The 60,065-nt window shown below is 38.3% G+C and overlaps 3 protein-coding genes and 1 non-coding gene across 5 annotated transcripts in view; 2 read left to right on the top strand and 2 right to left on the bottom strand.

Moving 5' to 3' along the window:
- Positions 1–13,061, top strand: part of wdfy1 (WD repeat and FYVE domain containing 1) — a 16,583-nt gene extending 3,522 nt beyond the window's left edge. The window contains exons 3-12 of the mRNA XM_007888366.2: positions 1,070–1,143; positions 2,169–2,223; positions 4,174–4,324; positions 4,980–5,092; positions 5,522–5,648; positions 7,992–8,097; positions 8,318–8,419; positions 9,311–9,441; positions 10,046–10,154; positions 11,052–13,061. Coding sequence (XP_007886557.1) covers positions 1,070–1,143; positions 2,169–2,223; positions 4,174–4,324; positions 4,980–5,092; positions 5,522–5,648; positions 7,992–8,097; positions 8,318–8,419; positions 9,311–9,441; positions 10,046–10,154; positions 11,052–11,111 — 1,028 coding nt within the window. The 3' untranslated portion in view covers positions 11,112–13,061. The remainder of the gene's footprint in view (positions 1–1,069; positions 1,144–2,168; positions 2,224–4,173; positions 4,325–4,979; positions 5,093–5,521; positions 5,649–7,991; positions 8,098–8,317; positions 8,420–9,310; positions 9,442–10,045; positions 10,155–11,051) is intronic.
- A 3,581-nt stretch (positions 13,062–16,642) lies between these two features.
- Positions 16,643–32,460, top strand: LOC103175336 (adaptor related protein complex 1 subunit sigma 3). 2 transcript variants are annotated; one of them, XM_007888354.2, is made up of 5 exons: positions 16,643–16,754; positions 25,359–25,537; positions 26,154–26,262; positions 29,576–29,713; positions 30,827–32,460. In XM_007888354.2, exons 2-5 carry the CDS (start codon positions 25,359–25,361, stop codon positions 30,860–30,862), a joined length of 462 nt encoding a protein of 153 aa, XP_007886545.1. In that variant the 5' UTR covers positions 16,643–16,754; the 3' UTR covers positions 30,863–32,460. The 2 variants fall into 2 exon arrangements, with proteins under 2 accessions (XP_007886545.1, XP_007886528.1); XM_007888337.2 differs by lacking the exon at positions 16,643–16,754 and adding an exon at positions 19,140–19,365.
- Positions 30,091–30,162, bottom strand: trnae-uuc. Its single transcript has one exon. It is a non-coding gene; the product is annotated as a tRNA-Glu (tRNA).
- A 2,805-nt stretch (positions 32,461–35,265) lies between the features above and the next one.
- On the bottom strand, positions 35,266–39,525 carry scg2a (secretogranin II a). Its single transcript, XM_042339381.1, has 2 exons — positions 39,459–39,525; positions 35,266–37,793 (listed from the first exon to the last, which is right to left on the bottom strand). Exon 2 carries the CDS (start codon positions 37,771–37,773, stop codon positions 35,794–35,796), a length of 1,980 nt encoding a protein of 659 aa, XP_042195315.1. The 5' UTR covers positions 37,774–37,793; positions 39,459–39,525; the 3' UTR covers positions 35,266–35,793.
- Positions 39,526–60,065: the final 20,540 nt, after the last annotated feature.

Genomic DNA, 60,065 nt, shown 5'->3' with positions numbered 1-60,065 from the left:
GGTGGTGACCCATACTGTTGGTAAAAGATATTCCTCTTAGCTTAAGGCTAGTGTTGACGAATGTCAGCAATGGGAACTTGAACCTGTTGTGAGCCATGGCAATGTAAAGTGTTCATCTGGGGTAATGTTAAAATGTTTATTATAATAATGATCCTTTCATTTGATATAGCGCTTTTCACGTCTTCTAGACGTCTCAAAGCGCTTCACAGATTATACTGTGAAGCGAATTGACTGTATATTTGTGGGCGAAACATGGCAGCCAATTGTGCGCAGCAGCGTCCCACAAACAGCCGTGGATTGAAATGACCAATTTATTATTGTTTTTTTCTTTTGAGGGATTATTATCAGGCGTGTGGAGTAAGGAAACGTGCCCAAGGTTTGGCCCTGTTGGGAATCGAACCCAGGTCTCTCACTTGTGAGGCGAGTGCTCTAACCACCGAGCTACAGGACTCCACCTGAGCTGCAGCACTCTACTACAGGAATAATGCATTGCATGTTTCATTAAACTGGCCAATTTTGTAGTATTTTTGCAGTAGGATGGCCCTTTGCTTTCAGCTACAAAACTTTTGTTGCAATTAGCATCTTTTCAAGGACATCGTTTACGCTGGTCTCCACAATTTGCATTTGACAACACAAAGGGAGGATTGCAGCGTGTGACCAATTCTAACCCAGTAATGTTTGCCCTTAGAGATAGTGTAGCAAAAGGATAGGTATTAATATTGTAATGCATTGTGCAGTACTGCATTAATGAAGCACAGTCTTGCAAGTTCTGTTCATTTGGTGAACTAGAAGGACCAAAATGAACCAGGAAAGGCCGTGGTTTGAAGTATTGTCAACTCGTGCTTTTTTTAAAGTACTGCCCAACACATTATGTGGATGTCTATTCATTTAACTAAGCCCGATTTGTATGGGACAGTCACTGATGCAAAGGAAGTCGTAATTATAAACTGAGAAAAGTATGAACTTTGCATTTGTTGTGTTCAGGACCACTGGAATATTTTTAATAATGCTTTCAGGTAAAAATGTATATGTATTGTTAATTACCTGTCCTTATTTTGAACTTTCAAAGCACCCTGTTCTGCCATTTCCTACAATTCTGATAGCAAACGGATTTTTATTGGGCAGGATAATGGAGCAATTGTGGTAAGTATCTTTGGATGTTATGTCTTGTGTCTGTTCTTTTCGAAGGATCAAAGAGTATAATTGTTGAGCAACTGGGAATAATACAAAAGGCTTATTTGTGTCCAGTACTAGATGTAGTGTATGTATTGTACAGACTGTAGCTTGTCCCAAATGTACGAGTTACACCATAGAAGTAGTTTGTTATATGACTAAACTATAAACTATAAATTGCTTGTACCAGTGTGGCTTTCGGAACAGTGGGCTTGGGCTTTAATTATTTCTTTCTCCTCCCCCCACCCCCACTCCTCATTTTAACTGATTAAGGAGGAACATTTTATTGGATGCCTCAATCTCCATCTACTGATGCACTTATTCTTGCACTGAAGTGGCAGATTTGTACTGATGTTCTGCCACACTAACTCAAGGTCTTGGAGCCCTGAGGTTGAGTTCTGAATCTGTTGTGGTTTCTGCCTGACAGCTCTCAGAATTGGGAGTTCCATAGTAGCTTAGTGTAAGTTATAGTGTTGTGTTCATTCCATTGACCACTGGTGGGTTGGCTAAGTTAATCTATTCCTTCAAAAGTCCTACTAATTTAATGACCTCTACAAGATCTCCCTCAACCATTTTTGTTCCAGTGAAAATAGGCTCCATCTTCTACACATAGGTCAAAATATTCATCCTTCAATAATTGTGATTTTAACAGTTTGCTAGCAATAAAGACGCTACAAAACTGGACGTGTCTTTGCTGAGTAGCTGGTTGAAAACCAACATGCACATAAAGTCTACCAATAGTTTAATACTTATCGTTATCTAAAAGTAAAAGAGATAAAGAAATGCCTTCTTTATTACGGCTTCAATGACGTTTTTCAAATGATGTCATTCGAAATCCCATAGTTATTTGTAGCAAATTAATTTAACAATGTTTTTTCATCAGTCTGTTTTGCCATTCATCGAGCGCAGTAACATGAAAAAGAGAGTTGTGTTGTGCTCACGTCTGGATGAATAACACAATAACATTGAAGAGTAATTGTGATTTCTGTCTTCAGGAGTTCCTTGTGGCTGAAGATTTTAATAAGATGACTTATGTAAAGACTTACCCAGGTACGTTATCTGAATTAATAATAATCCTTGCATTTGATATAGTGCTTTATCGCATCTTCGAGACGTCTCAAAGCGCTTCACAGAATATACTGTAAAGTGAATTGACTGTGAATTGATTTTTGTGGGCGAAACGTGGCAGCCATTTGTGCACAGCAGTGTCCCACGAACAGACATGGACTGAGGGACCAAATCAATATTATTCTTCATTCACTGTGCTTTCTTTATGTGGTTTTGAGATTGCTTTAATGCTTCTGTTTATTTCAGCACGCTTTACAGTGAAATTTCGCCCACAAAAATGCAGTCAATTCACTTTACAGTATATTCTGTGAAGCGCTTTGAGACATCTAGAAGACGTGAAAGGCACTATATCAAATTCAAGGATTATTATTATTATAGGACGATAAGAGCAGAACCAGCTACTCCACAGTACCAGCAGGCTTGTGCTGGACAACTTCTTGTGGACACTCAGCTTTAACATTCTGCATTTCACTGAATATGTTCTTTCTTGACGACCTTCTAAATTGTAGAGTTACTATTCTGGAAGGATGATATCAAGTTAGCCATCGGTCTTTCATCAACAGGCCTCTCTTGTAATCAGATCCGATTGGCCTGGGGCTGGGAGAGTGCTCTGGATAAATGAGCGCATGAGCAGAATTGCTGATAAATTGTTCATTGAATCGGTTCAAGAACCCATCACATGACTACCTTCTGACTCTTAATTACATTTAAAATAAAGTCCTTTCAAAAGCCACCCAGGGCTCTTGAAGGGATTGTTTCTGAGTGGACCACGAATCAATATTTGTTACCTGCATTTACACTGCAGAAAATCAATGTATGCCAATGCTCGTCAGACTGACTCAAAGTATTGTATTGTTTTCAGCACGCTGCTAAACCCCTATTGTTTGTATTGTGCTTTATGCTGCTTTTACGGTTTATATATGTCTATCAATCTATTTGTACGTCTCTGTGTTTGTGAAGACTACGTATGGTTGTACTGTCTCTCCATTTGGCCTCCAGAGTCGCTACATTTCGCAGTAAAAATCCTGTGAAGTGCCTTGAGACCACTTCCTGATGTGAAAGCCACGATATCACCACAAAATATACAGGCAATTCACTTTACACTACGCGTCCTGTGAAGTGCTTTGAGACGCCTCAATGATGTGATAAGGCATTGTATTAAATCCAAGGATTATTATATTGAATGTAGCAATTATGATAGGATTATTATTGTGCACTACAAATAAATGCGTTGGTATAATTGGAGTGCAGCAAATTCAGTGGGTTTTTTTGTGGGGGCGGGAGAGGGAGCTGCTAAAATACTAAGTATTTCACGGACATCATGGTTCTCGGAGGCAGCTGGAACAGCCGTTTCAAATCTAATGATCCCAGCAGTTTGGCAACAGCCCTAAAACGCCATAATCCGGATATTTCTTGTTGAAATAATACCTTCTCTCTTTGCATTGTTTGTTCGATGACTGGCCCATTGCATATAGTTTGCTAATCCTTTGAGAGCTGAACAGAACCTTAAATTTTGCTTTTATTCAATCCAATCAATATTGAGATATTAAAGTTATGGAATTTCAAACTCTTGCTTGACTCTGTGTTGCTAATGTGGTTTTTGTTTTTGCCAAATTCAATTACTTAAAGAATCATAAGTTGTTAAGTGCTACTTTTAATTTTTAATGAACATTAATAGCAGGTATAGTAATGAGTCCAGCGCCTTGGGACGTCCTCCTGACGTGAAAGACGCTATACAAGTTGTTGTTGTAATGGAAGTTTTTACAAATGCTCCCAATTCAACAGTAATGTTCCTTTTTGTTGAATGAGGCAAAGGAGAAAGAGCTTTTCCATGTAACAAAATTTATTTCCAGAGTTGATAAGCGTTTGTTGTATGATTTTCTGTTTCTAAAAAAAAATTGATTAATGATGAATTTCTTTCTTTCTTGATAGCACATCAGAATCGGGTTTCAGCCATCGTGTTTTCACCAGAGACTGAATGGATTATAAGCACAGGACATGACAAGTACCTCAGTTGGATATGCACTAGGAGTGGTTGCCTTCAGGGCCGACATTGCTTTAGTGCATGGGCATCTTGTTTACAGTATCCTTTATATTTGTGCTACAGGTACTTAGTATTCTGCACGACTTATATATAATAATAATATGATAATCCTTGCATTTGATATAGCGCCTTATCATGTCTTCGAGGCGTCTCAAAGCTCTTCACAGAATATGCTGTAAAGTGAATTGACTGTATATTTTGTGGGTCAATCGCGGCAGCCAATTGCACACAGCAGTGTCCCATGAACAGTCGCGGATTGAGTGACCAATTTACTATTATTTTTTACAACAATAATTTCCATTTATATAATGCCCTGCACGCCAGACGGCGTCTTGTAGAGCTTGATACAGAATTAATATAGCATCTATAACGTCAAATGGTTCACTTTACAGCAAATTGCTGTCAGGTGTAGTGACTGTGTATTTGTAGGCAACTTTGTATTTTGTCACTTGTGAAAACGAATTCAGCTCCTTTCTGATGCATGAAGCAAATACCCATTTTATTTTATAATACTGTGCAACATACACAATTATATTTGGCTCCTAAAGAACTTGTTTTATTCCCTTTAAAATATTTGAATAAATCCTTATTTTGTAGTACGTTCACTTCCTGCAGCTAGGTTTGTGTTGGAAAACTTCTTCAGTCGCTGGTCTGTAACAAAAAGGGATCTTGTTTTCTTTGACTACTTGATCAGATATGATGTAGAAACGCAACACGCATTTGTAGGTGACTATTCCGGGCAGATCACGTTATTGAAGCTTGAACAGAATACTTGCAGCATCATTTCAACACTGAAGGGGCACGAAGGTGAGCAGCCGATCTTAAAGGTGGGGGCTAATCAAAACCAAAAGTGTTCAAATTTCCTTGTGTTTAGTGAAGCACAAAAATACTCGAACGATCACAAAAAATTACCTCCAGTGGCTCATTCGATTTGGCACAGGTGAACTCTGAGTCTGTTCTCGGCTTATTCAAAGTATTAAAGATGTCTTTTTTATAAAGGGAACTTGTTGGTGGAAGGGGTGAATGAGTTCCTACACCCGCTCTGCAAACACACAGAAATCAAAAGGCAGGCGTGGTGGTTGTGGGAATCCCATCAGTGCGATAGGCCAAAGTCTGAACTAGTTTGGGCAGTCTTAGCTGATCAATATTTTTGAATTTACAAAAAAAAAGACACTACATAAGAATCTGTGTTCGTATTGGATTTTAAGTTTAACATGTTTTTTTTAAATCTAACAGGCAGTATAGGAGCCCTTTGGTGGGACCCTATCCATCGGCTGTTGTTTTCTGGAGCATCTGATCATAGTGTTATCATGTGGGACATCGGAGGGAGGAAAGGCAGGACTTTATTGCTTCAGGGGCATCAGTGAGTGATGAATTCTAATCTTGCTGACGTCATGTCGAAGGCCCTATATTAAATGAAGGATTATTGTTATTGTTATTGTTGGAACCACAGTGCATCAGCTCTTAATGATTAAAATCATTCCACATGATCTGTTCAAATACATTGCAAAATGTTGGCTGTAAATGATGGCCATGGTCTCTACTAAACTTTCATATAAAACATTGCAGAGAATATCATTTCCCAAACCACCATATGAAAAAGTAGGTCGTTTCTTTTGTTGATTTTTTTTTGGCCTGATTTTACTGATTTATGTTTTTTTTCTAAAAAAGCACCCAGAGTGTTTGCAGACAATTTTTATTTGGCTGGATTGAAAAGCTGTGTAGGATATTGATTCCTGTCTGCATTACGTGCAAGGGAAGGATGCATTTGACGTGATGTGTCATCGCATTCAGTTTAGCCAAACCTCTTTTTGTTTCCATGACACTGGTGCTCTTTGTTGCTGAGTAATTGGATCTTCTATGGTAATGGGAGGGTCTTGTTAAAATGAGATTTTTCAATACTTGTGTCAGTACTGCAGTTAATTAATGTATCAGTTTGTAGTCTCACGTGACACAGTCCCTTAACTTTTTCATATGGTGGTTTGGGAAATGAGATTCTTTGCAATGTTTATGTGAATTATAATTGAATGAAGAACTGACTTTTGACTCAAGCCTCTACTTTATTGGTTTAACCTTATTTCAGACGATCCAGTGCCTGATTCATTCTTCCGTTGATAAATACCATCGATGTTTATTGTTGCTTTAAAATCAATTGGAAATCTGATGAAGTTTAAGGGACCATGAACCTACCATCACCGACATGTTTGAGATGGCAATTTAGTTGCCACCGATTCCGGACCCCTTAGTATATTACCATTCTTTTACCTTACTCACTTCGATGTGAATTGTGTGTGAGGGCAAGTGTGTCATACCTGCAGTCGTTAGTCGCTCTTGAAGATCAGATTGAGAACAGTACATCACAATCACGGGAACTTTTCAAACTCGCCCAGGGTTATTTTGTGGGCAAAACGTGGCAGCCAATTTAAATAGTCTGCCCCTTTAAATAGAGACTGCCAGCAGAACAGAAACTGCCAGCAGAGCAGACACTGATGATAAACAGCTTGGTGCAGCTTGCTCTGAAGTGCTGCCTTTGTGAACTCTACTTGAAAGGGCAACAACTTTTTCCATCTTGCGTCTAATATTTTTTAAGACGGTGGATGGAAAGTGTAAGCAGACAGAGTTCAAACCAACCCACTGCCCTGTTACTATCCAACAAACCACTGCAAGTACTGCCTGACTATATTTAGACCAGATTTGATTGCAACAGGAATTCTGCTGAGGTGCTAGTGTGGTAATAGCCTCATATGTGTTGAATGTATCTATTGAGCAAAGACTCTCCTATCCCTTCTCTGTGCTATGTGCATCATCTCGTGATTAAGTGGGGTCAAGGAGCGGGAGGAAAAAAAGCATGATACATACATAGTGTGTTGCTCTCTTCCCTCCTGAATACATTGAAGGTGAATCCTGCCCAGTGATATGGCATCATTTTATATCAATACAAAGCAGATATGTTCTTTGATTTCTCTGAAAATGTACCTGTAGTACTTTGAGGGTGATTGTAGCTCTACCGTATACTGTATTTTGTTCCTCATCACTGAATGCAGTTTTAATATAAGTTGCAAATTATCCTTTCTCTGTGGTTAATTTTGCTTTTATCATCGGTTGCTCTTGAGGCAGTTCAGAGGTGAGCAAGCCAGCCTGACTTAGGCTTGAGAATTCTCAGTTAGTTAAGGAAATCCTCTTTGGAAAAGAGATCTTAAGATGAATTTAAGGTACTAAGATTATAAAGGGGATCAACAAAAATGATGAAAGCAGGAGGTCAAATACTAGGATAACAATTATGGTTTCAATACCTTCAAAGGTATCATCCTTCTAAAAACATTGCCCTCTTATTTGCTGTTTGCCACACTCCAGCTAATTCATCCCAGTAGATCACAGTGTACATGGGGAAACAGAACAACTATCCACATAACGGGTTACACAATCATTGGGTTATATATAGGTCATATATTAAATGCTTCTGATATAGTGTTTGTGAATGGGGCAAGTGGAGCGTGGGCAGCACATGTGTGTCAAGACTGTGATGTCTCGGTGAACATGAAGTGCTACTTGCCAAACTCTTGTGTTCTTTTTGAAATAGTTGAAATGGTAACCTTCAACTTCTTTCTGAATTTTGCATTAAAGTATTTGTTTCCACAGCCTCTCACTAAATGCCTAATGGAGTATCAGACTAACGCTGTTTAAAAATGCTTTGGTTTATTTACAGTGACAAGGTACAGGCTCTGTACTACGTGCAACTAACAAGGCAGCTGATTTCCTGTGCAGCGGATGGTGGGATTGTAGTTTGGAACATGGATGTGCAGAGAGAGGAGGTAATGTTCGATTCCTCTCGCACGTTAGATGTGCTGTCATTAACCAGGATCCTGATTGTAACCAGACATCAGTTAAGACTTTCCCAATACAGTGTAAATTATTATTTGTTAATATTTGTTTAACCCAAGCACTTTTTAGATCCGAACAGTTCTAGGAATCTTTGAGACGTCCAGTTATTTGCTGCAATGGAGATTGTAACTTTTCACTGTTTGCACACAGGCTCCACAGTGGCAGGAAAGTGACTCTTGCCAAAACTGTAACCAGCCATTCTTCTGGAACCTGAAGCAGATGTGGGACACTAAGAGCTTGGGTTTGCGACAGGTACGCAGTGCAGTTCTGAGATATTCTTTGGAAGCATTTTGAGTGCTGAGAGAGTGATAAGAATAATAATCCTTGCAGTTGATATAGCAGCTTATCACGTCTTTGAGATGTCTCAAAGCGGTTCACTGACTATACTGTAAAGTGAATTGACTGTATTTTGTGGGCAAAACGCGGCAGCAAATTGCGCACAGCAGTGCCCCACGGACAGTCGTGGATTGAGTGACATTTTTTTTAATTGTGTGTGTGAAGACTTTTGCATATGCTCCTTTCCCCACCACCCCATTCACCTTTTTCCTTTTTTCTGATATGTGTCTTTCTTTTCTCTCTATCCAATTTTTTGTGAAGTACAAATGCACTCTCCTGCTCTGTCCAAATGGCCTTTACGTGTGAGCTTTGAATGGTGAATACCAGCAGGTTATTTGACTTTGAGAGAGTATTCCTGCTGAACCCATCCCTGTCCACGCTTGGAAACTTTCAGCAGCCGTTGCTCAATAGCAATTCGTAGCTAATTCTTCCCTCCCCTATGTGAGGGTTGTAAATACTGCTTTAGAGCTTCTCGTCCCACCTAGTTGAGATCCACTAATTCCTCATAGACGAGAAACTAATGTTGGGGCCAACCTGGTCTGTATGGCTTAGCTATGAGCTGAATCAAACTTCTCTCTGTCAACCGAGATTTGTTTTGACTGACCGGCTGCGCATCTGAATTATTAATGCCATGTTTCCACTCACATTCATTCTAGGGCGTTATCAGTCTGTGTAAGCACCACTTCCTTCAGACTAGTCTGTGAGGGACCTTTCAAAATTGTGGCTAGAGGAATTTTAAAAAATCTTAAGAATGATAGAGCTAAACTAACTTTATTTTAACGTACCTTTTCCTTCTCCCCCATTCAGCATCACTGCAGAAAGTGTGGCAAGGCTATATGTGGAAAGTGCAGTTGTAAGCGTTCAACCTACCCTATCATGGGCTTTGAGTTTCAGGTACGAGTGTGTGATGACTGCTTCACCACGATCAAGGATGAAGAGTGAGTACAACTCAATGAGCATTTTAGGTCTTTGGCTGACAGCTTTGTTTCTTACCAAAGGGGCATGTTTCAAAGTAATCTGGGACTTTGAAAGGAATGCTTTGTATTTCAGCTTCTCAAGAAATGAATCAATCAATTAGTTTGGCTATTGGTTGACTAGCTCCTAATTGTCCCCTTATCTATAAGTGTTGGCTTCACACCTTCATTCCAGTGAGAACCAAGTCCTGCTACCTGTTCCATAAAATGCCAGCCTGGCTCAGTTGGTAGCACTCTCACCTCTGACTCCCATGTTGGGAATTTTTCCTCTTAGTCCAGAGGAGGAACGTTGCATTGTCATAAGTGCCATTTCTTGGATGAGACATTAAACCAAGGTTTGGTTTGCCTGTTCAGCTGGATATTAAAGATCTCTTGGGACTATGCAAAAAGAAGTGTTTCTTCTGGGATCCTGGATAACAATCCACCAGATATATTTTTAAAAACCTTAGTCATTGATTTCATCAACAACAACAACAACGCCCTTCATCACAGGGTAGCGTCTCAGAGTGCTTTCATGTTTTATACAGTTTTTGTTTGCTGGTAAAGGAGAGTTCTTTTTTTATTATAGTCGAACTTCTTTGGCAACATTTCATGAAGGCAAACATAGTATCGCTCATATGCACTTAGACATTACAAGAGGACTGATGGTGACCTGTGGAAGTGATCGCATTGTAAAGGTATTTATCCCCTTAATTCTGCCGAGTTTTCTTTTTTAACATTACATTTACAAACTTAGAGGGTTGGAAAGAGATGCGGTTGGCAAGTTGGGAAAATGCTCCGTGGGCCAGAAGTGATGTCTCGACCGTTGAACGATTTATTTGCCCTCAGAAAATACTGTTTGTTCACGTAAATTAACACACTCTGAACCTGACAAATTGATTGTGTTGAGCGCAGTTCTCCATAAACGACTTGGCTGAAGTTCTGTAGTTGGATTTCAGACTACGAGTTAATCAGATAATGTTTAATTGAGGATGGGGCAATCAGCAAATGTGAGGGGTAAGACATTGAGGGGAGGAGATAAACTGACAAACAGATGCAAGTCTTCAGTCATTGGAGGAAGGAAAGTTGTGACCAAGGAAGTTTTTGTTATTTGCCAATGTGGGGTGTAAACTTATAATAATAATATTCCTTGCATTTGATACATAGCTTTTCTTCTAGACGTCTCAAAGCGCTTCACAGAATATACTGTAAAGTGAATTGACTATATTTCTGGTCGAAACGTGGCAGCCAATTGCGCACAGCAGCGTCCCACAAACAGCAGTGGATTGAGTGACCAAATTATTATTGTGTATTTCTTTTCTTGAGAGATTATTATCAGGCGTGTGGAGCAAGGAAACTTGCCCAAGGTTTCACCCTGCCAGGAATCAAACCCAGATCTCTCGCTTGCGAGGCGAGTGCTCTAACCACAGGACTCCGCAGGACTGATGGGGGTGGGAGGGGGTGAGAAAAGCATTGAAGATATTTCTGAAAATGCCAGTAGAATAATTTAGTCTGTATGGTTCAGTGCTATTCTAATCCCAAGATTGCTTCTTCAGAATAACCTTTTCTTATCTTTTTTTTCTTTGCTCATTTAGATCTGGGACATGACACCAGTTATTGGTTGCAGCCTGGCTACTGGCTTCTCTTCCCATTGACCTCTGAATTCCTGATTGTGTACCTTTATGGAGACCAGGCAAAGTAACGGTCTGTTACCATGGAGTCAGTGCTATTAAAACTGAGTGGAAATTCCAGCGATAGATTTCCTTTTTGCCTGAGCGACTGGATATTGACCAGTTTGTGTCAAATACTGTAAAGCACAGCAACAAACCGTTTAGAAAAAAATACTTTTTGTGACTAAAGCAATGTAAAATAGTACCAATATGACACATAGTAGATTTGTTCTATATTTATTCCGCATAACCTGATTAATAAATGTCTGATGAAGCAAAAGTTCTCTCTCTCTGCAAGATAATTTTTAGAATGCACTATACGAAAGTCTGATCCTGATCGTAATGCAATTTAGATGTTATGAATTACAGTAATTCTGGGTGTGTTTACAGCAATTGTTTTTTTCAGTGTTTGTTTAAATTGCACAGGACAAAATAGTGCAGTTTATGGCCAGGCACGGATCAACAGGGGCACTTTATGGGAGTAGAGGCAACAATTTTTATAGCTTTGGGAAAATAGTTTTAGTTTACGAAGAAACTACTGTACAGTCAATAATTGTAACTTGCCATTGATGATCTGCATTCTACTGTGATGCCTAAACAATGAGTGTACTTCCTTTTTGAACTAAGCCACAGAAGCAGTGCTTAGTAAGTCGTGTAGTAAGTGCTTGAGGTGTGCTGTACAACAAGTTTTGGCTTTTTATGACCCCTTTTGTGGACTCAGCAAAGTTAGCAGTTATCCATTTGTTCATATCAGTGAGTCTCTGTAAAGGGCAGAAGCTCAGATAAGGATACATTGGTGTCACTCAGCTATTGTTGTGGCACTTGGTTTGCCCACAGATTTTTGGGAGCAGGAGATGGAAGAAAGGTGGCTTTATTAATCTCACAGTAATAAATTGCTTAACAAAAATAGCTTTGCAATTTACAAATCTGCCCTGTAATGCTGCATTGTTTGAAAAGTGTCCCGTTTAGTCCAAGTAAGGTTTGGTCTCAGCCTTCAATTGTTTAAATCCCTTTGGTTTCTGAGAGGTAGTAATTTTGTCTCTATTGTTTTTCAAGATTGCTATGTTTTTCTATTGCACAATTATAAAAGCTGGTACAATTTTTTTTTGTGCGTCTTATTTCACATTGGGGGAAAGAGATGGAAAATGGCTTTCTTACAATTTAAAGTTAACTAAAAGCTCTTTCAGCGCTCAAAAGGCTCAATATTTGTTTGCCTTTGCTAAATGTACAATAATAATAAATCAATAATCCTTGCATTTGATAAATTGGCTTATTACGCCGTTGAGACATCTCCAAGGAGCTTCACAGAATATACTGTAAAGTGTAGTGACTATTTTGTGGGCGAAATGAGGTAGCCAATTGCGCACAGCAATGTCTCACAAACAGTCGTGGATTGAGTGACAATTATTATTTTTAAATTCTCATAGGGAAAATGAGTTCTCGGACATTGTTGCCCACCATTTCTGCTTTGCAGAACAAGTTAATACTTGAAATCCTTTCTAACGACTTATTTCTGACACCTAGATTTTTTTTTATTCCCCTCTGCTGAAGCAATGTATACATTTAATGTTGAAAATGATCTTGTAGGTTTAGAAAATTGTATTTTGGTGCAGAAGCCTTTTTATACAACATTAAATGAAAATATAAATGAAACTGTTTATTGAGAGCAACACACATAAGGTGTCTATAACTAAATGTTTTACAAACAGCTGTGTATAAACCTGTTTTTCTAAGCAGCACATTTGAATTGTCAATTCATCATATAGAAGGATTCAGAGTATCACTTAATGGCCTGTTATTTCGCAAAGAAATGACCATATAAATGACCCTATATTTTATGCTGCTGCTGGACTTTCATGATGGCTTTGTGTTCTGCTTTTTACTGAATTGTAATCAACTTACTGTCATAAAATAAACTAGCTTCTTGTAAAAGAATCTTTGGGTATATTGCTGTTCAGAGTCCAATGGATGACCTACAAGCGCTTCACACTTACTGAATGCATGACCTGAATAAAAAACACTGCTAAACTACTAAATCTGATATTTACAGTTTCCTAAACTGCAAAAAAAAATTTGCAGGATGTGAAACTCCAGTACTGGATTTTAAAAGCTGTCTTCTTTCTACCACCAGGTGGAGACTGGCATTTATAACTTTGAGATGGAATGCCTGAACATCTATAATAATAATGATAATACTAATAATTCTTGCATTTGATATAGCGCCTTATCACATCTTCGAAACATCTCAAAGTGCTTCACAGAATGTACTGTAAAGTGAATTGATTGGATATTTGGTGGGTGAAACCTTAGTGTTAGAATGTTATATCATAGACAAATATTTGTAGATACTTGACTTTAGATCCTTGTGTATAAAATCTTTGTGTGCGCACTTTTTGCTGCCTGCCCCAAAGTGTGGCTGCTTTTATTCAGCACAGTGGAAGCCTTGTGCTATGGATCAGATGAAGATAAAATGGCAGGAGAACCAATTACTGTTGGTCACTATCTATCTGATTCAATAGTTGCCTAATCCCGATCGGGATTGCAAGTGATTTCATTTATGTTAGTAATAAAACTATAGGCACTCTTCAAGTGTGAAGAGTACGTTAATTAATGCTAATGTTCCTTGCATTTATAATTGGATTGATATTACTAAATAATGAAATAGCATCTTGTATAATGGGATTAACCAGTTATACAGATGAACAATAAACATCTGAAGCAAAAAATTCCCCTTTGATAATAGCAACTATCGGTCTCCAAAACCAAAGATGGAACAACCCTGAAAAAGATCACTCTAAGTCCTTGTTGAGGCTTTGGTTTGTTGGAAAATTCCTCCCTTGTGATGTTTTCCTTCTGTGGTGGATGTGGTCCATGCGAGGGGTAGTTAGATAGGTTGAAATAATCTTGCAATGTATTAAGAAAAGCCATCAAAATTATGCTCAGCTCTTGGCCATGTAAAAGAGTAACCATCCTTGTTGTCCTACCAATTGCATAGTTCTGTGGCTATCAGGCGAAAGAAGGAACTATCTCAGTCGTAATGCTCGCAACGCTAATGACATGGCAGGACTCATTGTCCAGACTTACTGGTGAAGAACGGCTACTTTGAGGTATTGTAAATCTGCTGATCTCCTAGTCTCTATAATATTCCCCAACACCAAGGCATGTGACTTGCAGGTTTTGATCTGACAAAATGCCTTATGGTTATACAGTAGTTCCACTAATAGTCTTGGCACACGCATTCCCAGCTCAGCAGTACTGATGATTCCACTACAATTGGTGGTTATCACATAGTGGAAGACACCCACGTCTTCTAAAATATCTTAGTTATTTGACAGAAGGAATCTTACCCTGGAAGAAGAGGCCAGTGGGTTTTCTTCTGACACTGCCAGCCACACCACAGTGTCTGCACCTTGCTGTGGAAACCTCATTAACTGGTGAAAATCTGGCATTGCTGACCTTACAACAAGAGAGGCACACAGATGAGTCAACAGCTAATGAGCTACTGCTGAGAGATAGGCAATGAGGATGAGAGTAACTGTTGGAGCCAAAAGGAAAAAAATGTTCAGACATTCACTATTCAGCGAATAGTGAAGGGATGTAGTGACTATTACTCTAAGCTATGGATGAGCAACTGTTGTTCTTTCTACCACCCTTTACATCCGTGATAAGGCGCTATATCAAATGCAAGAAATATTATTATATTCTCCTTTTGAGAGCACCTGTGAAGCCACATCCCATGGTGCAGTGTTAGGACTTTTAGATTTTCAAAATAACTTATTAGAAGTGTTTTTTTTTGTAGTTTCATGGGATTTTATTGTGGATAGATATTATTTTTGGCACTTTCATAATCTTGCCCATACTTTATTCCTGGATATCATGCATCTCATCAAAGCCAGATACAATTCCTCTAAAGGGGTTATACAATCCAGGAGGGGAAAAATGGATTCAGAATAATCTTTCCAAAGAAACCAGCACACAGAAAGTGGTTTGACGTCATTCACAAAGGGATCCTAATGGGATCAAAGCAGCAGGAGAGACAAAGCAAATCTAATTATAAACAGAGCGCCTTTCCACACAGACTATAAGCATCATTCAGTGCAAGGCTTTTAGAAATATGTACAAGAGAGATCTGATAAATAAGATAGCTAAGTAGACAGTTGTGACATAGGAAAAAAACAAGCGGAGAAAAGGATATTTTAAGTCCCATCAAATCTATTTTTCCACTGACCATGTGCAATATGCTTTAACGTGGACTGAATCCAAACAGTTTAATTTTGTGAGTATCGATTCGGCAAAAGTACTCTCCAACCCTTCAAGCAAAGGATCAAAGCCTCTTATCTAATTTTACATTATTCAACCCTTGCTGGCTCCTTCCGCTTTGCAGAAGCTGATTTCAACAGTTCATTCTTAAAAGGTTTTTCAGGCCCTAAACATTTGCAGCCAAACAGTGCCGTTCAAAGATGGTTAAACACTTCTTAGCAGGAAGCTCAGAATCTGAGGAGAATGTATATCATGTGCTTGGTTTGGTGAAAATATTTTCAACTATTGAACCTCAACAGATTTTACAGTGGGAAGGGAAAGAGATGAGAGAGCCAGTTTTCTAAAGAAATTTAAAGTCTGATCGGAGCAATTTCTGAGGTTTTATAAAATTCAGATGAAAAGAGATGCAAGGATTCGGAGGAAAGAAGTTTTGCAGGAGCTTCTGTGCGGAGGATTGGATATTTCCAGGTAGGATTGAATGAGAAGCCCAATCCTGACATCCAGGCTTCGTGTGTTTCATTAGTCTTGGCAGGACCTAGAAAAGTGGAATATGGTAGAAAGGCTCACTGGGATGAGAGTATGAATGCAGCTCATATAGTACATATTTACCTGGTATATCTCCTCACCCAGGGTGCATAACTGAGAAGTGTTCCTGTACATCTTTGCCCACCTGTTGACGCTGGAATTATACAAGGGGGAAAAAAAGCTACAGGTAATACTCCAATATTAGTGTTGCACAAAGTAGAGAAGGGGGTTTCTCTTGGTGTCTTGGCCAACAATAAAACCTGTCATTCAACTTTAAGATTGTTTGTGGGATATTGATATGTGAAAATTAGCTGCTGTGTTCGCCTACAAACGATGGACTTCTTGGCATAGAATATATTAACTTTACATCCCAGATATGTGAGTAGAAGGTTCTGCGCTGTAACCTAGTTTTGTCCGCACGACCTTCTCAAGATCGTTAAAAGGACTGTTGTGTCTAAAAAAAATATTCACAGATGGGGTGGGGGAGGGTGGGGTGGGGGAGGTTAGCAGGGAGTTCCTGACGCTGTTGTGTCTGAGGGGGCTGCTCTGATGCACTATTGATGATTAATGTTATTATCACCATCGTATTGTTATAGCCACAATGTCCAAAATGTTCATTTCCCAAGGTCTTTGCTCTAATGTTTACTTTTCTCACAGCTCTGTATCCTAATCGCTTTAAACAGATTACTTGCGAGAACAAAAAGCGCAATCAACACTTATTTTGTGCGTGTACTATTGTTCCATCAAAGCAGCCTGACTTGGACTCGAAGCTCTCTGTTTCCAGTTTTTGAACCAACATTCCTCCAGAGGAACACAGTGATCTGGGAGTAAGGCCAGCATAAGGTAAATGTGGCTTTGTTTTCCAGTTTACGAGTTTGCAGAACTTAGGAAACGGTTCAATATATTGAAACTAGAATCCCCGCGTGGAGTGAGTGTGACCTCAGAAAGCTATTGTCTGCTGCAATCTCTTCCAGAATGGAGGAGACCAATTTTAACTGCTCAATTCCAACACATGTAAGCCATCTATAAATAACCTATGAAGGTGTGAGGTGAGAGCCCTTCTCCTGTACATATAGCTTTAATACCACCAGCGAGGAATTGCTAATGTGACCTGCTTCTGTGACTCGTTTCCAGCATTTCCTGGTTTAATTCAGATCTCCAGCTGTGGAGGATTTTCGTTTTATCTCGATTATTAGTACTGGGTTTCTACCAAACTCTTAGCAACAAATTAAGAAATTAAAACAAAAGAGAAAACAAAGCGACTCGTCACATCAGGATCAGTACTCTCTTCAAGTAAGGGAATCAGACGTGTGGTAAGGATGTCGGTTCCTTAGAAAATTAATGTGCTGCTTACAGGTTAAGGAAAACCAAAGAAGTGACATGTTTCTGTCACCTTATCACATCCAAACATTTCAAAGCGCTTCACAAATGATTACTGTACTGTCAAACTGAGAATAACTGTGTAGTTTTGCACTGACTTAATTAAAAGTCTTCTTGGTGTTAATAACGCAGTATGTTTTGAGAATAAACCATCTCTTTTGAATTTTTCTCTCCCCCTTTCTTGGGTTTCCCGGTACCATATCCTATCTCGGGCTGGCCTTCTCCCAGCCTCTGTTTATCGGCCTTCCCAACTCCTCCCTCCACAGGCTGCAGATAATCCAGCCCATGTCCTCTCCCGCACCAAACTCCGTGACCCCATCTCCCCCACTCTCGCCGGACTCCACTGGCTCCCTATCCTTCAGAGGAACCAGTTCAAGATCCTGGTCCTCACATACAAAGCCCTCCATGGCCTCGCCCCACCCTACCTCTGCGACCTCCTAACCCCCTACCAACCTGCCCGTTCCCTCCGCTCAGCCGGCTCTGGCCTGCTCCACCCGCCCCACCATTGGCGGGAGAGCCTTCAGCCACTGTGCCCCAACCTCTGGAATTCCATCTCCCATTCACTCCACCTCAACCCCTCCTTAGCCTCCTTCAAGTCCCGCCTCAAGACCCTCCTCTTCGACCATGCCATCGGCCACCCCCCTTCCCCTCCCCTCCCTTCCGCCCCAGACCCCAGCTCGGGTCTGAAATGCTGTTCTTTGTCCAGTGCCTTAGGACGTCCTCCCGACGTGAAAGGAGCTATACAAATGTAATCTTGTTGTTGTTACTGCTGTCTAGAGGTCAAAATTGCTGATGCCTAGTTGGTTTCCATAGAAGCTAAATCGACTGCATGGTAGCCAAACACATCCTTATTTTATATTCAACGTTCATATACATTGACCCCCTAACAGAAATTGCTGATACACTGATCCGGAGCAGGAGCCCTTGATTTTTCCCAGGTTCAAACAACGACAAAAAATTATATTGATATATACAGTCAGGGATTTCGTCCTGAGCTGAGGGTTGGGAACAGAAGAGGTGGAGGGCAGGGAGGGTGAGAGTAGGAAGGTGACGGAAGGCGCGGTCGCGGTCGAAGAGGAGCCAGCAATGAAGGTGCAAAGGGTTGACAGGATTTATCTAAACTGATAATCCTGTGGCATAAAGCTTTGCTACCTCCAGAGCATTTGCTTTGCCAATGATACTATTAGAGCCTGTGATCCCATACGAATTCCCTGTAAACATTTACTTCCAGGTTCTGGGCAATAAAATACCTTCATAACTACTTGTGAAATGCAAATTAAGCTAAACCAGGAAGAAATCGGCATTTTCATTCAAGTCACTCACTCAAGGGTGTTGTTTGCCTTCCACAGTGTAGGAGGGCAGAATAAATTCAGGTACAAAGTTACACAGATTGCTTTACACGTCTGGGCTAAATTTAAAACAAAACAGGATTTTCATACCATTAAAAACCTTTCAAAAATTAAACCGTGATCAAATTGTTTACAAAACATGAAAGAGTACTTTTGGAGTATTTGGGGAAAAAGGGACTTGTGCTCAACAACAGTATAAATAAAGCAAGCCATGAAAAATTTAACTGCACTTGTGTTTACATTTTCTATTAGTCACAAAGGATTGTTTTACCAACCCTAGAACACTTAAATAGCAGGGAGATTTTTCATTCAAGACCCAAATGTTACACTCACAGTTAATGATTCGGATAATTATTATTATTTATTATTATTATAGGCAATGTACAAGTCTTGAAACAATGACTCGAGTGTTAAAACAATTCATGACATGTTTACAAGGAGTTTTCCTCTACTCTGTTTGTGCAGTACGGGATAAGGATAAGAATGAAAAGATCCGACTTTAAGATAACGAAAGCACGAGGAGAGGTTAATCCCTTTGCTTCTTAGTTAATGTGTAATGCACAAGCAGGTTCCAGGGCAGAGATCCTGGACAGGGTGGAGCTTTCACTTCAAAGAATTGTGGGATTTCAGGAATGGTTTCCTGAAAGTCAGCTTCTCAGGAAATGTTTCCTCCTCAGATTTGGGAAACGTTAAGCCATCGGGACCTTACGCTCTGAAGAAGAATGGTAAGTCCAACTTCTTTTCAAGTGCTCGGTGGATCTCAAAGTGTCTGACAGTGCCGAGGACCGGGCTGTAAATGTCAGTGGCATTTTGAAATGTCTGTACCTGTTTGTGCAGGTGTAGTTAACACACCTGGTCTAACTAAGATGTGGCAATTACTTTGAATTAAGATCAGGGCATCTGCGGTGCACAGTGACACTGACTTGTACATTTCGATAAGACGGAGACGAGAATTTGTACTATTAGTAGTTAAACAATTTTGGTGAAACTCCTCAGCCACTTTGCTGTACATGACTGCAGCACCTGATAACCTGGCTGAACAGGTTTTTCTGCATTGCCGAGATTGAGGATAGGGCTGTTCAAATATTTATTTGAAATTTAAGTAATTTACTCCCTTGTAAAAAAAAATTATTGAATGTCAAGACCTTTAAGACTAATGAGTTGCTATGTCTAATTTCACACTCCTTGTAAAACAGATATGCAGTTTTTTTTTACTGGGTGTATTTACTGAGTGTAAATAAGATATGGCTTGAAATCTGACTGATTTGTTTGTGCTACTATCAAATGATCATATTCAGACATAAACAAAACCCATTTCAGAATAGGTCTGACATTGGTGCAGAGATGAGATTTCCTTTTCTCTATTGCTTATTCTGTTACCAGTATCAGAGAAGTCTTAACAAATATTTAGATTCATTACGAAATGTGCAGTAACATGTGCCAGATAAGCAATTTGTATGGCAAGGCATTTTCTTTGAGAAAAGTTTTTAGCAGAGCGATATATCTGTATCAAGACGATAGCTATGACTCTCAGTTAGCTAAAATGGTTGATCTTGGGTTGAAATCTGTTCAGTAATAAAATGTCAAAATGCCTATAACTCTTTGAGTAGGTGGAGAGGAGGAAGTGGGGGTGGAAGAGGTTAGTTAGGGCTTTAATGAGATGTTGATGGCTAGTTGTAGTTAGCACAATCCACTCAATAGATTCAAATATTAGAGAAACAAACATTTCTTAATTCATCACTGATATTGACCCTGGGAAATTTAATTTATAATTGACAATTTGACACACAGCCAATCCACAAATGCAATGAATGTGACAGCTGCATCCACACACTGGAAATGCTTATTTCTTCATTCTACATTCTACATTCTGGGGCAGAGCACAACACTTAAGAAAATGTTATTGAATCGAGTTGATAAATAGGACACAGAACTTGGACCGGTGCCCAAAGACACTGGTGTGAATTTAATTGTTGCCAAGTATTCCTCTGACCAGCTATTCCAGGTTATTCAATAATCCACCCCATTTTTATACACTGGAGACCAATTTGAGAGTAGCAGCTAATTTTGTACCTTTCCGCCAATCAGTGCTCGATGAAGCCGGCAACAATAGTCCCTAATTAATCCCCAAATCAGGTGACAATTGTATAATCAGCCCCTGAGGCCGCAATGACATTGCCAGATGATGCCACACATATTTACATCGCTCTTCATGCAGTTCTGCAACACCCATGAACAACACCCAGAAGCTGTTATTCAAAGGAGTTGAGATGTTTTCGAACAGGGTGTGTGACAGAAAATACTGTTTGGCAAACACAAAAGGAATTTGTACTTTTGCAGCACCCTATCAAGTCAAAGCATTGTAGTGTTTAATATGTAATTGTTATCAAATCTTAGATGGATGTAGCACACAAGAAAATTGTGTGTGTGCATGTGTGCATGTGTCCCCAAACATAGTCCCACAGGTGAAGTTTCCAAGAGTTGTCACTTGCCATTCTCCAGCCTGAGTCAGTATGTTTTGCTATGGTTGGAAAAGAAATGGAAAGGAAACATGGGCAAGGGAGAGGTGTCCAAAGACACGGTCGAAGAGTTAAGTTTTAAGATGGGACTTACAAACAATACAGAATTACATTTGTAAAGCCCCTTTCACGTTGGGAGGACGTCCCAAGGCTCTGGACAGTCAGGAACTTAAAAATAAAAATAGAGAGGGGATAAGACATGCGTGTAGAGGGAGGGAATTCCAGAGGTTGGGATCTAATGGCTTGATCCAATTGTGCTTTGGAATGAGCAAGGGATGTGCAGCAAGTCTGAGGTAGCCATACAGAGGATGCTCTTCTTCACATGTGAGATCCGAGATGGCTCAGTAGCTTTGACATCAAGTTTTACAGAGCAGGAATGACCAAATACTCAATCTCTGGTTTGTGCTTAATTAGTTGATCACAATCAGGACAGGACGTGTGCTCGCATTGGGGAAGACGGGCTGAATGTCCTATTCCTGTTCCTATGTTTCTAAGAGAAAAAGAAACATCAGTCACATTGTTTAGTAATTGCTGCTGAAAACTCAGGTACAACAGACATTTAGTAATCAACAGAATATTACTGCAAATGGGTAACATTATAAATAAGTTTATTTTTTGAAGGGTAACGTATTAAATAGAGATAACCCAATATTTTATTAGAGATCCAAGGTCTTTTAAAGATACAGAATCATATTGACAGGCACTGATCACATTCTGATCACGAACAGTAATGCACTTGGGCCAATGCACGTTTAATTGAGGCTGTGTTTAAGTGCTCTGAGACACCATCCAGTGTGAAGAACGCTACATAAATGCATGTTGTTGTTGTTGTGTTTGGGGTTCTGGCAACATCTCCTCACCAGATCTTTCTGCCGCATCTTCTGTTCACTGCCAATATATTTCTATTTGCTTCAATTCTGGGAAAGTACGAGGTTTATAGAAAAGGCCACCCCCTGGCAATGCGCTCCAGCTGCCTGGTTTCCTCCAGGCTTGGAATTTCTTATCAATTTATTATTATTTCTCCTTCCCTTTATTGTTTAATCTGTGGGAATTACTGCCCTTTCTTCATTTCCCACACTTGCCTTCACAACTGTACTTCATTTCCAATCACTATCATTCTGTAAATTATGTTGAGATGTTTGCATTTATATAAAAGGCAATATATGAATGTAAGTTGTTGTTACTCTTTAGCATTTTCTGCATACTCTTTAGTTTTATTTTCTTCCGTGTAAAACAAAAGTTTATTTCCCACCTCCTTTGCATTTGACATAGCTGTAGCGCCATTCATATAAAGAAGACATCTCAATGTGTTTTAAAGCATTAATTGACCATGTATTTTGTGGATGAATTTGTAAGCGTAAAAAAGTAGCTTTATACAAACAAACTAAATTTCACATGACACAGCTAACATTCACAGAAAAAATAAGTCAAAGGATTTGGAAAGCAACAGGGAGGAGAAATAATAAAACTGCATTCAATATTGCTGCAGAACCCATTTAAGTCACCAGAAACACTAAATTGGAAAGAGCTTTAACACTTTGGATCTTCCATTCAGTCCCTTATTATCTGCACAAGTAATTTATTCACTCTTCATTCATGGATATTTGATAGCTTCAATCACAACCTGAGCTTAAGCACCAGTATCAATCGGACTAGGAACATAGTACCGCCGTTTGACAAACTTTTGGCTCATGTACATGTCTCCTGACCGGAAGCACAAACTGCAGTAATGTATTATGCAGCAATACAGTACATAACCAAATCTCTGAAAGCTAATGTGTTTAACCTGTTGTATTCCTGGATGCCTTTCAGAAACCAGAGAGAATTGCAATAGAAGGACATTGCTCTCTGTGATCAATATGTGTTTGTTTGACCAGAGTACAAAGGCCTCGAACACTACAGTATAGTCTGATGCCATCTAGTGAGATTAAAGAGTATGCAGTTTCAAATGAAAGGCTTTTGCTTGGCTCCTTTCCCCTTCACAGTGCAGTCTTGTGATAACGTTTGAAATGCCCTTAAAAAAATAATAGCATTAGCAACTTATCCCATGATTTACATTGAAGTTGCCCTGTGTCCTGGTGTATGAATGCGATCCTTTATATTGTACATTCAAAAGAACAGTAGGCCTTATTTTTCTTTACAAGTTACTCCAACGCATCCTTAACTTGCCCAATTCCACTTCCTTTTTAGGTCAACTGCAGTGACATACATGATAGTGATCTTATTGTGCCCATCGCTATTAAAAGCATTGTTTGGAAGCAGGGCCAGATTGCGTGCGAGCACAAAATGTGCAGCTGTAGCCTTACTCACTTACTCAGCTGCTCCACCCCTGGTGAGCAGGGCTAGTCCTCCTTCACATTAAATTAGACAGGCACAACGGCAGTCATGATAAGTAGTCTTTGGCCAATCATTCCTTTACGAGCACAAAATGGGACGGCTTGCCTCACGTCGAAATTTATCATTATGTCGCGTGTGACATAACTTGCAACAACTTGAATTTATACAGCACTCATCACGTAACAACAACTTGCATTTTTACAGCATCCCTCATGCAGCAAAGCATCCCAGAGCGCTTAATGCCAAACCCCTGATGAAATGTACACGCCGCTCAAGTTGAAGAAAAGCTGGTCACAGGAAGACAATGCCTCTTTAATATCTTGGGCAAGGAAAAATGAGTGTTTGGGATGATTAAAAGAGGTTCTTAATTGTAAGAGTAAAGTGTCAGCGGTTTCTTTCACTGAAGCCTGAGATGAGATTATTTTCTTGGTCATTTATTTTGTAATGCACATGATGAGGTTATTCAGAACATTAAGCATTAAGCATATCTACAGTAGGAAGTCGGAATTGGGACTGACGCTTACAATCCAAACACTCACATTTATGACCATTCATGCAAGCAGCCTATCAATTGGTCAAACAAATATAAATTTAGGGAATGTTCTGGATAAGAATATGAACAAAAGTGGATCAAGATTTTACTGCATTGTAATAATACTAATCCTTGCATTTGATATAGTGCCTTATGACGTCATTGAGACATTTCAAAGCGCTTCACAGAATGCACTCTTAAAGTGTAGTGACTGTGTATTTTGTGGGCAAAATGCAGCAACCAATTGTGCACAGCCCCAATGTCCCACAAACAGTCATGAATATAGTAATGTTCAATAGGCCAGATTTCTGACTTTTAATCTTCAGTACAGTTTTATTTTTTTATTACGGAAAAGTGCATATACTTTATCAGGCTCTCTGCTCCATTATAATAGCTGATAATAGTTCTGCTAAGCCTATTCTTTACGAGTTTGATTTATAGAACTAGTGATTAATGCTTTTATTTCAGTTAAAAAATAACCATCAGAAGATTTTTATCCCTTAGGAAAGCTTTGTGACTGTACGTGCACTCTGATTTGTCCTCTCTCTCTTGCTCTTCGTTAGCGATGTTGGTTAGAGATCCTCCGTAGATATTTTGTAGTTCAGAATTACTAGTTCAGTCCAGTTCAAATCCTTGATCTAAGTTTTCAAAATGAATACGATACACGGTAGAGCAGGTTTGTCTCAGAGATATGAGTAAAATACCTCACTACTAATCTAAATAAAAAGATTTACTAAATAGTGTAGTGACTGTGATTGTAGCCAAACTGCGAAAAGAAAACTTTTTTTGAGCAAATTGGTAGCTATGCAGGTTTATCAGCTTATATCCCATCACACAGATGATACAGTTCAAGATCCTGGTCCTCACTTTCAAAGCCCTCCATGGTCTTGCTCCCCCCTACCTCTCCGAACTCCTAACCCCCTACCACCCTGTTCGCTCCCTCTGCTCAGCGGGCTCCGGTCTGCTTCACATTCCCCGCCTTGCTCACCCCACTATCAGCGGGCGGGCCTTCTGCCACTCTGCTCCGACCCTCTGGAACTCCATCCCGCAGTCCCTCCATCTCGCCCCCTCCCTCGCCACCTTCAAGACCCATCTCAAGACCATCCTCTTCGACCTTGCTTTCGATCTCCCTGCTTCCCCCCTGCCCTCCACCCTCCCCCACCCTGACCCTCAGCTCGGGTCCGTAACTCTGTCTGTCCAGCGCCTTGGGACGTCCTCCTGACGTGAAAGGCCCTATACAAATGTAATTTTGTTGTTGTTATTGTCATTATTATTATTATTATCACAATTTTTAAGGATAAACGATGATTTTTTAAAAATTCTGCCACAGATGCGTTTCATGCTGCTATTCAGCCGTCAAGGCAAACTGAGGCTGCAGAAGTGGTACAGCACAGTGCTTGAAAAGGACAAAAAAAAGATCATTCGGGAACTTGTTCAGATTGTGCTGTCTCGACAACCTAAAATGTGCAGCTTTGTGAACTGGCGAGACGTCAAAATTATTTCTAAAAGGTTTGTGCTGTCACACGTAAAATGCCCGTTTGCACATTGAAATCGTTCTTTTTAGTTCAAAATATTTGGATGTTAAAAATGCTTTTGTTGGTGTGATATATTTTTAATAGCTGCTGTTCAGAATGCAGTGTTCCGAGATGCTATCCTGCATGAAGGATGCTATATAAATATAAGGTATTCTTATTGTTTAGACCAGGACAAGGCACATTAGGACTACCTTACGTGTCAGGGCTTCAGCTTACCGTGCTTTGCAGTTAACTTACACATGAGAAGTACTGTATATACCCCACTGGATTTGGAATATTTTATTCTGGCCAGTTTATAATAAACCACAATTGTACCAGTTCTGCAGTTCTTTAAGTTATAACTAATAGGTAAATTCATGGGTTATTTATTTTGTAAGATATGCTTATATTTTATTAGTCAATATTTTATGTTTTACTGGTCAATGAAGCATAAGCAAATATTTTCCTTCACTGTTGAGATAATTTGACAATCTCACTAGATACTTTGATGCCATCATGCTTATTGTGAAATGGTACAGTCAATAAACTGAAGATAGTTAAGCTGGTGCTGTACATAAATTGACATGACACTTTTTAAAAATGTTTTTCAGGTATGCTAGTTTATATTTCTGTTGTGCGATAGAAGAGCAAGATAATGAACTTCTGACTCTGGAAATCATCCATCGTTACGTGGAGTTGCTGGACAGATACTTTGGAAATGTACGTTTTCTTCAAACATTGGCCTGGAAATCTGGAAAGAGCTATTGATGCGTCAATTTACCTCTTTGTGGTGGTTAACCACTGTTTACAGTATTCAAATTTGCATCACTGTAAAGTTCTCCTTTTTGTATCGCTTTAAAACACCGTTGGGAGACAGTATCACAGTCTGGCATGTAGCCTTCTGCAATGAATGTAATAACAAAAAACGTTGTTTCGGATCTGTTGCAGACTCGAAACTCTGACAACAGAATCTGCTAACAGCGTGTTAGATACATATCTGTATTCTAATTGGGTCAAATGCCGAAATTCACACTTCTTACCTATGGAGTCCTGGGACTGTTAATTGCGGCATGACTCATATATAAATGGATATGGAATATAAATTGTATTCTGACTGATAATAACCTCAGATTTATGCTTAGTGGTTTCCAGTAATGGAGCTATTTGTCAGACACTAATCCTTGGTCTCTATTATTCACAATTTGAGAAGACTCATGAAATAATATATTCTAATTAAGCTAATTTTTCTACTATAATGCTAATTGTACGACTATAGTAATACAAGATTGGAAGGGAAGGTCATTGGTACCTTGCACAATGTGATGACATGACTTGACAAATGAGTTTCCAATTCAAGGTAAAACCATCTGGGAGACAAGGATCAGAGACTGGGAGCTTTGCTAGAGGGAAGCAAAGTGGGAAGGGAGAGTCAATGTGAATTGCTGCCTGGATCCATGGACATATGTTTGATCGGTAGTGTATTTCCAGGATTTTCGTGATTGAATATTTCTTGATTGATGCCATCAATCAAGAAATATTCAATCGAGAAGATTAATTTTGTTGGCCGACCAAAAGCATTGGCCATTCATCACTGGACTACATCATCCAAGCACCATGTTGTCCTGAACTATTTTTATTCATTTTTTTAAAAAAACAATTCCACAAAATACACAGTTTCAAAGAAAAAAAGACAAAATTTTTGCACCGAAAGAAAATGTTTGGCAACATGCGTTTGTATTCAGGATCAACATTTTGAACACGTACCACAGAATTAATTTTATTGTATGTCCTTCCTCAAAAAAAAGTCAAAAGATATTATTTTGAAATTGCTGAATAAATAGAATTCAGAAATAACATTTTTTCAAAGTATTTTGCTTGCCAAAGTTTGGTGTAATTTGTTATAAGTGTTGGTTCCCTATAGGAAGTGACCATCTTCAAAACAGCCCCATTCCCCCCTTAAACTCTCAAAATCTAATAATATTTGTTTAAAGAGCATTAAGACTTCAATATATCCATGTTTGCATTGTTGCAAATTTGCTAAGATCAGTTAATATGCAGAAAGCTGTCACTACAAGGCCCTTATCACTGGATTTATTCTGTTGCCATAAATGTGGCCAGATTTGTCATTGCGATATATCTGTATGTGTTCTAAAGCAGTTAATAGGCAGTTCCACAGGTAACCACAGTAACAGTCAATGAGATGTGTTTCAGTGCCGTGCATTTAATAATAATCTATAACAATAATCTTTGCATTTGATATAGCGCTTTTCACGTCGGGAGGATGTCCCAAAGCGCTTCACAGAACAGACTGTAAAGTGAATTGACTGTATATTTGTGGGCGAACGCGGCAGCCAATTGCGCACAGCAATGTCCCACAAACAGTCGTAGATTGAAAATGACCAATTTATTATTGTTTTTGGTTTTGGAGGGATTATTATTAGGCTCTGTGTGGAGTAAGGAAACTTGCCCAAGGTTTCGCCCTCTGCCTGGAATTGAACTCGGGTCTCTCGCTTGCAAAGCGAGTGCTCTAACCAGGACTACAGGTCTCCACAAAGTAATAGTAATGAGATACAGGACTCCACAAAGTAATAGTAGTAAGCAGTTGATTAGAATTACGATTGAGGCTGAGCCTGAAGCACAATAAGGGATTGGATTTTGAAACACATTTCAGACTTTGGAAGATGAAGTGGTCATGTGTATCCTTTTGCAGAAACATGTGAGTGAATAATTACTCATAATGAATAGAATGGTACACACTACTTCTTTTAAGCATAGCTGTTATTTCAGGTACAAGAACAAAGGCACGCTAAACTGGAAGTCGCTTCCTCCTAATTTCAAACTCATTTTGTGCTTAGTTCCACAATTCATTAAATTGTCTCATTTGCTCATAATAAGCACTTGCCCCTGAGTCAAACACAATAGGGTGATGATTTCCTGGAATTAAGTGCAAAGCCTCAGCTACAATTCAGAGATGCTAAAGAGCTCCAGGATTGAAAATGTAAAAGAAGTTGACACTGAATTAGAGCCAGCTCATTTTATGTAATTTTATTTATCGGCTCTTGTGGGTTGTTGCTTCAGAAATATTCCTAAAATTCTGATTCTCACTCCTTCACTTCTGAAGCGCTGATTCCTGCTCGAGTACAGTTCAAACGTGATAGATAGCCTTGCGCAGGGGTGATGGACTAAACAAAACTGGGCTGGAAGGCACGTGATTGATAGCTGATGGTCATAGATTGTAAAGCAGAATTGATTTTTGGTATTGGTCGCATCGCAGTAAATGTTAGGTGTGAGTTGCTATGGTTACAAGTGATGCTGAGCGCAACGTTGCATCTTTTTGTTTTTAGCTGCCAGATTACGTTCGAATGTGATTCCATTCAGGCGGTACTGTAAGGACATGGAATGTTAAACATATTCCTGTTTCTGGCCAAACAACTTTTGATCATATGATGGAGTTATCAGCTCATGTTGTTGGAGAAACGGAAGAATAAACCAGCTTCGTCATTCCTACCTAATGGCTTATGGAAGCTTTGGCAAGAAGATGTTAATATATGTTACATTACATTAGAAAAGGTACACAACAGTAGTATGGGATAATTAGGGAAATGTGTGTAAAGTAAAATGGGATTTCCCTAAAATTATTCTATTGACTGTTTCCATTATGTCTGTACTTGGGTAGAGTGTTTCTGTTTGAAATGCAGTGAAATAAAAAGGCTCAGAATTCATGTTACAACAGGGGAGTTTTCTAACCTGATGACTTTCCCTCACACAGAGGCAGATGTGAGTAACATGCTCATGAATTGTTGTAGCGACCCATTGAAAATGAACCGTTCTGTTGTGCTTGAAGGGTATAATACCCATAATATTGTAGCAAGAATCTCAATCAGAATTAGTTTCACTCTCAAATGTAACTAATATGTTTGATTTAATAAAGATGTACACTGTTGTACTTTGGCTTTCTCCCCTTTTGCTGGTAAACAATGCTATGAATCAATAGTATTGTTTTTTTTCAAAGTCTTTTTGTTACTGATTTCAGGTGTGTGAACTAGACATCATCTTTAATTTTGAGAAGGCCTATTTCATACTAGATGAATTTCTAATGGGAGGAGAGTTGCAAGACACCTCAAAGGAAAGCATACCAAAAGCAATAGAGGAAGCAGATATGTTACAAGAGGTAAATGCAGCAACTGAGTCAGAGAAAAGTACTGTTCTCAATCATTTGTACTATTTGTTCATTCATTGTAATGTAAACTGAATGCAAGGTCTGCAACGTTCACAGCAGAGATTCCTAAACCATCAATAATAATAATAATAATAATAATAATCCTTGCATTTGTTATAGCGCTTTTCACGTCTTCTCGACGTCTTAAAGCGCTTCACAGAATATGCTGTAAAGTGAATTGACTGTATATTTGTGGGCGAAACGCAGCAGCCAATTGCGCACAGCAGTGTCCCACAAACAGTCGTGGATTGAAAATGACCAATTTATTATTGTTTTGTTTTGAAGGGATTATTATTAGGCGTGTGGAGTAAGGAAACTTGCCCAAGGTTTCGCCCTGCCTGGAAATGAACCCAGGTGTCTCGCTTGAAAGGCGAGTGCTCTAACCACTGAGCTACAGGGCTCCACAGTGCGCAATACTTTATTCTGTCTGTTTGATCTGCCACAAATTGGAAACGTTTATCATGTATATTCTTTGTTCATCTTGGACTGAAAATATTGGTGATTAAGTTTCGAAAATTAATTAAATCAGCTCAGTTATCTTTTTACCCCTCGTTACATACTCTCTGTTTCATTACGTTCTCTCTGTTTCTAGTAAGAATTCGACACATGCCCTTTTCAGCAAAAGAAAACGAAACAGATGTAAAAATACAAATCTGTTTATCTATCTCATTGCAACATGAGTGATTTGAGAATAGGATCTATGTCTCTGTATCTCTGAGAAAATAAACCCCAGCATTGGAATACTGTGCAGTAAATTGTTCCATTATGTTACTTATTCTACAGCCATTTTATTTTGATTATTTGTATTCTCCTGGCAATGCAGTGGAGGCTATTTCAGTTACCATGACAATTCCTTCCATGAAGAATGGCACATTAAATACACCACAGACTTGCAGTTCCTGTATCAAGTCTGTCTTTCATTATTTCATTCTCATATAACTGATATTTTGAATGATATCAATAAACCTATATAGTTTTAGTTATAGATAGTTTTATCTCTAAAATCTTGATTTTCTTTTGTGATGTTTGGTTATTCAAACTAACAGTGTGGCATGTTTGTTACAGACAATGGAAGAATATATGTCTAAGCCCACATTTTAACCTGGGCATTACTCTCCTGGAAGAAGGTGGACTAAACATGTGGATAAGGACTTGCAGTGGCTACCAATTGCCAGAATAGAAGTGTATAATATCTTGTTGCAGTGTCTTATTGTGGAAGAAAACATATAATAGGTGGTGCTCTATGGAGTGGTGAGTTTAGTGCGCTTTGACAAAGTGCACTTTTAACAAAATTCTCATTCTAAGAGCTTTTAATCACAAAACTTATCACCAGTGAAACCTCTCCCCCCCCTCCCCCACCGACTACATGAAGTGCAATGTTGTTACCGAATTAGCACTGTGCAATGTTCAGACATCAAATCTAGTTTCATAACATTTTATACAAACAGTTTCTGTGTTGATTTCAGTTTGCTTTTTTGTAAGCCTGAAAATATCATAACGATGTATAACCTACTAATTAATTTTTTTCCCCCTAAATTTTTGATCAAATTTAAAATCTACATTCTTGCAAATCAAACTAACTGAATACGCTATGTTGTCTGTGTTACTCATGCATGTTGTATTTTCTGAAAAATGTAGATTTTTGTACCGTTAAATCCAATCTGAAGGCCACTTCTATCAGCAAATCATCGATAGCGATTTGCTCATCTCAGGTATAAGGTTGGAGTAGTTGTTTTAGTATCTTTACAAAAAATCTTGAAATGCAGTTAGCATGCATCAATTTATTCTGAGGAATAGATATTCTTAACTGAAATAGGGCTTTTGCAATTTCAAAGTGTCCTTATAAAAGGGTAAAACTGTTAGGACATGACATTAATAAAAATGAAGTTATTATTTGAATGTTGATTTAGTCAAGTCTGATATCTGATTTTGAATCTAACCCTTTTGCACTTCTGAAGTTCAAATTGCTCCAGAGTACCCATTCCTCAACAACTTCCAATTGACATTTGATATTTCAATTTGATTTGATATTTTGCTTTCAAAATACACAGCCACTAACTACACTTTACAGTAAATTCTGTGAAGCGTTTTGAGATGTCCTCCTGACAATATCAGTTGCAAGTATTATTTTTATTATAAACGATTTCAATTTTGAAATGGGTCTGAGTCAATTTTGAGTTCAGGAAGTTTAGTTCTAGGTAGATAGTTTCAATGGATTTCCCGCCATGAAGGATTACAGTGAATGGCTGGGTCTGTGTTTCAGTCACTTGTACAAACAGTTTTCTTTTCTGTCCCCCAAATACTCCTGCACATACATTGATGCCATCAGCCTTTACCAGGAACACTTAAACTTGAAATAAAATAAACTCATGCTGTTGACTATGAAGGGTTCTTTGCCCCCAAAATCGTCTGTTGTCAGAGTAATACACTTCCTTATAGTTTCACTTGGTTATTTTGGGAGTCAGTGAATATCTATGAAAATATTTCCCTCGAAATTAATGGGTGTGGTTGTTTCCCTGTTCTTTTTTGACATTTATTAAATATGCAGTAAATACTGTACTGGGGAATCTAATTTGTTCCCCATAGTAAGTTTCTGCAGATTTAAGCAAAACTTGTTTGGATTCATAATGTTGATTTACTGCAACTTGTACAATTAAATGAAAGGTTGGTATTAAAACGAGAACAAAGAGAAGAAAATATGGAGGTTATTAAAGTTTAAGTTATTAAAAAATGAATCAGCGGTCAGAAAAGATTTTTTGTCACACGTAATTATGCAATGGATTGTAGAAGAGAGCGAGGTAGATGTCCTTGATTTGTAAGCTGAACTTGGCCACATTTTTTTTCAACTCCCCAGGAAGTCATGCAATTAGGTAGGTGTGCTCTATTTATCAACACGTTGGCTGACCCTTCAGCACCTGTAGCTCTCAGACTGCAATTATGCTGCCAGTTCCATATTGCTCTCATGCCTGAGGTAGGTGGCGCATTTAATGATGCAAACTTGCAGTGTTATAAAAGCTGATAATGGTGCCAAATCTGCAGTGGAGCTGGAACATTTATTTTAGCTTGATGTGACACTGGGTGGCCAAATTGTCACACATCTTTCTAATAGGCTTCAATTAAACTTTGTCAACTGATATTCTTTCTCATGTTCTGATGATTCGAGTAAAGTTGCTGTTTCCAAACCTCAAAGAATATTTGGGACCCTGATAGATATAGCAATGCACACATTCTGCAAAAGTGAATTACAGTGAGTGGGTCTTAGATCCTGAATCAGTTTAAATAGAAATGATGACATTCCAACACTTTACAGGGAGTCTGTTTGAATTCCTCTGAAGTAGAAAATGGCTGAGATGTTTGTTCAATAGACGAAAAAATCACTCTGCTCTTGAAAATACAACAAAGCTGAAATAACACATGCTGAACTTGGAAAATGACATGTTTGATTTTGAGAACGATACTGTAACTGCCGGGTTCTCAAGTCTAGTTATATTCCTCCTGTAGCCCAAGAATTGCTCAATTAATACTGCCCAAAGTTGTTTCTGTCAGTGTAGCTGATAAAGGTAAGTAAATGACACCAAATCACACAATTTGTTTTGCAGCCTCCGCCTGTTCTTCCTTCAAGAATGGTAACTATTTTATGGCCATTACTCTGCGAGTGCATCAGAAACCTTAGGCAGAAGAAAACAAGTGAAGCCTTTTGGCTCGCTAATCTTGGCTCTATTAATGGACTTTCAAGCTGTGTTACTTGTAATGATTTTCATTTTCTATTCCTATTCCCCACAGCACAGCCCAAGCTTTCCATTGTGTATGCTTCACTTCATCCCTTTCAACCAGATTCATCCAAAGCCCCCAGGCTCACCTCCCTTTATGAACCATTAGACCATCCTGTGATGAGGGCAGTGAATATATTCTCTAGCCGTGGCCTGCAGGAAGAATACTATTTTTCATCCCGTGCAATATTAATGCAATTTTTAAAAATAATCTTCGTATACCACAAAAAATGACTTTACTTTTTGATCTGATCCAATTATTGGTGGGTTCTTATAGGAATCCCAGATAGGCAATACTACATGGCTATCTGATACCTTATCCATCAAGATACCTGGTGGTATTAGCAGTTGTTAGGCACGAACTTCATTTAATCTGATGGTGTTTTGAAATTAGGGCAGAATTCTGATGCCAGGTCACGGTAATAATCCATGTGTATCTACACAAGGATTAGACAAAATGGAAAAACCTGCTTAGTATATTCTCTCCATCCATGCTTAACTCCTAATTGTTAGAGGGGAATCATATTGTATGGTTGAGATCATGTTACTTCCACGTTTGGGATTGTAAGATGCTAAAAGGCTTCTGGATCACTGAATTTACAATTTAATGGAGACAGTCTATCAACTATTTTAGACATTGACTATTTGGGGTGGCTGGCCTCTGGTCACTCAACAGGCGGAGTTGAGTGTTGCGAAATTCATTGCGAAATACTACTGGCTTACCTTCAGCTGATTCCGCTTCCAAATCTTTCACTGGTGTTTCACAGTGAGATCAGGTCCCTGACTTCTTTATAAGTTGCAACTGACTCTTAATTGCATTTCAGCTCTTTAAAGTTTGTGACTTCATTTGTATGATGTAAATATACTATAGTGCTATATAATTCTGTGCTCTCACTGGGGTGATGTTTCTTAAAGGATTTTTAAGAACAAAAACTTGAACAGCAATATTCCCCTGGTTTGCAGTGAGAGCAGTTTATTCAGAAAAGTATGGAAAAATATTATGCGACCGCCACTAAATGGCTAACATTCAGTTTTCTATTTTTATGTTCTCCTCTGTGCCTCTTAAGGACCGGACTCATGTGGAGCACTTCCATGGCATTGATCATTCACCATCTGGTATCTCTCTCTCCCAAAGTAGCATTCTCCATCTGTGAGCCCAGATAGGGAGAGGCTGCATAACAAGGGAGGGCACCACAGCCTGACCCGATAATCACAGGAAGCAAATTTCCCAGCAGTTAGTAAGGGAAACACTGGTGGATATTTTTCCCTATTAACCCGGGCTTTTGAAGTCAATTGTACCATCTCAGCACCTACTGTTTCACACAAACTGATCCATTGGAAAAATCTTAGTTGCAGTTTTAAGGGGGCTGATGTGAAATGAGGAAAACATTGTGAGTTGCAATTCCTGGATTGTTTTCAAAACCTATTTAAAAATCTATCTATTTGAATAGGTTTTAACCACCCCCATCTCCCTCCCACCTGAGGCTCCTATTCAACATTTATAAATAAAGTTGAGACCTAGGTGAAATGCTCAATATAATTTTTATATTATTATAAGTAATACAATAAATCATTCAATGTGTACATGAAATAATGGGTATCAGTAAAATCAAATGGCTCGCTCTCATCATGTGCTATTTACATGAGAGATTAAAAAAGCACCTTAAATTTATTGACAATTTTATTAAAAGGAAAGTAATTTCTGAAGAACGGCTACACCAGAACAAAATAACATTCAGTTTAATGCTTCCACTTTATTTTCTTGTCATAGCTTTTCACAAGAATTCATAAGACAATAATGAACTTATTTTCGTCAATTAAGAAAATGTAGTTTCTTCAGTGAAACTGATGATAGCCGACGGCATGTTTAACGAATCATTCACAGCACACAAACGGCAAATCAATGATTATTTCAAAGCAAAGAACCGTTTGACAAATTTCGATATTAAACATCTTTTTTAAAACCGCTTCAACATGAAAAGTAAAATATTGTTTTCCAGGGGGCATTCACATTTAAAAGTGAGATCCACAGAGGAAAAATTCATGACAAAAGACTGATAACTACAGTATATGCCACACACAATAAACACTTATTTTTTTTACATCTGAATGTAACTGACCATTATGATACTTATAGAAATTTCAAACAAGTAATAATGCATTCTAATCATCAGTAGACAAACTACAATTTTGTTTTCTGTTCACAGATACAAATAAACCTTTGATTTGAATCAACTCCATTTAGTCAACTTAGTAGATCATTTATTTATCTATATAGCGATCTCTGTCATCAATGGCCGCATTCTGTTGATTGATTATTTCCGCCAATTTAAGTATCAAGTTAGAAGGATCTTCAGGACTCTGTTGTCTTTGTGGGATGTAGTTATTATCATTGCCCGTGAAACTTGAGAGTGAATTGATCATTGACATAATCTCTGCAGCCTTTTCGGAGTCTACCTTGCGCAAGAGCTCTTTGATGGGATCTTGAGAGTTGTCTCTCTCGTTCTGGTAGATGTCAGATGAAGAAGGCATTCTGACGCGCTTGAGGTCGATTGCGTTCAGCAGCTTGGGATTCTTGGCTAGCAGCCTTTCCAGGTATCTCGCCAGCTCTTCGTCATAAAGATTGACATCATCGTAGTCGGCTTGTCCTCTGTCCAGACCATCAGTGAACCTCAGTGGTTTGGGAATGCGGTTATCTTTAAACCCATCAAGTGGGCCACGCATCCTGGGCAGAACATTTTCCGACTGATCAGCCTTTGTTAAGTAGCCTGGTTTCTCATACATCTTATCATCCATGCCCAGGACATTCAAGATGTCTTCTGTTGTGAGATTCTCATTCATGTTGTAGTCTGGGACGGCATGGGTCCTGCTGTAACTCTCTCTGAACATCCTGCCTTCACGATCTGGGTGAGCTTTCCAGACTCTTGCCACGTTCTGGGGAATGGCACCTTCCTCCTCTGCCAGGAATGGCATCTCTGCTTGCTTCTGCTTGGCATCTTTCAACATCTCAATGATATCGTCCGGGGGGATCTGCAACTTGCTGGACAGTTCAATCAGCTGATCCACCATCTGTGGGTTCATTTCATCTTCAGACCCTTCAAACCTTTTTGTCGCCATTTTCTCCTTGTCCACGTTGGTGTCTTGATTTCTCGCTTGACCTCGTTTGGCCTGTCCCTCTTGCATGCGTTTGTAATATTGCAACATTAAATCTACAGCAGCATCGGACATTTGCTCTTGATTTTCCTTCTCCATCAATGCTTTTTCTTGGGAATCCAACCGATTCAAGCCCATCTCGTTGAAACCAGCTAACGATTTCTTCGCGTTGTCTTCTGTCTCTTCGGAATCGTTGTCGACCTCTGTTTCATCGTCTCGAAATTGCAGTTCCTTTTGCTGGTGCCTGTTCTTGACTTCAACCGAGTTCCACTCTTCTCCCCCCGCTACATCGTCATAGGCCATGTCATTGCCCCTGGAGTTTTCCTCATCTTCCTCCTCCACTTTGCCAAAACGATCTTCCTCCAGTCTCCCCCTTTGCTTTTTGTAGGCGCCCGTGTATTTTCCCAGTTCCTGGAATGCAGACTCCAGGGTCGCTAGGCTCTGGGGGGTGTATTGCTCTTCCACAATTTCGTTGGTCCGTTTGTAGGGATTAATCGGATACATTTCCTCCGGAAAGGAGATGTAATGCTTCCTCGGTAGCCTACCTCTCCGTCCGCTTTCGGGCAATGGGTATCCATCATAGTCTTGCTGGTTGCCTTCAAGATCAATTGTCTCTTCCTCCGGTTGCTGGTACTGTTTGCGCAAACTGTAATATTTATCGTTGGTCCTAGACGCACTCGCTTTCTGGCTTTCTGTTTGCCTCAAGGCTGACAGCAAAAGTTTGGCCCATTCAGCCCTGTCATCATCTAGAGATCCCCTGGTGTCATCTGTTTGCTGGTTCTCCTGATCTGCTTCCTCCGCATTTGATGTATAGAGAGGTGTCCCTTGAAATGGGTTGAATCTGACTCTACCATCGTATTCCGGGATGGCTTTGCCTTCGCCGTTTTGCCTCCTTAGATTCTCAATGAATTCCAAGGCTTTGATCATATCTGGGTTGGGGGGCTCGTAAGTCAGAGGGTATTTGCTCTCTTTGTAGACATTGGGATCGTACTCGCGAAGCCCCAACGAAACGGCGTGGATGCAATAGGAATGGACCAGGATGACGAGGGTTAATATCGTTCCACTTGAAACAGCCTTTAGAAACGCCATCTTTACACTGTTGCCTGGAGCTGGCGAGAGAATAAATAACAAAAAAAACAGCACAGTCCATTACATGAAAGCATTCTGCTCAATTGCAACAGTCAATGTCAATGTGGGCAGTGCAAGACAATTCGATGCAATGAATGAAATGATTGCCTGGTCCTTTCTCACTGGGACTCACTCACTCACTCACTCACTCACTCACTCACTCACTCACTCACTCACTCACTCACTCACTCACTCACTCACTCACTCACTCACTCACTCACTCACTGCTGTACATCACTGAACATCACCTCAAATGATCACCGACAAACAATGGCTAATTCTCAAAACCCAACCCTTTTCCCCCTGTTTTCTTCCCCTGGAAAGGTTTGTAGCATTAGAGGGGGGAAAAAATACGACTCAATCGTTGCATTTGAACCTGAGTCACACGCCTTCGATGTACTTGAAATCCAGATTTTGTTTCTGAGAAGTATTTTATGAATGCAAAGGGGGAAAAAAAAAAAAATGGTTAGTAATTCCTGGGATACCCAACGCACAACACAGAACGCAGAGCTGCACTGTGCACAAGCAATAAGGTATATTTTTTCCTCGTTTGTCTTCTTGAACATTTTCACCGCATTTGACTCTAATTTCTATGGAGTGGAACCATTAAAAGGGATCTAATACATTGTTTTTTTTAAAAAAAACCACAGGCTCTTCAAGCTCTGAAAATCTGCTGTATTTGTTGCCAAGGAAACATACAATTAATTCATTTCTCTGGCGACTCACCACCATTTAACCGCCTGAGAGGAACAGCATTTTGTTCTGGAAAATCACAGAATGATACCCAGAGGATTAACTAAACCATTACAGAAGTGCACATCTGTTTATATATATATATATATATAACTGTATATGCATTATATATATTGTATGTATATATACACACACATTGCTATAATCAAGTGCAAGGATTATACCATAAAATACACATCAAATATATATTATATACATATATAAAGTCCTGGAAAGTCAGCTTCAGTGCACATCACTCACTGAAAGCAACTGTGTGGGGGTCAGTGCGCTGTGCGCAATTTCAAATGCTAAAAGAAAATTACATTGTGAACATGTCAAGCGCTTTGAGACGTCTGACCGACGTGTTAAAGGCTCTGTGTCGAATGCAAAGATGATGAGGATTATTATTATTATTATTATTATTTAACAGTAAATCAGTAAAACGCTTTTACTTTCTCAACTTGGTCAGGTGGCTCAGACCAGACGTATTGTTCAGTTGGTCAACAACCCTCTCAATAGGAATATATATAGATATTTTTTTTTAACACCAAAAAAAAAATCAGATTTGATCAGCGACGTTGAAAGAACTCAAACCCACTCGTTTACTCGTGAGATGACTGTACAATGCAATGCACAATGGGACTGTACAATGCAATGCATCCAAGAGACCCCCCAAATGCAGCGACAGACCCTGGGTCTAGAGCGCATCAGGTTGTCATCAGTGTGTGGGGGGGGGTCACACACACACACACACACACACACACACACACACACACACACACACACACACACACACACACACACACAACAGCACCAGCCACAGGAGGGACCAGACAACAAATGGTTTTCCTCTCCTCTCCTCTCCTTAGCGTTTGTTTGTGTCCTCATTTATTTAAAAAAAGGCTAAAGCTTACCTGCGATTCAAGTTCAGCAGAAACCTGATGGGAAAAGCAGCATCTCCCCCACCCACCCACCCACACACCCCCTGTGCTGTGTGAGTGCTGTGTGTGTGTGAGTGCTCTGTGCTGTGTGAGTGCTGTGTGAGTGAGAGTCAGGGACTAAGGTTTCAGCACCAGGACAGCTCCCACTATATAAAGCGGCCCCGCACCCGGACAGCACCACCTGACACAGCGTCAGACAGCACTGACGACACCACAAACCTTATCACTGAAAAATACGCAGCATCCATTCCTCCATCCTCCCCCCCCCCCCCCAACCCCCACCCCAAAACACAAAGCCAGCCAGAGGGATGCTCACGACTGATTACAAACGTCTAAGATCAATCACTTACTTACTTACTTACTTCAGATGGACTCGGGCTATTTAATAGATCTTTGCTGCAGTGTTCCTGTATATTGGCTATATGTTACAAAATTGGCCACCACCACCATCTCCACCACAACAACAACAGCAACACCAACTAGCATTTGTATAGCCACTGTGTGCCAAGGCGCTGGACAGTCAGGGATTTGGACCCGAGCTGGGAGTTTTGGATCAGGTTGTGTGTGTGTGTGTGTGTGTGCGTGTGCGTGTGCGTGTGGAGGACAGGGAGGGTAGGGGTAGGAGGGTGGCCAAAGGCTCGGTCGAAGAGGAGGGTCTTGAGACGTGCCTGGAAGGGAGACAAGGGAGGGAGCGCGGCGAAGGGACTGTGGGATGGAATTCCAAAGAGCAAGCTTTGCTTTAAATAAGAAGGGCGAGCGTAAGAAAAAGATACTCTCCGATTAAGATTTATGACTCTCCATCGCAAAATGTTAAGTGCACCTTTAGACTGTTAGCAATAACCCATCGTTTTAGTTCACAAAAGCGGAATCACAAAGAACATCTTGGCTTCTCCTTCCCCACTGGAGTAATCTAGTTTCAATTTATTTATACAATCCATAACCATATGGACTAGTTAGGATCGGAACTATTCATAATTTATCAGTGCTGCACTTTGCTCAAAGAGTACAGCATTAAGTCGCTATCCAGCTTTGTGACATATAATTAGACATTTATGGACAGTAATACATCCAGTGGTCAAAAACTGTACACCTTTAGGATTATTTTTTCTAATCTGTTACATGTGTCCAACTCCAAGTCTTTATTCAAGTAGAAGACAAGCAGAAGATTTGTCCAAGTCTTTATTCAAGTTGGTGGTCTTCTATTGACTCACTGAGTCATTCAATATTTGCATAATACGAGGAAAAGAGGAATGGTTAAATCGAATGTAGGACAAGTGAAATTGTAAATTTATGGAAGAAATCTGAAACAGTGCCCTCTCTAGGATACCTTGGCAAATACAAGTAGCAGTATCAAGTAAATGTTTTCACTTGTAAAAATATGCACCGATTAGAAATGATTTGCGGTGTCTGACCAATGTCAGGAACAGCACAAATATCCAAGCTACCATGCTTTGACAGATGTGTTCCAGCTACTGGTGTGAGATAGAGCTAAACTTGCATGAATGCTACAAACTGTTCTTTGGATGATCTTTATATCTAGTGATGCATTTAAGAGCCATATAAACCTAAAACCATTAGAGTACGTTGCATGTTATTAGGAGGGTGTTTAATATATTAATGAATAATCAATAAATAATGTTATTCAGTGGTACATTGGAGACTTATTCAGACTTGTAATGGAAGATTACTATGCCTTGCCATTACTTGCCAATTGGGAATGCTGTTAGGCTTTTTCCACCAATAAAGCACTGATGTTTGCTCAGCTGGATGTGAATTGATCAGCCGAATCCAAACAGTTGCAATTTTGGCCTGTGACACGTCTCATGGTAGCATTTACACTTAAACATTTTTGTTGGAATATATGACGGCTAATTGATTAGAGAATATCCTAACCTTCAATGTAAGGAATCCTAATGAGAGGTGATTGTAATCATAATAATAATAATAATCCTTGCATTTGATATAGCGCTTTTCACGTCGGGAGGACGTCCCAAAGCGCTTCACAGAACACACTGTAAAGTGAATTGACTGTATATTTGTGGGCGAACGCGGCAGCCAATTGCGCACAGCAATGTCCCACAAACAGTCGTAGATTGAAAATGACCAATTTATTATTGTTTTGTTTTTTGGAGGGATTATTATTAGGCGTGTGGAGTAAGGAAACTTGCCCAAGGTTTCGCCCTGACTGGAATTGAACTCAGGTCTCTCACTTGCAAAGATCATATGCAGCTTTCTCATCAAATCTGTAAAATCTGGTGATTAACAGAATGTGAAACTCTGTTTTCACATTCTATAATCACCAATTACCATGATAAAAGTAAACCTAATACATGCAAATTCTCAAAGGAAAAATAGTTTGAGTTATTGAATTATGGGGTGTTATTGACTTTGTGGACTTTTACCCATGAACCATTTAAACAATTAGAAATCAAAATCTACATAAAGTCTTTTTATCTAGGACTTTAATGTGTTTAGACAACTTGGAGTAGCCTTGCTCCTATCAGTTCAACAATGTTCATTCACAATTTATCCTGTGAAGTGTTTTGAAATGCAATTATTATATTTTGTTATTATTAATGTGGAGCAGAAAACCTGAGTTGTATACCATCGCCAACACCGACAAGAATTTGGACTTTATATAGGATAAAGTCTTGAAGCACTTTACAAAGCCCACTCTACATTTCACCAGAGTCTTAAAAACAAACACCCAGTTTAGTGAATCTGCACAGAAGCCAGTTAACACGGAATGGCCTTAGGAGCCCAAGAACAGTGCGATTATCACTTTTCATGTTTATCGATGCTGATACATGGAGCCAGGAACAGAGCTCCAGCACAAATTATGCTCTCTGGTTTGCAATTTATACTATGGCCAAATTGATGCTCAGTGTGCAACACAAACACATTACAGCCACTGGGGAGAATATTTTTATCCCATTAACATCGAAGTTCTGAAGGAGATAAAATAACAACGGTTTTCTCACTTGAAGCAAGTAGTTATCTACAAGTGCAATTTTTTTTTTATCTGTGAGGTGTTATAGTATTTCTGTTAAATAATTGTTCAGGATTGTCTGTTTTTTTACCAAATTTCTTGTGTATTATAAAAATAATATACGTTGGTACAAGAATGAATTATGCTAAATAATCCACTAGTGAGGTATCTGTAGTACTCAAGGGTTATATAGACTGTTCCACCAGATGGTTTATTTTCCACAGTTCATTGTTCAATAATGCATTTCCTCTGTACACTCCTCATATTGAAGCTTGGAATGACATTGTGGCCACTTCTGGGAAATTATACAATTCTCACAGTGCTATGTGAATTATCCATTCAATTTATCACATTTAAGACTTCATCCCTAAATTCCTGAACGCAGAAAATGTTTTGGAGATTTCACTTTTGCTAGTTTCATTTATTCCAGTTACTTGTGTAGAATCAAGGATAAGAAGACCTAAAATAAATAATAAATAATAATAATATATTCCTTGCATTTGATTCGGCGCTTTTCACGTCTTCGAGGCGTCTCAAGCGCTTCACAGAATATACTGTAAAGTGAATTGACTGTATATTTGTGGGTGAAACGCGGCAGCCAATTGTGCACAGCAGCGTCCCACAAACAATCGTGGATTGAAGTGACCAATTTATTATTTTTTTCTTGAGGGGTTATTATCAGGTGATTTGGAGTAAGGAAACTTGCCCAAGGTTTTGCCCTGCCGGGGATCGAACCAAATCTTTCGCTTGCGAGGTGAGTGCTCTAACCACTGAGCTACAGGACACCACTTTGTAAAATACTTGTGAATGAATATCTGACTTGTTTTAAGCACCTGGGACATGAGTAAACAATTTCATTCTTGAATTCCACTTCTGTAAATGTCTCTTATGTTAATTAGATTGTGCACTCCATGCATTTACTGTTAAAAGGTTGGTGCTTCCAAGCATGCTGTTAAATATATAACAAAGCTCAGTACAGCTTTTATATTAGTACTGTAATACTAATGGGAATTAAATCATATATCCTGCTTTTCCATTGTTCCAATTCATATTACAAGACATTTTCATCTGCTTTTCTGACGAATTACCTGTTAAGAAAATCAGCAAAATGAGTTGTTTCATTCATAAAGTTGTTATACACAAATTGGATGACAGCTAATAGTGACATGTGATAGATATTCCTATTTGCAATTTTTTATGAACTAGCCTTACGAACCTTGTTTGGATATAATTATCAAATCTATGCCATATTTTCTATGTTTTGTTGGTTAGACTATTTTGTCTAGCATTCTACATCGCTGTTTTAAAATCTCCAGTGTCTTTCATCAGGTCAGTTGGCATGTTTGCTCTGCCAGAATTTTCAACCCCCACGTATTTCATAACACAAATGTCAAGTGCTGTGGATCACTTTAGAATTGAACTCTTAGAAGTCAGTTTTGATTGCATTGACAATTCTTTGGTATTTGGGAGTTTTGCTATCTGGCAAACATACAGTAATTTAAAAAATAAACTCTCATTACTAAGTATCTTTTGGTGTCATTATTTAGCAAATAGCACAGAATTTAATGACAACAAACTAAATTACGCATTCAAGAGTTTAAATATTGGCATAAACTGTAAGAGCAATGTTTGAACACTTCAATAAAAGTGATATCAACCCTGCTTTGAGACATCTCGAAGACGTGATAAGGCACTATATCAAATGCAAGGATTATTATTATTATCTGGTGGTGAGGTGGCTGGTTTGTTACGATTTAGTTCAGTTGTTTTTCAGCAACGAGTATCATTTCAGACCATGACAGATGGGAAACTTTTATGCATGAATGATAATTTGGCCTCCAGTTATATTTTACCGAGCGATTTAAACTGAACTGTTATTGGATTTCATTTCAGCAAGTTACAGGAAAGTAGCTACACTTATATACTATAAAATATGTCTGCAGTGGAGCAGTTTAGAAACTGGCCTTCAGAATGTTGAATCTCAAATTGTTAGCTCTTTGGGATGAGCCCTGGTGTAAAAAATGACTGATCCATCAATTAACATGGCCGTCACTCCTCCTGGTAAAAAAATCCAACTGGTTAATAGAGTGTTGTGTTTGAAGTAGCATTTGCCAATAAGACAGGATTTTCGCTTCATCTATTTCTGTTCTTACTAAATTGCCAGGAGTTAGACAACAGAAAGTTCCATTGATTGCTCCCACATCATTCTGCATTTGAGCCTAAATGACATGCACAGTACTCCACTCACAACACAGTCAAACACTCGATACAAGTCAAGAGCCAACAATCTGGTCAACTCTTAAGTAACTAAACATGGTAAAGTGGACAACCTTGGAATGTTAGAACTTTACAATTAAAGTTATGGTTAAGTCACCATTACATTATTCCACATTCCTCAGGAGTTCAAAGGCAAGCTTTTTTAGATCTTATAAACATTTACAAACAATTAACAAGACTCAGTTCTTATTTTAGTTTATGCTCCCCGAAGACACTAAACAAATCGGACAGCACTTCACTGTTTCATGCCAATTATTCAAACATGTTCATTTATTGCCCGGCACTCTTCTCATTTGATAGTCTTAATAACATATATTTTAAAAAGTTTATCTCAAAGGAATTGACCAGGTAAGTTCTCGAGCTGTTTATGCACAACCAGATGGAAAAAGGTTCAATTGTTGCAAAGAGTAGAGGAGTAAGATAGGAGTGAATAATGCATATTCAGGTTATAACATTTTTAATTTTTACAGCAAAAATCGATACAAGTAACTCCAAACATGTTATGTGATCATTGAGCAGCCTTGCACTTTATGTAGGTATTCTTGTGCCACAGGGAGATTCAGGTTTGCTAATAATCCTATTGAAAACATCTTACTGAAGCACAGTCCTCACAACATGCTCGCGTATTGTGCTGGTCAGTTCCAGGTGGCTGGGGAACACTAATGGTGGTTGAGCTATGAGTAATGCGGTACTGATGACTCACTGTGTGTGTGTGTGTGTGTGTGTGTGTATGCCAGGAATTGAGAGATGTCTCTTCCAACTGCTTTCATTAGTTATGTGATGTCAAAGTGCAAACAATTTGCGGAAGCAGTGCCAGAGACATAAAATTACACCACGTTTTAATTAAAATAAGCGATGTTTGCTACAGGTCGGCCAGAAGTTACATCTTTTACATCAGAAGGTTGACACATAAGGGTGATAACCACCGGTCACTTCTATTTGAGGCATTGTGTAAGTGGAATATTAGGAAGTGATGGAAAATTGGAATGTATATTAGTTCTAGTGAGTGCCAACCTTCCCCAAAAGGAGTCAAAACATTCTGGAATCAATACGTTGGTTATCCAACTGATGTTTGGATTTGGGCCTTTTTATGGTGGAGAAGAGTTTGACAGAATTTTGAGTTTGAAAGTTAGCATTCTGTTTTTTTTTTGAGAGAGAAAATAGTATCTCAAAACCATGACTGCAAATCGAAAGATGCAATTAACACAACAAATTTGATTTGTCAGTATCACATTTCTCACCCCGAGAAAGTGTGAATTGTTGCTGTTTGCTGAACCACTCAAGATACATTTTTTTTAAGACTGTTCGTAGTTTACTGTGACATAGAGTACAACAGCAAGCTGCAAAACATTTTGAAATTAAAATAAAGAGTAAATTGCTGTGGAAAAAACAAACAAACTGAAAGTAAGAAGATGATTTGTTTCTTTAATAATAATAATAATCCTTGCATTTAATATAGCGCCTCATCACATCTTCGAGATGTCTCAAAGAGCTTCACAGAGTATATTGTAAAGTGAATTTTTTTGGGGGGATTTTTTTTTAATTCAGTTGGACCCTGGGTACAAGTGGGTAAATGACAACAGACCTTATAAATTCAACTGCATGGAAGAGAAGAATCAATCTGACCTTACAATTCACTTTAATGTGTACATGCTGGTTAGTGAATACAAATAAGTTGCTGTCGAAATAGAAACTTGCCGAGCACAAAACTCATGGAGCTGAGTGCATGCGTCTTAAGCATTCTTCTCCCCCCATATAAATAATTTCAACTTCAAAACAATGCTTAAAATGAACTAATACATATACTGTATCAATAGCACTTCTCTAAACCTCCCCAGTTTACATTTGAATCTATTACTATAATAATATAATTGAGGGTGGCTTGAGTACACATTGAACTGTTCTAAGGGAATTTTTAATTCCCACTTTTTCCAATTTTTTAAATTCGTATTTTTTTCCAAGTCTTTTACACTGTTATCCAGTTTTGTTATTTGTGCTTTCCTGAAGTACTCCATATAATACCATATACTTCAGTCAGTCTATAAAAAACATAATTCTGAGAAGTTCAACAATGTGGAGTCCTGTAGCTCAGCGCTTTGCAAGTGAGAGACTTGAGTTCAATTCCAGGCAGGTCAGGGCGAAACCTTGGGAAAGTTTCCTTCCTCCACACAGAGCCTAATAATGATCCCTCCAAAAAAGCAAAACAATAATAAATTGGTCATTTTTAATCCACGACTCTTTGTGGGACATTGCTGTGCGCAATTGGCTGCCGCATTCGCCCACAAATATACAGTCAATTCACTTTACAGTATATTCTGTGAAGCGCTTTGGGACGTCGAGAAGATGTGAAAAGCGCTATGTCAAATGCAAGGATTATTATTATTATTAATATCAACCAATTTACAGTTGATATCCTTGAACAGACCGAGAAATACTGTTGCGTCATTGGAGCATCTTTTTTTTTACTAGTGCATGAATCAGTGTTTTCATTTTATCAAGTTAATCTTCACTTAAATGAGCACGTAAAGCAACCAGAAACAATTTGTTTCATGATACCAGAAGTGCAGCAGTAGCTAGTCACTTGTTAATGTCATTGCACTTTCAAATGTATCACCTGAAAATGTGATTTAAAAATGAATTTGAAGCTCTCTCTAAACCAATCCAGAATGCTGCCAAAAAAAAATCAGCTTGCTGATGTCGCAGGTCCTGAGGGGAAGGACTGGAACTCAACTGAATCGTATTACACCAATGATCATAGATCACCAAGGAAAATTATCTAGAGGTTTACCTTAAGTCTGCAGTGGTAAATTGGAGGGACTGGGAATTATTAAAATCGAATAACAGTTAAAATCTGCAAAGGCTTTTGAAGCATGATGAAATGCATGCAGTTTTGAGTCTGAGATGTGTGTCTCATAATGGATCCTCAAGTGACACAAACATTTGAGTGGTTTTGGAGTTGTATCATTCCAAAATAAAGATGCGGAGTGCAAATAGAAAGAAAATGCTATTCAAGTGATTGTTCCATTGCAGTGTTCACTGTGAGTCAAATGTATGAAACTTAGTTTCTGTAAGCTGCAAGATGCTCAATGATGCTGTGGAGCTTCATTTTCAATTCGATTTGCAGGACGATTGTTTGAAAATAAAATGAACAGAGTATTTGTATGCAAAATGCTGTACTCTAAAAGACAAACACTTTGGGGGGAAATGTATACGTTACACAAAACAAATGCACAAATGTGAAAATATTGAGATCGGTCATCCTGAAATTACTATGACGAGTGCAATAAATGGGAAGTAAATTAAATATATTTGATTCTGGACAATCTATACATCGGGGTTTAAAATGAGGCGCGTTCTAATGGAATTTCTTAATCAGGAACTCCGTGTAGCAAATGTGGGTTTCACCTGATCCGACCCATGGGAACTCAGTTAAACATGAAAATATGGAATAGACTTTTCAGGGAGGCGGTGGAGGCAGACCATGTCAGTGAATTCAAGAGGGAGTTTATGTAGTAAATTTATCAAATAAAATCCACCTTCTCCACTTGAATGAATTTGTCTTTTAAAAACAAGGTTATCCTCTCCTTCAATCGTCCTCGCTGCTCAGGTGGAAACTGGAAAACAGGAAGGAAAGAAAGCAAGAGGAAAAGGATTAGATTTGTTAATGCCCTGGTTCCATCCTTCAAATTGTTCCACAAAACGCTAAGGTTTATATTATATGCCACGTTTCTTTTTTTTTAGGAAGTGTAAACGACAGAATGCTTTCAATAACAATCAGGTTCAAGTTCCTCTGCAGTTATGCACACAGACTTATCTTCTCTCAATTTAAAGACATTTAGTTTAAGATGTCAGCCATTTGTAACAAACGGCCTGGGTGGAAAAAAATACACGTTGTTGCTCTCTCATCTCTGAACCATTTTTGTCCTGGTCAAGATGTTCTGCAATATGTCCCTCCCTTGTAGGAGCCTCATTCACATATACACAGGTCTCTCCAGCCCCTGTTGCTCTCTGTAGTTCCCTCCACCTGTGCCATAAGAATCACCATGGCAACCAGGATTCACTCCATGATATTAAATAAATCCAAAGCTTCTGAAAAATCTTTTGAAAATTGCCCAAAAGGTCAATCTTTTAGATAGTTAACTGCTTTGTCTCTGGACAAAAGTGCACCAATGACAAACATATTCTTTGGGTGACATGATTATCCATCAGTATTTCTGCTTCTGCTGCAAACATCTAAACTGGGATAAATACATCAATGAACTTAACCAATTCTAATCATGATGTTTCCAGAGGGCAGACTTTGGAGCAATATTAGTAACAACAGTTGATAAGGTCATGCATGTGTATGTAGTTCTTGCTGAAAGTTGATTGCATAGGAAGGAAAAGGGTCCCAGCAACCTGGAAAACCAATGTTTCAAACACTTGCTCAATAAGAAGCATCATTGTCTGAAAGCATCAGCAGATTTTGTGCTATATCTGTTGTAAGTAGGTCTGTTTGCAACAGGAAAAATAATTTTCTATTAAAATGCAATGCACTATTTTTGTATACTATGGTGGGAGACTTTTCAAGACCACAAAGCAATTGTGGTGGGTTCATTATAACACAAAGACTACACAGAATGCATCGCTGCGAGTGTAGATCCTCCCAAATTGATGCAGTTTTTGCTTGGAATGGTGTGCTTCCTCTTCTCATCATATTACTCACAGTGACCACAAGTGTTCCAACTATCTCTCGAGACAGCTTCTTCAGCTTAAAATGCATTGCCTGTGAATGTGTTGTGCGTCACTCAGCTCACTTTCAAGTCAAAGCACATCTAGCTATGGATAATAAAGCAATGAAAACCCTGAGTCACCCTGGCCTGAGATTGAGAGGCTGTGATGCATAAGAGAAGAAGTGCTGAATTTAATGAACTCCAATTTGCATGGAAGTAAGAATTTCCCATTGTAAAAGTAAAACGACAGTAATGGTGGCAGTATAAACCTTTGTTGAAAGTGAACACTATAGGAAAAAAATTTCTACACGAGATAATTCAATGTTAAAGATTATTTTATATTTTTCCCCCAAACCTGATACCTGGAAGAATATTAATAAGATGTTTGTTTAATTTTATTCCAGAAACGCATTATTATAACACAAAAGGGATGGTTCTCTGATCCAACCACAGAGACTAAGATGGTTGATCAATATTCCGATGATTTGGACTAGATTCCTTAAGCAATTTAAGTACATGTTGCGAGGGGTTTTAATTTGCAATATTTCTTAACTGTGTCCCTGAGTAAGGAGACCAGTTAGCATGAATGTCACCACCCACCTAAAACAATTTTCACCTTGATAAGTATACATTTTTGAGATATTATACTACATTTTTGAGATCTAAAGAAGTGCAAGAGAATATACGTGGATTATAGGTGACAATGCAAGGACAAAAACCTGCAAAAATCAGGTACTCTCTAAAATAAAGATTGCTTGATCCATATAGCATTTAAACTACTTAGATTTACAGACAGTATGTTTGCCTTGTTGTTTGTGAATGCTTTACTTGGATAAACTATGATGAGACATTGGAAACTCTATCCTCAAAGAATTACTCCATAGTATCTTTGTAATAGGATTGTCCTTGGACATAAGAGTTAAACAAATCTCGTTTGACTTTTGTAATTATATTTGGTGGACTGCCTGAGGCACTTAATAGCACCTACAAGGGTATAAAGATGCCAGAAACCTCGAACAAACCAGCGCTTTGTCACAATTTTGCCAGCAAGACTGTGTTCACTGCAGAATCAATTTGAACATCATCTCTCTTCTTTATAGAGGTCAGGAACTATTCCATGCATAATTGAACCCTCTAGACACCATTTTTATTCATTGAAAAATACCTAACCAGTGCAGATACAGCTTCACGTAAAATCATCTATTCCACCTCGTCTTCTATCTTCTTCTCAGCCATGCTTCTGCATCTTGCAACCTCTCCCCTCCCCCACCACCCGTAGCCCTGCCCATTTTATATTGCTGGCACTGATTAGCTGACACATTTGCTTATAGAACAATATTCATTTCATTTCTTCTTGGTTATATTTTGTAAAATGCTTTGAAAAGTTTATTTTTCTGTAAAATAGAACAGTATATAAATGCAAGTTTGACTATGAAATTGGGATGGAATATTTGCACGAGTGGTAGAAATGTTGCTAATTGATGTAATTATAAGATCCAAAAGTGCCCCATGTATATTTACTTTAAGCAAATGCACTTGGTATCAGTATAAAATTTGAGCATTCCTTGCACTGGTGGATGGCTGCAGAGCAGATGTGTTACATTAGTAAAGTGATATGCAGTCAAGCCACACTTTTGAGGATACATTACATCCTGTTGATGATCTTCATTGTCTCTATTATGTTGCTGTCAATTAATCTCATCACAATAATCCTTGCATTAGTATAGTGTTTTATCACATCAAAATATGATGAGGGTGTGGTTGTACTGTTGTAGGTGTAACCTTTCAGATGAGACTTTTATCGAGGTCCTATCTGCCTGTTTAGGTGATTGGTTAAGATTCCATGGCACTATTCACAAAGAGAAGGGAGTTTCTCTCGGTGTCCTGGTCAACAATCTCCCAAATAAATTGAGTCATTCACTGCACGCCTGTTTGTGGGACGTTACTGTGTGCAAATTGACTGCTGATTTCACCTACAAATTGCACGGTCACTACAATTTGCAGTGTATTATATGAAACGTCTTTCCTTTTTCAGCCGGAAGATTGTTGGCCAGGGTGTTGGGAGAAACGGCATTACAAGATCTCTAGATTTATATAATTGCTTTGGCCAACAAACCAATCAGGGCATCACAATAGCGTGTCGTATAATACAGTAAAAATCACCACTAACCACTAACTAATCATGTGATATACCATAACCACTGGCAGACATGCAAGTTAAACTTGTTCATGATGTACCGAAGAAAGTAATTTTATTATATTTCAGGTGCAGTATGCCAGTACAATCAATGATGTCGAAGGTGAAAAGAGTAAAATTAATATCATTTTCGCCTGATAATATTCTTTTGTGTGCACCTGAGAACAGACTAGCTTACTGCTGACCCATTATACTTGTTAATTACTAACCCATTGGATTTGCTTTATCACAGTATGTGTGCATATATTGTAATTAATAACAGGGAATCAAGCTCAAGTTTCATGCTGGGTTACTGATGACTGAGATAAGGAACATTTAATTTTATGATGGCTGAAAGTCTAGCTAACTAATGCAGATTAATGTTTAACATCCTGCAGCCCTGTTTGCAAAGCTTTTGCTCATCCAAATTTTCAGATTCTCACCATTTTTTCCATTTCCAGAGTTTCAGCAGATGGGTTGCTATGTACTAAAAATGTTTGTGTAGCGCTTACTCAGATGTGACAATTGTGTACCATATCTACATAAAGAAAAATTTGGAGCTTGTCCCAGATCACACATCAATATGTCTGTGCAATTCACAGAAATCTGCAGTACCTCTATTTGCTTTGATGCTGCAAATAAAGTACAGTACTTTACTCCCAATGTCAACTACAATAACCGTAAATGGTCTGGAAAGGACAGCGTGTTGCCATTACAGGGTTTTCTGCTGTGATGGTTTTCTATCATTTATTTCACACATTCCTCCTCCAAAATGCCCTGTCAAGAATGCATGATAACCAACCTGAGTCCGTTGGGTTCTGCTTCTGCCTGGTATAGGAGCAAACGGAGAGAGTGTCATTGATAAATGTGACAGCCTGGATCTTGTTGATGTATTCCTGCAGAGTTCTTTCCCAGCACTGTAGACTGTCCCTAATGCGCCACAGTGAGAAGATTTAACCAGACCTGACAGGCTTTCAAACTGGACTTAAATAGGAGTGAAGGCCTCTGAGAACTATTAGCTCTCCTTAAATGTAAACTGGGATAATATTCCTGTCAGAATATGTTTTCAAAAAACACAGAATCAACAACGTATCTGTCAAACGGTACATTTTTGACTGAAACATAATTTGAAAATATACTAGAAATATTTTGGAACAAAGACTTTTAGCGTAAGAATGACATGTAAGGAGAAGCTATCCATCATCCGAATTATAATAATAATTTGGCTACTCAATCTACGACTGTTTGTGGGATACAACTGTGTGCAATTGGTCGCGTTTCACCCACAAAATTCACTTCACAGTATAATCTGTGAAAAACTTTGAGACGCCTCGAAGACGTGATAAGGCGCTATATCAAATGCAAGGATTATTCTTATTCTTATTCTTATTCTTATTCTTATTCTTATTCTTATTATTATTATCCAGCGCCTTGGGACATCCTCCCAACGTGAAGGGCACTATACAAATGTAATTTTTTGGGGTTTTTGTTGTTGTTATTATCATCTTTGGTGCCAATCTAGTTCAAGGGAGTTGTGTCAATAGGGCATGGGAAGGAAAGGTCCATATGTGTGATGTCCTGACATCACTGACATGAAAACCTTGGAAAAAAGCTAACATCTTTTCTCAATTTCCTTGTTGCTTAACTGGATTCATGCTGTGTGCTTTGTGGAAGCTGATAGAATAATAATACGAAGATTTATTCCGTGACAGTAATGTGAGTAACACAGTAAAACGTTTCTATTTCGTTGGGATTTGTCACACAGCTACCACCATTAAACCATATGGGAATCATTTATATTCCAGAGAGCAGCCTGCTCAGAAAGCATTTGGTTTTGTGTGGCTATCTCCCTGTATAACAACTACGTATTTGACAGGTACACCACTGCAGTCTTATTGCACAAATTTTGTTACAAACCGATTGCTCGGAGTTTTGACCTGATGCCTTTTAATGTTTTAGTCTCAATGGTTTTCCCTTATACTCTAAAAGCAATGAAAGTGACTTTAGATAGTGCCTCATATATTACTGTAAAAAAGGAGTCCAATGACAATAAAAAGTTAAAGTTATTACCTGTACCTTTATAAGATAAAGCCAGATTTCAAGCAGCATCTTAAGTTTGAGATGAGAATATTACGTTCAACTCTTGGGAGATTTGTAGGAAAGCAGCAGGTAAAATTGATATGGTAATGAAGATACTCCAGAGAATGCTTCACAATGTCGATAATAGTGACAGAATGACAATGGGGGTCATAGTGCACTTTGATGTATTGTGAATCAGGGCATTTTCACATCAATAGAAAGTAGTGCGTTGCTGTGATGGAAGGTAGGATGGGTAATCTGGAGGGATGAGATCAGAAGGGCCTTCTTCATCCAAACTAATCTTGCGATCTTGTGATCTTATGTACATGTATGTAAGTCTTGAAGACAGTCAGCCTTATCATTTTACTCCAAGCCAATAAAAGTGGAGGCCAAGTTGTTAATTGTGTGGTTCTTGCTATTAATAGATAACATATTGCAATTTGTCTTCATTCAAAATCTCATTATATCGCAAAAGGATAAGCTTTTCATAAGAATGGTTGATTTAGACTAATGACTTGAAACAAAACATGAGTAATGAACATTGCTCTTAACCAACTGTTCTTAACCAAACATCATAGATGAATTTTCAATAAAGTATAAAGGTTCACATTTATTAAACAGTATTACACAACCAATATTTCACTGATTCATCCAATAAAACTATGCTCACTTTCTTCCTGTCTTGGAAAAAAAACTAATAAGTAGAATGCCCAAGTTGATTATTAAACTAACACTGTAAATTAGGATAAGTGAAACAATAAAGGGCAATAAAAAAACACATTACAAGCACAAATGTAATCCATAATTGTGAGTTTTGTGGTGCAATCGTTATTTTCAGACCAGCTTTCCAGATAAGTGAGAAGTAACAGCTGCTTTTAAAGCTATTACAATACACACTTAGAATAACATCCAGTACCATAGAAACATAGAAATTTACCACACAGAAGAAGGTCATTCAACCCATTGAGTTTGTACCAGCTCTCAGAGCAATTCAATTCCACTGCGTTGCCTTAACCCCATATGCCTTCAAGCATCTATCCTTTATATATATATTCCTATTAAGCAGGCACAGTTATGTATGCAATTCATTAAAACAAGCCGGTTGTTGTTTAAAATAATTGTTCTGTAAGAGAGAGTGATTTTTGCCTTTTTACTGTTGGCTAAAACAACTGGCTTGTTTTATAATGAATATGTTCATCAAAAAGTGGTACATGAGAAATATTATACGCTCTTGGTTCAGTCATGTACTTCCAGATGTTAGCTTGAGAATCCTATGGGAAGGCCATGAGAGCCAGCTACTCACTCTCTCTCAACAGAATAAATCAGAATGGTCCAAGGAGTGAAAGAAATATATAAATATTATGTAAAAACATTTAAAAAGATACAATGAACAGGATGTCCTAACATCAAGGATGGATAAGTCAAATACAATGCACTACTATCTCTGTAAGTAGTAATCAGAGGAAATTGTACCTTAAGTCAATATAAAATGCTGTAAGTCTCATGCCCACCAGTTACAGTTATTATTATTATTATTATTATTACTAACTATGTGAATCAGAATTTATTTTGCAATTCACTGCTCAGAAATTAAACGTTAGGTTATAATATCAAAGAATCTGAACAAAATCAATAAAACAGTACATATAAAAAATGGTACATAGGTACTATTATATCAAACTATTAGGATTTTCACTTTAAATGTTTGTTAGGAATGTATCTTGAGAACCAATGTGGAGGAGACAGCTCATGACAGGTTTAACTAGGATGTAATATTATTTTTGCTTAACCTTTGGTGGTCTTTTCTTAAAACAGTTTGATGCATCTGATCCAATCTATTTGAGCTTGCAATTGACCTTAAACAAAGCAGACAACCTAACTGCTTCAAGCCAAGAAGTACTCAGTCTCATCAAACTGGCAGTCAATAGCAGTCAATATTATGTAGTATTATAACCTGTTTCTGTGTATTTCGTTTAAAGAAAATACTTCTATACTATTAATTTTAGAAGTTTTACAAACCTCTTACTGCATCCTGTGCTCTTGCCTGTGCAATACTGTCTGATAATTTATGAAATCAAAGGCATTCATGGCATAATTTGGGTGAATCACTTCATTTGTTGGCTGCATTGTCATGAACCCATGCGCTATTTCATCTCAAAGGAATGTGTAAAAAAAAGAACATTACCTAAAACATCTCTTCTCAAACTTGACCCATCCTACCGATTGTCACAATGACAATAAGAGTCCACTTTTCATCTCACATTTCATCTTGTTTCATCCTTTAAACAAGACAATTTAGCTGACGGGCACACAGGCAATAAGACCAATCTTGGAAAGTGTCTATTTGTATTTTGGAAAAATAGCAAAACAAATTACTCTAATAATGACACAATATGTACTAATATTGGGTCTTAACATGGCCAGAATCTCACAGAACCTCAAAAGGTTAGTTACGTCGAATTCTAACGACTTTAAGTTACGTAAACAAATGTTAAAGCTAATCGATGCCAGGGACATCCTACAAACAACAATGAGATAATTGACTAATTCAGCTTTTGTGATAAATCTGGTACTAAAAAGCATCATTAGAAGTTATCATCTCCTTAAACTATTCTTCCAAGCATTGCCACTTCAGACCCCAATTTTTTTAAATTTTAAATAATTCAAATGATTAAATTGGCCTGTTTTCAATAGACAGATGGATTTTTTGGAAGTCATCACTACATGTGTTTAAATGTGCAGTAATTTAATTCAATCATAATGATTAATTTCAGGAATTACTACCTTCTGTTTCTGGGTTTTACTTTGTTTTTAACCCATCGACCTGATAAACTATTTTGGAATTTTCCTCAAACGAATTTTTTTTTATTAGCGTACAACTTATAATTCTTTAAATTTGTTGTGAGTTAACCTTTATTTGAAATATATCAGTTGCACTTTGGTTAATAAAAATGACAATTTGACTAAACTGTAGTTGGCAGTGAGGAAATAAATTCACCATAGATCACCTCTGCTAATGTTAGAGGAAATTCAATATTGAACTGGTGCTCAAAGACATCTCACCATGTGAAGGTTGCTATACAGTATACAGTATAAATGCACACTGATGTTGTTCAATTGGTTTGTCCATTTTATAATTAATACTGTAGATTAATAGACACGCTCCTATCTTCATTTGAAATCAAAATCATCAAACTAAGATTATGATCCAGTACACTATGACATCAATTTAAATTATTTAGGTTTGGATACAGATGGAATTTAGATCAATGCAATTGTATTCTGCTTATACCTTTTTGTTGTTTGACTTCTGCAGGTTCCACCCATGATTTTCCTCCCTTCTATTCTAAAGGATTGCAGTCTCCATGCAACCTTCTTCTTGTGCCAATCAATTACTACAAATCCAGTTTGGGACCATCCAACAGGGAATGGAGCAAGAGGAATGCACATTCCACAAGTAGGATTTGTTTCAGCACATTAAAAAAAAACGGAATTCCAACTGTGTCCAGACTTAGACATTTTCCTCAACATTTCTGATATGAGTATTTTGGACAATTGTTAAATTATGTCTTTTTGGAAGCCAGTATCTTAATTACAACTGAATTTAAGAATTATCCAAACATTTTCACATTCAGAAATACTAAGAAAAAACTTTTAAGTGAGAAACCCACTTGTCATTTCTTCTCTGATCAGACTTGGGTAATTCAAACAGATTTCTATAAGCATAATCCATGACTTTATTATTGTTTTTTACTGACCCTTTGAGGTAGTTTGTCATTTTTATGTATTATTACTTTAGAAAGATGAATAACCTTCCCTGGAACATTTTAGTACAAAACATGACTGACTCAACATCATTTTGGATCCTGATAGAAATTTATTTCTCCAGACGATATGATTCAGCACAAGCACACAGTAATGTGCCAGTTTCAGAATATCCCATGTATTTTTATTGAATGAAATTAGAAGGTTACTATTTAGAGAAAGGAAGACAAGTGATTCATCAAATTATAGCAGGAGTAACTTTTCCCTTCAAAGTGACTTATTCAAAAAGTTGTAGGAGTGTATTTGACGATTCACACTTAGCCACATGCTACAAAAAGTATTCAAGCTTCTCAATGCTATCCATAAGCTTATCGTCGAATACTTTATATCATATTGAGTTACTAGATCCAGTTCTGGTGTTTACATGGTTTATTTGTTCTGTTTTATAGATCATTTAAATCTTGTTCTGCACAGTAATATGTACTGAAACTTTGTCCTCTTTGTGCAAAAAGATATGAAACTCTTCAGGTACAGTATCAGAACAACAGCAACAAACTGCATTTATATAGCGATTTTTGTATCGGGAGGACGTCCCAAGGCGCTGGACAGTGAAGGGTTTGCACCCAAGTTGGGGAATGGAATCAAGAGGGATGGAAGGCAATGGGGATGAGGGTGGCAAGATGTCCAAAGGCACGGACGAAGAGGAAGAAAAAGATCTTGAGAACATTTTGTACAATGTCTGAATCCGCTGTCGATTTAATGTGGGACACAGACAATTGTCATGCATAGATAATGGCCAAAACCTAAGCTTAATATCACTCGCCTCCTTTTCTCTCTCTATCGCCTTTCTTGATATATAAATGGACTTTGTAGGGTTAAGAGGATCTTACTGAACTTTAATTAAAGGCAGTATTAATCGGTCCCGGAAACTTTTGAGTGACTTTAACATGATTCTTTGCAAGTAGGTTTATCAGATCCAATTTTTTTTCATAATTATTCTCATTTCAAAATTGCCCACAAGGCAAGATGGCAGGATCATGCTGTTTGGCTTCATGTGAGACAGACTGTCAGGATCCAAGTTGAACTAACATAATATTTGTTTTCATCCTGCACAGTGACTTCTTGAAATCTTAAACCTTAACAAGCAGTTAATTGGAAAGGTTATTAATTCGACAATTTTGAATAATCAGACTGGGTAAAAGTCTTCCATTTACTGCGTACTGTTTGGACAGAATGCTCACTTTTCACCTAAGCAACTGCAGCCTTATATTTTCTGTTTCCCAGCAGATTCCAGTCCTAATCAGTCAGTTGATTTTGTTGCAGAATATCTGCTATCCACAATCTTGGTGGATAGAAATGTGTTGTTTGCTCAAAGGTAATTTGATTTATTAATAAAAATGTTGGTGACTCATTCTAAGCATCATCGAAGAGGTGGAATTATAATCATTTGCTCTCTTTCTCATTAATCTCACAAGGTGATCATAGAAATGGTGTTTCTTAAAGCAGAGGATGAAACACTGAAGGAGACGACAGGATGCCAAAGGCTGAACCAATATAAAAACACAGACACACTAATCTGTTTTACCTTTACTTAAAATTCACATCCTACACACTGTGACTAATATTAATGAAACTGCGTCATGGCAGTCAGTGATTCTAAGAGTACCTTATTTTTACTTGAATTATTGATAAACAAATTTACATCATTCATGTTTATAATGCTCATTTGTAATTGCTTGCCACCTTAGCTAATAATGCATGAAGCATTAACATTCGAAAAAGAGCCATAAAAAAAACTCCCCCAGCACAATTAGCAAGGAGCTTCTTCACATCATCTTTGGAAAGGAAACGTATCCTGGCAATAATGACAGTAGAAAATATCTAATGCTTCAGACAGTGTTACATTACTTTGCTGCTTGCAGTATAGTTTATTACAACATAAAACAATCCGCTGTTTCACTGCCAGTTTGGTTGTTGCTAATTAGCTGTTGTTTTGTTGTCCAGAATGTTTCTTAAAGGGGATCATACTCACAGAGTTTAATTTGCTCACAATTCAGCTAATTATCATTTCCTTTCCAGACTTATATTTGTTCATAGGAAGTAATTAACTATCAAATACTAGCAGAATATTATAGCAGGGACGCGTGGAGCTGCCATGAATGGATTTATTTTTGCCCGTGGACAGGATTAAACAGAACACATTCTGTCATCTTGTTGCACAATGTAGAAAAATCGCACCAAGACATTGGGATTTGCTACTTTAAGAAAGGATATGGATCTAAAGAGTTGTTCATTGAACAATAGCAGTAATCGGCCAGTTTTACCCATTCATTTCCTATGTATTTTCTTTAGATTTGTTTGCTATCATTCTAAACAATTCCCATTCAGCTACTAAACAATTGCTCGGACATATTTTATATGCACAGTGTTCAATCCTGATCATAATGAAGTGTAAATTACTTTATTTTCTATTACTTACATTAAAATGTCACAGTATCATTTTGATTATTATTTACTCTTGGATATTTATGCAGACTGGCATTTTATACAAAAATAAAATAGAATTATGTTAATATAATTCA

The sequence above is a fragment of the Callorhinchus milii genome, unplaced genomic scaffold, assembly GCF_018977255.1.
Source record: "Callorhinchus milii isolate IMCB2004 unplaced genomic scaffold, IMCB_Cmil_1.0 Scaffold11, whole genome shotgun sequence".
In the NCBI taxonomy this organism is placed as follows: domain Eukaryota; kingdom Metazoa; phylum Chordata; class Chondrichthyes; order Chimaeriformes; family Callorhinchidae; genus Callorhinchus; species Callorhinchus milii.
Note: the sequence above shows the minus strand (reverse complement) of the source record. Positions and strands in the feature narration are given on the sequence as shown.

Excerpts from the sequence above, each read along its gene's own strand:
- scg2a (XM_042339381.1), bottom strand. The coding sequence starts at position 37,773 with ATGGCGTTTCTAAAGGCTGTTTCAAGTGGAACGATATTAACCCTCGTC.
- LOC103175336 (XM_007888337.2), top strand. Across the intron at positions 25,538-26,153 it reads GTCAAAATTATTTCTAAAAG|GTATGCTAGTTTATATTTCT; the intron begins GTTTGTGCTGTC and ends AATGTTTTTCAG. Across the intron at positions 26,263-29,575 it reads TGGACAGATACTTTGGAAAT|GTGTGTGAACTAGACATCAT; the intron begins GTACGTTTTCTT and ends TACTGATTTCAG.